The sequence below is a fragment of the Rhinoderma darwinii genome, chromosome 6, assembly GCF_050947455.1.
Source record: "Rhinoderma darwinii isolate aRhiDar2 chromosome 6, aRhiDar2.hap1, whole genome shotgun sequence".
Taxonomy (NCBI): Eukaryota; Metazoa; Chordata; class Amphibia; order Anura; family Rhinodermatidae; genus Rhinoderma; species Rhinoderma darwinii.
In genome coordinates this window covers 43,408,484-43,480,572 of record NC_134692.1, presented here as the reverse complement: position 1 = coordinate 43,480,572, position 72,089 = coordinate 43,408,484, and the positions used below count along the sequence as shown (strand labels likewise).

Here is a 72,089-nt window from a genome sequence, read left to right as displayed (position 1 = left end):
CTTACTCTTGGTCTAAATAGTTGAGGTTTACGTGTTTTATTGATGGCATATGGTTAGGATAAGCCATTAATATTTGATTGGATGGGTCACTTCTTTCTAGTGATTGCCAGGAGTTACAGCAGTCAGACTCCCACCAATCCAACATTGAAGGTACATCTTTGCCATATACCATAAGGGTATGTTCACACACAAACTCAAAGACGTCTGAAAATACGGAGCTGTTTTCAAGTAAAAACAGCACCTGATTTTCAGACGTTTTTTGAGCAACTCACGTTTTTCGCGTCTTTTTTCGCTGCATTTTCCCTGGCGTTTTTTTTGCCGTTTTTGGAGCTGTTTTCAATAGAGTCTATGAGAAAAAGACTCCAAAAACGTCCCAAGAAGTGTCCTGCACTTCTTTTGACGAGCCGTCATTTTACGCGTCGTAATTTGACAGCGACGCGTAAAATGACAGCTCGTCTGCACAGAACACCATAAGACCCATTGCAAGCAATGGGCAGATGTTTGCCAACGTATTGGAGCCGTCTTTTCAGGTGTAATTCGAGGCGTAAAACACCTCCGTTACGTCTGAAAATAGGTTGTGTGAACCCAGCCTAAATGTTTGTACTAAGACCGTAATACTGCAAAAAAATAATGGACATATCTGTATGTCATATGTTTGGACGAATCTGGACAGTGTCAAATGTAAGTTAAAAAGACACTCTTTTACTGTGACCACTGGGTCAATGATAGAGGCCTGTTGTGACTATTGGGTAATTTCCCTGGGGAAAGTAGGAGGCCTACTGCGACTATGGAGAGGAGACACTGCTGTGACTACTGGGGTAGATAGGGGGACACCATTGTTTTTACTACAAAAAGTGAGGGACCTTGCTGGAATTAGTAATTCAAAGTGAAATAATAATGGTTGGCAGTACTTACAATTAGCTGTCAAGAAATAGGGCAGTCAAATAATTTAATTTGAATATTCTATATATGTTCTATTAATCTAGGGGCAACTTTTACCAGTTATTAAATGGACATTAACTTTTCAAACAATTTATGCTAATCTAATAGTATAACTGATATATATCAACTTTGTAATTTACTTACTGTTAAAATTAAGTTGTTTTATTCATGCAAATTCTGGATAAAGTTACTGCCACTAGGTGTCTCCCTTCCTGTAATTGGCTGTCCACCCCCTGTTGTCAAGGAATATCTGTCCCTAGTTACAGATGGGCTGCAGAAGGTGGGTGTGTATCTCTTCATTGCCTGCCAATACAAGTTTATGGAGATGGGAGGGGAGAGCAGGATGAGGGAGCAGAGAGAAAGAGACACATACGCTGCCAATACAAGTCTATGAAGAGGAGAGTGGGAGATAGGTGACCAGGATTCTCCTCTTCTCTGTTTGCAGTGTTTAGAAGACATTAGGCTCTGCCCACCAGCTCAGAGAACACTGAGAATTAGAGATATAGCCTGATGAGGGGAAAACTGCAAAAAAATGCAGAACATATTGAGTAGATTATTGTTAATATTCGCCAAATTGCTGCTCTGTCCCAGATGATACCACTTACAATTTGTCTATAATTCTACTCTAATTTTGTATATATTATAGAAACAGGTTTTGCAAATTGTACACATATTTCTCTTCCCAGAATGACAAAAACTATTTAGCAAAAGTAAGTGCTACCGTCATCCCCATCACCGTTCCTATCCGCTGATTGTACCATTCGTTCCCAAAGCAGAACGCATTATCTGTCAGAACTTCACAGATAAAATGTAAAATCTTGGCCAATTTATACAATTCATCTATTACAATATATATGCTACAAATTTTGTAACAACGCTTTTGTATCAAGCAAATATGAGGGTACATTTTGCAACAATGGTCTAAGGTACTGATCCAAATAGCGGGACAAAGGCTTGGTAACCGTGCTGATGCCCACTATGATTGATCTACCTAGGAGGTTTTCCAATGTCTTGTGTATATTGGGTAAGAAGTACCAATTTGGTTTAGATGGTCTATCTAGAAATAGCTTTTCAGACAACTTTTTGGGATAAAATATTTAATTCTACCCCCTTTCTCAAAAAGGAATTGTAATATTTTGCTGCAATCTATTGGTGGGATCACCTGGTTACAAGGTTTATGTATTTTGATTCTGTAATTTGCGCGTAGCCTCACTTACATATTAATATCCCCACATAGTAATACCCTACTTTTTGGTATTAATGCATTGCATGTTCTATATGCTAAAAAAACAAATTTTTTGCAATTGGTTTTTATTAAAAATATTTAACCGTTTTGCTTTTGCAGCTGCTCGATGCCGTTCAGTGTTGATTCCGACAGTCATGCTCCCTGTCGGCTCAAATTGCAGCCTCTCCTAACTTCTTTTGAATGCGAATCTAAGATGAATTCGCATAAGGTTAGAAGCCATAACCTCTCCCAGACATATTTTAACCATTTGAAATGTTGGTAGCTGTTTAAATACCTTATGCAGGTCCAAATTACGCAATGCTTTATGTAAATCAATTTTAAAATGATTTTCATCAAATTCTCCAGATACACAAAAATGTAGACCCTTATAAAGTAATGATAATCAACCTGCTGAGTGGCCGATACCAGACACATTTGCAATTTTACACGTCAGTACACTTTACAACATTATAGGGGCTGGGTATCGTTACTTTCTTGATGAGACCTTTTCTTTTCAACCTATAGGGGAAGACTACCTTGTCTTTCTCTTTCCCCATCTTCTGCATGTACGCCGCCTAAGGGACTTGACAATGATATGTTCACATTGCCACTAAATGTTATTAATTGCTGTCAAGATGTAAAGTGAGAGGGGGAATACTCTTGCTACTACTGGGAGGGAGACAGCTGAACACTGAATGGCGTTCACATTAACTAATCCACATTTATTTCCCCCAGACTGTATACATGTGATGCATTCCCAGGTGAAGGCTAAACTCAGCGCCCCAGGACTTGTTGATTTCCATAAGTATTCTTTAATAGACAATGATTGTTTCCCTTGAATACTTCCAGATGGATGTTTAACACATTTATCATAATGCAGGCGGGATGTTTAGGGTAAACAATGATTTACACATTGTTGTATTTACATCAGAATTAAGCAATATACATGTATTGTTAATGTATTTATTTGCTTTCTTTTATTTCATTTTTGCATGTGAATCCTCCCTTCCCTAGTGCACAAGCTTTAGCTGAAGCAAGCCTAGGCATGTGCTGAGATAGTCAATACATATTGTACAAAGAATGGACCTACAGAACCAGTCATCACTTAAGTCATGCCAATCCTAGGAAGTAATGGCTAAGTTGGGACAGGTCACTTTGTGCCTTCTAAAGTGACATCATTGGCTCATTAAACCGATAGAACATCTCAGCACGTTAGCTGGATGCAGGTACAGGTAATTAGGGGTATTACGGATAAGCACTGTGTCTATGGTGTTAAATTGAATGGTGTTAACCAATCTACTACAATGAGGCTATAGATACAATGTATGGCTGATAAACAACCTATATCTGCATCAAAAAACTGTCAAAAGATTAAGAGTATCGGCAATGTGTTTGCTAGCAATAGTGTTGTTAGACCGGGTCATTAGATCCACTGTAGTCAGGCCGGGATTTGAGGCAGTAATACAGGTGCAGAAATGGCCTCATACCATGCTCGTGTGAAACTGGCTTAAGGGTATTATCATGCATAGCAGATATGTTGTAGACAATTCTGCGACTGTTCCATTGATCTGAGTCGGACTTGCCTAAATTCCTGCACATGCTGCCGAAACAACCCAATTCAGATGTATGCAATAGATTTTGCAGTTGCAGAAATTTCTGCAACTAAGCTGCCTTGTGTGAACATGCCATTTAATTATACAGATATTGTTACATGGTCATATTGACATCTCTTCATACTCTATTCTGTTTATTCCATTTTATGAAATATAGGACAGTTACCTTTAAAAATAGAACAGTTTGGTGTGTGAATCTTGTGAGACTAAAATTAATCCGCATTCTTGATTTATATGAATCACTTATGATCTGTCGCCTTCTTGTATATTCTAGGTGTATGCATGATTATTTATTTTCTATTGTCAGAATACAAAAGACATTGATTATTTGACAAGTGACAAAAACAGGTTTTGTATTAGGAGAGATGTAAATGATGTGAGAAAATTTGGGGTTGTACTCTGCAGCTCCGAAGAAATCCTTACAATCCGTACAACTGACAGCCAGATATATAGGGCACGTCTGAGAGGAAGCTAGGTTTTCCTGCAGGATACCTGAGACTGTGACTGAAGCTTACATTGGTTCTCTTTGATCCCCATTCAGAAGTTGGCTCTGTGATCCCTTAGATGATGGCTCAAAACCAGTAACATTTCATCAACTGCAAAAAAGCCCCGTTTACATCCGCTCAGCTGGTTCCAATGAGGCTACCGACGGCTCCTGTACAGAACCAGCTTCTACTTATTACAAATAAATGATGCGTTTTATTTTTCTAGAAACAGCTGGCAGGCAATAACATAGAGTACAAAAAAAATATGAAAAATACAGAGAGGACTTGGGACAATATAAAAAGCAATAAGCAGACAGGGCTCTGGAATCATATAATTCCCCAAATCTGAAACATTTCTAGATGCTGTTGTTTAACCCTTCTGATACATGCAGGGGCTGTATACATTTTAGTATCAATTGGCATCAGAGTGGTGATTAAGTAGTGGGCAAAGTGTTTTTTCCTTTTTTAGAGTGCATGAGATGTTATACCCAACAAAATATAAATCTTTTTTAGGTGTAGTTATCCATTTATCATTAATATATTGTTACAAGTCAGAGCTTTATGTATCATGATCCATTTAAAAAAGAGACTCTGTCACCACATTATAAGTGCCCTATCTCCTACATAAGGAGATGGGCGCTATAATGTAGTTGACAGTAATGCTTTTTATTTCGAGAAATGATCTATTTTAAACCACTTTATGAGCGATCTTTAGCTTTATGCTAATGAGCTTCTTAATGCCCAAGTGGGCGTGTTTTACTTTAGACCAAGTGGGCGTTGTACAGAGGAGTGTATGACGCTGACCAATCAGCGTCATGCACTTCTCTCCATTCATTTACAATGCACTAGCGATATATTTATATCGTTATGTGCAGCTACATACACAAACACTAACATTACTGTAGTGTCCTGATAATGAATATACATCATTACCAGCCTGGATGTGATGTTTATTCAGAATCCTGACCACTTCTGAATCTTTTCTGTGAGATTCCAGCAAGGCAAGCGTAATGTCGTTTGAAATGATAAGTTACATCGTAATCTCACGATGTAACTTGTCATTTCAAATGAGATTACGTTTGCCTTGCTGGAATCTCACAGAAAAGATTCAGAAGTGGTCAGGATTCTGAATAAACATCACATCCAGGCTGGTAATGATGTATATTCATTATCAGGACACTACAGTAATGTTAGTGTTTGTGTATGTGGCTGCACATAGCGATATAACTATATCGCTAGTGCAGTGTAAATGAATGGAGAGAAGTGCATGACGCTGATTGGAATGGAACATATCTGCTATGTATGATAATACCCTTAAGCCAGTTTCACACGAGCATGGTATTAGGCCATTTCTGCACCTGTATTACTGCCTCAAATCCCGGCCTGACCACAGTGGATCTAATGACCCGGTCTAACAACACTATTGCTAGCAAACACATTGCCTATACTCTTAATCTTTTGACAGTTCTTTGATGCAGATATAGGTTGTTTATCAGCCATACATTGTATCTATAGCCTCATTGTAGTAGATTGGTTAACACCATTCAATTTAACACCATAGACACAGTGCTTATCCGTAATACCCCTAATTACCTGTACCTACATCCAGCTAACATGTGCTGAGATGTTCTATCAGTTTAATGAGCCAGTGATGTCACTTTAGAAGGCACAAAGTGACCTGTCTCAACTTAGCCATTACTTCCTAGGATTGGCATGAGTTAAGTGATGACTGGTTCTGTAGGCCCATTCTTTGTACAATATGTATTGACTATCTCAGCACATGCCTAGGCTTGCTTTAGCTAAAGCTTGTGCACTAGGGAAGGGAGGATTCAAATGCAAAAATGAAATAGAAGAGATGAGAGCGCGCTCTCCTCTCCCCAGCTCTTCCACTGTCCGTAGCAGTGACACGCCCCCTTGTCAGTTCGGGTGAAAAGACTGATCTTCAAAGCTGAAGAGAGAGAGCGTGCACTTTCACTGCTCGCTCTTGCTGTGGCACTGTCCATATCTGATTGGACAGTGTCACAGCCATAGTAACACGCCCATTGCCAGTACACGCCCCGTTGACTGTTCAGGGGGTTATTTAAATGTCAGGCGCCAAATATAACGGCACCGATATCTAAATAATGGAGGGAGGTAGAAAAAAATGTAAAGTGCCCCAGGGTTTGTTCAGACCTCCCCATTACATGCTGCACTCAGCTGCACATGTATGGGGAGGTGAAAGGTTCTTTTTAAGTGACCTTGTTTTGTTCACTGGGGCACAGTCATGATGGAACAGAAAAGGGTCTTCCCTAAATTGTTCCCACAAAGTTGGAAGCATACAATTAAGATTTCCCTTCACTTGTACTAAGGGACGTAGGCCTACCCCTGAAAAACAACCCCATAGCAATAAATTTTACAGTTGGCACAATACAGTCAGACAGGTAACGTTCTCCTGGTATTCGCCAAATCAAGACTCATCCATCAGACTACCAGATAGAGAAGCGTGATTTGTCACTCCTCAGAACAGAGACCAGTAGCCTCATGCTTTACACTACTCCATCTGACACTTGGCATTGTGCTTGGTGATGTAAGAGGAGGTTTGGAACTCTGCAGTTATTGAGTCAGCAGAGTGTTGGCAATTTTTTATACTCTTTCTGCACTCAGCACCCCCCCCCCTGCCCCCCCCCCTGCCCACCCCCTGCCCACCCCCTGCCCCCCCCCCCGCTCTGTAACTTTACGTAGTCTGTCACTTCGTTGCTTTACAAATGCTTATAAAGGCAGGCTGCATGACTAGGTGCTGGATTTTATACACCTTTGGCAATGGGACTGAATGTAACACCTGAACTCAACGATTAAGCGGTCTGTCTCAACACTTTTGTCCATATAGTGTATATGTGTGTGTATATATATATATATATATATATATATATATATATACATGTTGACAAATGAAATTAGTTTTTATGGGACTTAACCTAGTGACATAAGGCAAAACAACACTAGTATAGACGGAAGACCTATTGTAGTTGATGGAGCACAACGCCATAAAAAACGCCTCTAGCTGAGGCAAAAAGATCTGTTCTTTTTGGTGCATTTGCTTAATAAATATGTCTAAAACTATATGCGACATTGTGTGCTAGAAAGGCGTCACATTTTGGCACATTTTACAAGATATTCTAGGCATATTAGTACATCTTCTCCATTGCGTGTACAGATACTCTTTATTTCCTATAGTCTCACAGCAAATATGTGGCTGCTGCATTTTTTTAAAAAGAGCCCACACTATTATTTATTTATTGTCGTTTCTGGGTGATCTGACAACAGATCCAATTAATCAGCTCATAGAACGTTTTGTTTGCCCCCTGACATATCAAATAAATGCCTGCATCCCTGGTGTTCTAGCGTAGTAAAGGAGTTAATGCCAACATGTCTAGTGGTACCAGGGTGGTGAAATAGCTAATTCATAAGTCCAGTGGGTTAGGCTAAATTCACAATGCGTTTGGGGTTTCACATTTTAGGATACAGCTGGGGCTGTGGGACACCCTTTGACATACGTTTGGACATTAAAGTCTATGGGGACTTGGTGTGAATGTAGCCTAACTCAGGCTCTTTCATTGCTGTTCAGAATGAGATCAGTGCAGGACACGAGCTGCAACATTTTAATATATCTGCCACATCTTTTATACTGTTAATGGGTGTGGTTACGTTTTTAATTATTTCAGTGTTTTTATGTGTGTAAAATTGTTTGATACTAACATAAGCCAAGAGGGAAATGGTAAGAACTACTCAACTATTCCAATAGCTCCCTAGTAAATAGCTATATTCTTAGGGAGGCTTGAGTCACATTCCCAATCTATTATGCCATTACTTACTTTCACTGCTTAATAAACAACTAACTTTACTTTTAAGAGACTTTATTGGGGAAGGATTACGGAAAAATAGCGGCATAACTTGAACTTTAGTCTTGAATTACTTGCCCCATATGTGTTAAGGAGAGGGTTGATTTCCGACGAGAGCTGTAAAGCTCATGTCAGAGTGCTGCACATTAAAGAAATGGGGATTTTCTCTATGGGACCGTTTTAGTGGAACAAAGAAGTAAATGGTACAGTAGGTGTGGCGTAGCAGATAGCAGCTCTACATATGCTTTGGATTATGACAGAAAATGAACTCAATTCTAGCTTCTTGCAGAGACGTCCATTTGTCTATGAGTTACTGAGTAACTGAGAGATGAATTAGCCTCCAGGCAAGTGTCAGGGCTTGGGGAAATGAGAGACAGAGGCCCCTATATAACTTGAAGGGAATAGTGTGCTGAAAGATCTGCTCAGTATAAGTATATAGCAATAAACATCTATTCTAGAATTGAAGAGGAAAATGAGCTAAGTATAATTACCTCCACACTTAACCACAACAACCACTCTTCTTCTGTTGTGTTCACTTTAAATTCTCAGGGTTGATTATTTCTTTCAGAGTAAGGTGCATGCAATTATTGAATCATTTAGATTCCAATATTTACAGTATAGTTGCATTGAAGGATATTCCAATTGAAAATAAAAACTAAAATGACCATTAAATATTATTCCCCCTTCACATCCCGTTAAAGGAACACTCCAGGGAAGTCTTTTTTTCATGGCTCCCTTTTAGAAAGTACACGCGGTAAATGGTAGGGCAGGTCATCCTCTTACCCGGCGCTTTGTTGCCGAACTATCTCTGCCCATTCCAGGTGCTGTTATGTCACGTAACCACAATGTGGGTGCCAGATTCCTGCAGCATCTGCTGTGTAGACCGGAAGTTACTTTCGCTATCCATTCCCATGAGATGCTCAATGTGAGTAGGACTCCCGAAGTATATCTCCAACGGAAGGCTAAACAGATAAAAACAAGGACATTTATGCAAAAACACCGAAAAAGGCCATACTTACAAATGGACACAGCCAGGTCTGAAACGCTGATGAAGGCGAGTGAGCAGGTGCTTTAAATAATAATAGCCACTCCCACTAGTCTTGAGGGGAGTGGTATGTGGTGCATGGGATGTGTAGTAAGAAATAATAAATGAATAGTGTATGTGCAAGTGTAATAATGTAAGTGAAATATAGGGGGCAGTAATGAGTAAAGTGCCTAAAAAATAAATGAATAATGGGATGCAAGTGTGTGAAACATGGAGGGATAGTGTGTAGGTCATGAGGCGCAACGTGACTAGCCAGGTAGAAGCCTATTTGTGACGCCTTGATAATTCATAGAGCGGGCTACCCTGCTTGCTAGGCCAAACAACAACACACCATACTCTCCCAGCATCAAAGACCTGGCTGTGTCCAAAAGAAGCGAATACAAGTAATAATGAAAAATACCTGGGGTATTAGTGATCATTTTGGCTTGCGTCCTTTTGGCCAAAATGATCACTAATACCCCAGGTATTTTTCATTATTACTTGTATTCGCTTCTTTTGGACACAGCCAGGTCTTTGATGCTGGGAGAGTATGGTGTGTTGTTGTTTGGCCTAGCAAGCAGGGTAGCCCGCTCTATGAATTATCAAGGCGTCACAAATAGGCTTCTACCTGGCTAGTCACGTTGCGCCTCATGACCTACACACTATCCCTCCATGTTTCACACACTTGCATCCCATTATTCATTTATTTTTTAGGCACTTTACTCATTACTGCCCCCTATATTTCACTTACATTATTACACTTGCACATACACTATTCATTTATTATTTCTGACTACACATCCCATGCACCACATACCACTCCCCTCAAGACTAGTGGGAGTGGCTATTATTATTTAAAGCACCTGCTCACTCGCCTTCATCAGCGTTTCAGACCTGGCTGTGTCCATTTGTAAGTATGGCCTTTTTCGGTGTTTTTCCAACGGAAGGCTGCAACATATCTCATTGTATATGCACAGAGCAGGATACGTCGCCCCCGAACAGCTCCAACTGCCTCTCGTGCCCTGGGAAGAGCACCCAGGAACAACGGCCCTAGGGTAACTCCAGAAGTCACTGTTCATACATAGGCAATGATGAAGTATACCTCCAAAGGAAGGCTGCAACGTATCCCATTGCACATGCATAGAGTGGGGTACGTTGCCCGAACAGCTGTGACCCCCTTGCACGCACCAGGAAGAGCACCCAGGAACAACGGGCCTGGGGTAGCTCCTGACGTCACTGTCCATATACAGACAATGATGTCAGGAGTTAACCCCTAGCTGGAGTCCCCTGGCATAGTGCTACCTAAAGCTTTCTCTGCCCGGAGACACCGGCCATGAAGAAGCTCCTGAATTCTCTGTCCATTTATGGACAGTGACGTCAGAAGCTTCCCAAGGGCCAGAGTCCCCAGGCAGAAACGGCGGTGCTTCCTGTGGCCCTGTGCAGGAAGCTCCAGTGACATAACTGTTCATATATGGACAGTCACCTCACTGGAGCTTCCCAACGTATCTGTTTAACATGACATGTAGTGGCATCCATCACCCATAGGCTGCCGTGTTAAAAACGTATACCGCGCAGTATACGTTTTTCTGTGGGATCTCTCAGGATGGCATAGTGTAGTCTACTATGCTATTCCTTCCTTAAAAAAAAGTATACTGACGTATACCAGCCTGAAGGACGCTAAAAGGACCTCCATCAGGCTAATGGAGCCCTATGGACACGTAAATGATAAACGTATGGCAGTAACGTAATCTGAAGGGTCCTAAGTCCTTGACTGTTGAGTTAAGTTGTCAAACTATTCTTAGGGAAAATGAACAAAACCATATTACTTTCATACAACTGTTGAGATGTATGGAGTCATAATACAGCATCTTTAGACTTACATGGTGACCCACTGTACCTCCATATACCTCAGATTTCTGAGGCATACAGTTTTTTTTCTGTCAGATTCTGTATAAATCAGACATAAAAAATATTGTGTCATTTATCATTAGACACCATATTACGGAGGAATTAATTCCTTTTAGGGGAGAGTATGTCCTTAATACAGTGCTGTATGGAGCCACTCTGTGTGACTCTACTATGTGCATGACAACCACTTATGGCCAGAATACAGTTCCTATAGGCAATGCAGCTTTCCCAGGTAGCAAAATATCAGGGATATGGGGCAAGGAATGTCTCATATCTTGTTGCAACCAACTCTTATTAACAGATATAAATTTAAAAAAAACGTTGAATATATTTTTAATTACATTGATAGTAAAGGAAACCTCAAGTATTTATTTTTACTGGTGATTTGGTTTATCTATTTTTTTAATTTTGTATTAAAAAGAAAAACTGTATTTATTGAAACCAATAAAAATGTATTCTATTATTTTCTATTGCTGCCTTGCAATTCTGGGATTATTGGTATAATATTGACCAGTGAACCATCTCTGTATTATGTGTATGTTATACCGGTATTTTTGTTGGCTTTAACCTTAAAATATATACATGGATAGGTTAATTGGTTTGTAATAAAAGTGGGCTTACAAGTTGTGTTAAGTTGATCATACCCTAGAGATTTCAGATGCTGTTTTCTGAATGACTTGTTCACTGTTGTGTATAAAGTTTATCATTCTGGACAACAACACGATAAATTAAAATGACAAATTGCTGATCGATCTCTGCCTTGATCTGTGACATAGGTTAGGCGTATATTGATTGGATGCCCATCTGTGGCTTCCAACTATTGTCAAAGACTGCATTTAATAACCACTGAATAAAACTAACAAAGCAGATCGACTTTTCCACAGATATCTGCCATTGGTCGCGTCTGTTACGCTAATTTTTGTAATGAATCGGTGTCAACATTGGGCAGAAAATGCTCTTGAATGGCCTTTTGGCTATCTTTTGAAATAGAAATGGGATTAGGGGTTCTCCGGGCATGGAAAAATTGTTCAGGAATTCTTCTATGGTTGGGAAACAAAATAGTAGACTGTAGAACGCACTGCTATTTACCTCTTAAGGGGGTAATGAGCCCCTTGCCCACAGGGCAGCTGCACAGGTTGCACGTATAGTTTCTCTTCCTTGGACCTAAATGTAGACTCTGATGTCTGTTCTACCTCCTGTTATTACGGCATCTTGTGTCTGTAGTGCACTAACAGAATGTTCTGCTGACAGCTCATGCAGGGAACCGCAGGGGGTATAGCACCTCCCACAGCCTTTGAAATTGCTGCAAAACCTGCAGGGTTATTATTGGATCACTCCCACTTGTAATCTGAGCATTTCCTATTATAGCATTATAATAGGGAGTTGCTTTCTATAAATACTGTCACTTCACTTTAATTTCAATTGAAGTCAGTAGATATACACTTTTCTTCAAACCTTGAAATAACTTAAATGTGACAAACTGGCTCCAAATTCTTTCTTACTTTGTCTACGATGAATCAGACATACGCTTTCATCGCATAACTTGTAGCAGTTGCATTAAACTTTATCACTGATTGGTTACTGTGGTTCAGGTTAAGCTTTGCACCTAAGTGCAATGTTAACAAATGAATCTTTATATCTCTGTTCTCAGACTCATCATGGTAAGTAAGACGTTTTCCTCATGCTCCAGTCGTAAATATAAAGCATTTCTCCTGGGTAATAGGTTTCAAATGTTATGTTCTGTTTAACAATGGTCTCTTTTTTCTCCTTGACTATACTATGGTGCAATGGGAAACACAGATATAACGCTCCCGGCTGCCTCCCACCCACTGCATTTGTTTTTATGTTGCATCTATAATAATTTGACTATTTGTTTCTTGACTATTTTCAAAGACGTTTCTACACAGTAATTAAGATGTCCTTAGAGTCCTTACCTTAATTTTTCTACTCTACCCAGAGAACATTTCTTCTAAAAAGACACGCACTTGGACCCAGCAGCAGGCAAAGGGGTTCCTGCAGAAAAATAACACATGACCTTTTACAAAGGAGCATTATGGAAAACGTGGTTAGTGTATTATTGTTAGTGATTGATAGTATATTATTGTTATTCCTTATTTATAAAGAACAAGGTATCATTGTGATCTACGCACTGGTACAACAAAACAAACAAAGACTTGTAATAACAGAAATGTAACCACATAAATGGCAAGTAGGTCATAGTGTAAAGAGTTGCAAAGTGCTTAAGTTACCTCGACATGTAAGAATTTGGTAAAAGAGCAGCATAATATGAGGACAGGTCAGCTCTACTATTAGCCCAAACAATTGCTGTGTTGCTAATAGCAGCTTACAAAGAATACAGTGGACTTATAGTTATCCTCGGTATTCATGAAGGTAGCACTTCACTTGCCTCTCCCCACCCCTACTCCCCAGTGATTGATGGCTGCCATGTATACATGTAGATACACGGTGGCCCATCAATCACTGGTGAGGGGGGCAAGAATATTGCATGCATGAGCCCACTATATTCTGTGATAGGCTTTATTGGCCAAATAGGCACAATATTTATTTCTTTACAGTTGGAAAAGAATAAGGTGGACCTGTCCCCATACTATGCTGCCTTTAAACAAGTATGATGATAGATCTACTTTAAGACTAGAAGAGTGGCTTAAAGCTTCCGAGTGTTGAATGCAAAATCTGTACCATGTGACCCTCCATCACATGCTAATTACAATACTGGTGCACCAAGGCACGAGTGAGACTGAATCCTCTGTAACCACCATAGCTATGTGTCTGGTTAAAGGGGTTGTTACGTTAACTTGGTGTCCACTGAATCTTATATAACTTTAAATATGTAGGCACAATTTGATTGTGGTATGCTGCTTTAAACCTTTACAGCAGGAGGAGGGAGCAGGAGTAAAGAAAGAGACACAGATGCTGCCCACAGTCTATGGAGAGGGGGGACAGTAGGAGAGAGCAGGAGACTAGGGAGAGACACAGATGCTACCCTTAAAAGTCTATGGAGAGGAGAAAGGGAGCAGGAGGAGAGAGCGGGGAAAGAGAGAGAGAGATATAGATAATGTCCATAGAAGTTTGTGTCAAGGGCAGGGGGAGCAGGGGAGCAGAAGAAGAAAGAAATAATGATACACTGCTCATAAACATCTATGGAGAGGGAAGGGGGAGCAAGGGGAGGGTGCAGTGAGAGACAAAGACAATGCCATAGAAGTTTATGGAGAGGGGAGGGGGAGCAGGAGCAGAGACACAGACAAACTGCACATAGAAATCTTTGGAGAGGGGTGGAAGCAAGGAGAGATAGATGACACAGGCTGCTGGTAAGATTTATAAGTCACACTGCTCATCACTACTGTCCATATCTCCTCCATGTTGCTGCAGCAGGTTCTATATATGTGATAGATAGAGATAGCGGCACAGGATTCTCCTCTTTTCTGTGTGCAGGGTATGGGAGACATGATAGCAGTTAGGTTCTGCCCACTAGCTCAGAGAACACGGAGAAATAGAGAAAGAGCCTGCAGAGGGGAAAACTGCTAAAAAATGCTCTATACAAGTTATATAATGGCCAGAAATAGTGTTATTCATCATATATGCACATATGATATCTTATTCTAAAAAGTTAGATACACTTTAAATGCAGAACCTTACATCATAGTCACTTTGGCCCTGAGAAAATAGCAGTCGAGATATTTTTTTCTAAAGTGTTTTGATTTTTTTATTTATGGCTGCCAAAAGTGTTGCTCAGCTACATCTCAGTTTGGCTGTTAGTGACAGAGGCCCCAGTGATCTCTTAATCTCTTTCTGTATTTATGTAGGATAAACACAGCCTAAATCCTAACCTTAATCCCCCAAAACAGACAACTTTTATGGGTTTAAAATGTGTTGTATGAAAGGCTAAATTTAAAAATATGATGCACTAAGTATAAAAGACACAATGGTATCACAATGAATCATTAAAAAAAATTAATAATAATGCTATATAATATAAAATTTCTATCATGTAAAAATTTAACCTGAAATACCCCTGTCATTGTAAGCCAAGCGGATGAGACAGTGCAGGGTTAGTTGTAAATGATGAATGACAGTTCTTTACATAGGCCGTTGTTATTCAAATACTGCTGCAATAGGGTGTATCACACTTCTCAGCAGATGAGAGGCACAGTCTTTTTAGCGTCACAGCAGAAAATGGCAAGATAGCAGCAATGGTGGCTCACTAGCTTCACTTACTTGTTGGCTTTAACTCGTCCCTGCTTCAGGGGTATGTCCTCAGTAAGCACAGGCACTTTCTCTATCTTGCGACTTTGTTTAAAGAGGCTCTGTCACCACATTATAAGTGCCCTATCTCCTACATAAGGAGATGGGCGCTATAATGTAGGTGACAGCAGTGCTTTTTATTTAAATAAACTATCTATTTTTACCACTTTATTAGCGTTTTTAGATTTATGCTAATGAGTTGCTTAATGCCCAAGTGGGCGTATTTTAACTATAGGCCAAGTGAGCGTTGTACAGGGGAGTGTATGACGCTGACCAATCAGCATCATGCACTCCTCTCCATTCATTTACACAGCGCATAGGGATCCTTTTAGATCCTTATGTGCTGTCTTATACTAACACATTAACAATACTGAAGTGTTTAGACAGTGAATAGACGTTCCACGGAATGTCTATTCACAATCTCTGCACTTCGTTACTGTTTCTATGGTAGTTACAGCAGAGGAAGCGTGATCTCGTTGTAACCTGTCATTTACCGCGTAATCTCGCGAGATTACGCGTCCTCTGCTGTAACTACCATAGACAGAGTAACGAAGTGCAGAGATTGTGAATAGACATTCCGTGGAATGTCTATTCACTGTCTAAACACTTCAGTATTGTTAATGTGTAAGTATAAGACAGCACATAGTGATCTAGCAGGATCCCTATGCGCTGAGGAAATGAATGGAGAGAAGTGTATGACACAGATTGGTCAGCGTCATACACTCCTCTGTACAACGCCTACTTGGTCTAAAGTAAAAATACGCCCAGTTGTCCATTAAGAAAGTAATTTGCATAAATCTAAAATCGCTAATAACGTGGTAAAAATAGATAGTTTTTCTAAATGAAAAGCACTGTTGTCACCTACATTAGAGCGCCGATTTCCTTATCTAGGAGATAGGGCACTTATAATGTGGTGACAGAGCCTCTTTAACTCCTATATAATCCCTGGAAGCCCATGGCAACTTCTACTCGCCTTAATGAACCCATTTAGCTTCAGGATCTCTCTTCATCAGGCACACCCCCGCTAACAGAGCTCGCTACTCGCTGGCGCTGCAGCCCTGCAGTCGACTACGCTATTGTTTCCGTCACAAAAACAGAAACCTTACGGAACGGAAACAAACGGAAACCATTTGCCACGGAAGCATTACCATTGAAATCAATGGTAATGCTAATGGAAGCTATGGTTTCCGTTTGCCTTTCCGTTGATCGGTTCCTCCGACGGAAAGGTCTAGCGGAACCCATCAACGGAAACTAAGGCTGATGTGAACACGCCCTTAGGCAGGAACAGCCGCCCTTTATCAATTTAGCACCTCCATCCAGCATGATATATGCAGGCAGCGTCCATACACTTTATGCGTCCTCCCCCTAGTATGCAAAATCTACTCAAAAATGGCATCCGGGTGGCTTCTCCTGGTGCCACATTTAAAGTCACAGAGAGCCACCACTATCTGCTAGATTATAATGCAATACAAAATGACAAATATATACATTATTACATTTTTACCAGTCCTCCTAGGATTTAGATTTATAGGGAAGAAAACAGGCAACCATACATAAATCTGTACATTAGCAACAGTAGCACATTTATGGGGAAGGACTGCTCCACCTCCTTCCATCGCTAAGGGAGAAAGGTTTTTACCATAAACTGAAAACAAACACTTGTGCAATTTTCAAGAGTGTGCTAGTCAAACAAAGTCTCCTGAACTGGAGTCTGATCTAAATCATTTACAGACAGTCTAATCCATATTTGATATGTGAGATAACAAGTCACTGACCTATCACCCCAACCCCTAACAATCCACCTTCAATCGAGGCAGCCAAAAGCCATTGATATTTCACATATCTATAGGCAGTGAAATGTTCTGTCTTGGTGCAGCAAGGGAAAAAATAAAATAAGCCCCAACTCTCCAACTAAGGCAAGGAGGACCTCCTGCTTGGTAACTATCTCTACTTTCCATCATGTGTGGGAGCGGATAGTTGTGCCACCCCCAGGCTGGTCCCTTCTTCCTTGTTCACTGCCTGTGTAAACAAGGACCTATCCTTAGGTATATGGATCCATGGTTCCCCTCATCAAAAGCCTAAAACAACCGTAGTCTATGGTCATGGGCAGATTAAGGGTACCATGGGCCCCGGGCACTTTTTCAGGTCTGCCCCCCCTCCCCAAGCTTAGAAGACGCTGTACCGTATATATTTGCAGATTTCTGTTGAGGGGGCCACAGATCTGGCACGGTTTTAATTTAGCTGTATAAGCAGAATGAGCCATATAGAAGAAAGAAAGCAGAATACTTTGAGACACTGAAGTGGTCAGGAGCTGTATAACTTTTTTTATTTTTACGTCAATGTAGTGGTGTGAAGGATTATTTTTTTGCGGGAGGAGTTATAGTTTTTATTGGCACCATGTAAAGTACCATATAATGGGTGAATTGGAAAAAACTGAGATTCCTCCATGGTTTTTTGGGTTTACATTTTACTGTATATATTTACCTTCTCTTAAGGTAAAAGTAGATTTAACATAAATACAGCTCCAGAACCAATCTCAGTACATAAATACACCACCAGAACCAAGCTCAGTACATATATACAGCACTAGAACCAAGCTCAGTACATATACACATCCCCAGAACCAAGCTCAGTACATATATACAACGTCAGAACCAAGCTCAGTACATATATATATAACTCCAGAACCAAGCTCAGTATATATATACAGCACCAGAACCAAGCTCAGTACATATATACATCCCCAGAACCAAGCTCAGTACATATATATATAACTATAAATAGTACTATACACTGTACTCCTGAATATAAAAATACTATACACTGTACTCCTGAATATAATAGTACTATACACTGCACTCCTGAATATAATAGTACTATATACTGTACTCCTGAATATAATAGTACTATACACTGTGTTCCTGAATATAATAGTACTATACACTGTGCTCCTGAATATAATAGTACTATACACTGTGCTCCTGAATATAACAGTGCTATACACTGTGGTCCTGAATATAATAGTACTATACACTGTGCTCCTGAATATAATAGTACTATACACTGTACTCTTGCATATAATAGTACCATACACTGTGCTCCTGAATATAATATTACTATACACTGTACTCCTGAATATAATAGTACCATACACTGTGCTCCTGAATATAATAGTACTATACAGTGTACTCCTGAATATACTAGTATTATACACTGTACTCCTGAATATAATAGTATTATACACTGTACTCCTGAATATAATAGTATTATACACTGTACTCCTGAATATAATACTTTTATACACTGTGCCCCTGAATATAATAGTACTATACACTGTACTCCTGAATATAAAAATACTATACACTGTACTCCTGAATATAATAGTACTATACACTGCACTCCTGAATATAATAGTACTATATACTGTACTCCTGAATATAATAGTACTATACACTGTGTTCCTGAATATAATAGTACTATACACTGTCCTCCTGAATATAATAGTACTATACACTGTGCTCCTGAATATAACAGTACTATACACTGTGGTCCTGAATATAATAGTACTATACACTGTGCTCCTGAATATAATAGTACCATACACTGTGCTCCTGCATATAATAGTACTATATACTGTACTCCTGAATATAATAGTACTATACACTGTGTTCCTGAATATAATAGTACTATACACTGCGCTCCTGCATATAATAGTACCATACACTGTGCTCCTGAATATAATAGCACTATACACAGTAGTCCTGAATATAATAGTACTATACACTGTACTCTTGCATATAATAGTACCATACACTGTGCTCCTGCATATAATAGTACTATACACTGTGCTCCAGAATATAATAGTACTATACACTGCGCTCCTGAATATAATAGTACTATACACTGCGCCCCTGAATATAATAGTACTATGCACTGTACTCCTGAATATAATAGTACTATACACTGTACTCCTGAATATAATAGTACTATACACTGTGCTCCTGAATATAATAGTACTATACACTGTGCACCTGAATACCTGAATATAATAGTGCTATACACTGAGCAACTGAATATATGTGTGTGTGTGTGTGTGTGTGTGTGTGTGCGTGCGTATGTCTGTGTATATGTGTGTATAGGAGACAGCATATTTATAGCACTACGACCCTATAAACTATGAATAGGATTAGATACAGTGACTCAGCACAGTGTCATACATGATAGGATTAGATACAGTAGCTCAACAGACAGTATCACACATTATAGGATTAGATACACAGCTCAGCAGACAGTATCACACATGATAGGATTAGATACAGTGGTTCAGCAGACAGTATCACACATGATAGGATTAGATATAGGGACCAGCTCGCTGACATTGCGGTTCCAGCGCTGGACCCAGAAAAGGTAAGTATAAGAATTGTTTTGCTTTTTTATGTGTTACTAATTATTTTTGTGTGTGTGTTATTTTACAGGTTCGGTTGTTGGACTACGTCGGATTCGAGGACTACTTCAATGACAGCGTTTTTTTTATTCTCAATAAAATGGTTAATGAGGGTTGTGTTTGTTTTTTATTTCAATAAAATATTTCCTATGTCCTTGTATTTTTTAAAACTTTATTATTACCGCCTTATTAATAGCTGCTGGCTGATTGACAACATCCATTACTAAGGCGAGGCTTAATGTTAGCAGGTGCAGAGGCTAACACTAACCCCCATTACACACCGCCACCATTGGTACTGGGAAGAGCCGGGTACGAATCAGTACCCGGCCATCTGTAGTGATGGTCGGGTACTGGGTCAGCCACAGGCTGGTAATATCAGCCTGGGAAAGGCCAAAAACAGTGACCCTTCCCCCCTGGTAATGCTAGGCTGCTGCTGTTGTATCTGGCAGTGGCCCCCCATTTTTCATAACCAGCCAGATACAAGAAAGCAGCAGCAGGTTAACATTACCAGGGGGGAAGGGCCACAGTTCCTCAGGATAGGCCATCAATAGCTGATGGGTCGGGGTCCGTCTCCCGGGACCCGCCAATCACCTGTTTTGAAGGGGCCGCACCGCTGGTACGACAGCTGCTTCCCCTTCATTTCCGTTACTGGCTTACACTGTGAATCGCCGACACGGATTCACAATGTGAGCAAGTGACCGGAAAGAAGGGGAAGCACCAGCTCTCGTACGAGCGCTGCGGCCCCTTCAAAACAGGTGATTGGCGGGGGTCCTGGGAGTCGGACCCCGCCAATCAGCTTCAAGCAGACAGGGATATTAAACTTACCCTCCTCTTCAGCCCAAGCAGATGTCCTGACTCTATCCAGGATGAGGATGCTGTGCGCGCCGAACAGCGCTGTGACGTCATGCGCTGCACACCGGAAACAGGAAGGTAAGTACTGTAGTTACTATAGTAACGGGCCCGCGGCTACAGTTACTATAGTAACTTTTTATTGATGTAGTGCGGCCCCTATAGCTACGCCACTGGTTGGGTGAGAGGTCCCGCTTCACTCCGGTTCTCTGAACTGTAATTTTAACAGCCTGTAAGGGAGAACCGGGGCGAACTGGGCCCCCTTCCAGCCTTGGGCCCTGGGCACTTGCCCAGATTGCCCTCATTATAATCCGCCCCTATCTATGGTACTCATGCTCTTATAATGACGTGTGAAGAAAGAATAAAGGGCTATGCATGCAAAAAAAACAAAAATGTCTTTATGATTTATTTTCCTAAATGTGGATGATTGTCTTTTTATGCAACCTTAGTATTGTTATTTAAATTCAGCAATCCAGTCTTAAAGGGGTTTTCCCATAAGGGACATTTATGACATATCCACAGGATATGTCATAAATGTCAGATAGATGCGGGTCCCACCTCTGGGACCCACGGGCCCCCTAAACCCGGTTCTAGCTTTTTATGATCGCACTGACTCCCGGCCACTTCCTGAATACATGGTCGGGACATGGTTGGGAGCTACAGAAACGGCGTAACTCGCTGAGCTACGCTGTTTTCGTAACTCCCATATTAGTGAATGGCAGTTATGGAAGCAACGTAGCTCACTGTTTCCGTAACTACTATTCAGTTCTATGTGAGTTACGAAAACAGCGTAGCTCAGCGAGTTAAGCTGTTTCCGTAACTCCTGACCATGTAATCAGTAAGTGGCCGAGAGGCAGCGTGAGCACAAAAAGCTAGAACGGGCTTTAGGGGGCCCCGTTCTAGAGATAGGCGCGGGTCCCAGAGATGGGACCTGCATCTATCTGACATATCCTGTGGATATGTCATAAATGTCTCTGATGGGAATACCCCTTTAAAGTCCTAGTGTAGGTACAACGTCCGCCTACTACCCACCTGTCCTTAATTCTTAATTCTCTGTGTAGCATCACTTAGGGACCAGATTAGGCCTCACCTATTAGTCATAAACTGTTTTTCATGTCACAGTTCATTCTTCACAACAGTCTTCATGATCCAAGGCCATGTGAACACCCTTCTACAGTAATGACTGACTTCCTGCAGCCATGGGTAGCACACTACCCTCATTACCAGGCCAGGAAATTAATATTCCAAGTCCTGCTTCATGAGGGTCCATTAGACATTGCCAAGTGGGTGATGATTGAAGTTGTGCAGCGAAAAGCTTTTTCTTTTTTTTCACTTACCCCATTATGTTCTGGAACAGTAAGTAATAGACAGTGCATAGAAAGCGGACAGCCGCACAGTTAGTGGCCATGTACAAGAGAAGGATTTATCATAGCACAGTATTTTGGAGCTATTTTACTCGCAGCTGTTCATTTTCCATTTTTTTTCTAATTCTTTTTAAAGGGCTTTAGATTTGAGGTTAACGCAAAGACGTAAAACATGCCTTAGAGCCCAGACTAAGATTTCTCTACTCACCAATTTGCTGTTCAGTTAATATAGGAGTGCCTGGGTGAAGGTGCAATTTACATACCTCATATAAGTAATTATCCTGCGAGCGATGATCTTGGTAGTTTTACATGCACATTACTACATATCTTTGACTAACAGGTGGTCAACACTTTTGCTCTCAGCGTAGCACTCTTTGAAGAACTATTTCAGGATACCCCCCATAGGTTGCAGTTACAGATGAGCATTGTTCACTGATCATAACCTTAGATTTTATGTACAAATAAATTCGACACTATAAATTCTGTATGTACTTGTCCTCTCGCAATTCCACATACCCTTTAAAAAACCCTTTCTCAGGGTCAGTATTTTTCAACCTGATCCTCTGGATACATGAATAAAATGCTAGAAGTACAGTAAAGTCTCACATACAGGCAGGGCATTAGGAGAGAGTGAGCTGGGGGATGGGGGGGTCGGTGGTTCTAACTATGAATAACAATTCAGATTTAAAAGCAAGGTCTATGGAAAGCTGGATGAAAACCTATATGGACTTCAGCAGCTCATGTTGAAGACTAAGGTAGCTCAGAAAAGACTGAATGTGATATTAAAAGACTTCACACAAGACGAGAGCTTATTCCAAATTTTTTTTGTAAGGGCTAAATTAATGAATTGTGGGTTTGGGTTGAAAATTTAAGAAACCAATGTCATAGGAATTTGTAGACCGATCTTCCTAATTTATATAATGACATATCAAGAGACTTATTCTAAGCATGGCCATTAACGGGCGGCTGTTTTAACCAGACCTTGGCCCCCTGTGCACTGCTTGGTAATACACTTAGTCCAATGTCATTGCTATGAAGAATGCAACGGTAGGCTTTATTGCACAGGGATAAACCGTATACGCACGCTACTTTATTACAGCTCTGTGGAGTTGTAAGGAACCCTAATATGGCATCCATGAGAGTTTCCTATGTCTCTGATTATGTCACTCATGTTCCATTGGTTGCTGTATTATAGAAGTATTCTCCCCTAATAGCATTTCTTCTAGGTGAGAATACCTCCATAGTATGATGCCGTACACAGGAACCATATGGTGGTGGCACATGGAACCATAAGCACTCAGTGTCCGTAGTACAGGCTGTGTGCACATGACTGGCCTTAAAGTTGACACAAATGTATAAAGAAAGCTCAGGGGACGTAAAGACAAAACAAGGGTCTGATAAAAGGCCCCCGATAATGATGTTATATAACCTAATAAATTATAGACTTAATAGATTCTCACGAGAATTTTTTTTTCAAATTGTTAAAAAAACAACATTGTCCTATTTATTCAATGTACTCACTTACCATGATACTAATTTAATGGGGACGTGTTATATTTGTTCCTGTTGATTCTATGGCATGTAAGTATAGCATAAATTATTAGTATTATTTTGCAGTTTTTCATCAAAAATAAATCTAATTATCATCTCAGAAAAATATGTTTAATAACTTCTCAAGCTATGTCATCGAGTTTTGCTCTGACTGTCAAAATAGTTATGCTAAGTAAAAATCCTTTTTGAATTGATCACTGCGAGCTGCTTTGTTTTTCTTACAATCCAAGCCCCATTTATCATCATTAACCAACTACAAACACAACAAAGAAAAATACCAGGGATTTATGATTTGTTAATTCTTATAAACCACATGTACTTATTTATATCAGACATGCTTTCAAAGTATAGAGCATTAAAGCAGAAGCAGCATCGGGATGATTGATGTTACGCTCATACCAACCATTCATCGCTTTAAATTTGATGATATTGTTATGTAATCTTATGTGGCTATTTTTAAAGGGTATGTCCACCTTTCAGCAGCACTTTGCGGTTTATATATAGATAAAATCTACATAAAAAGTTCAGTAACTTTGTAAATACATTGTATTACTTATCTTGTTCTGGTCCTTAGTTACAACCTTACTGTCCAAAGCTGCATTCACAATTACACAGGCTTTAGAGCTGAAATCTCCCAGTATTCCCTGCTGAAATGATGTTAACTCTGGCTATTTGTATTCTGGGAAATATAGTCTTTAAGTCAGGTCTACTACAGTAATAAGACACAGGAGATGAGCTACGCTGTCTAACAAGAAGCTTACGATTTCTAATAACAATCCTCAGAATTGCAAATGCAGCTCAGGGATATAGTAGGCGATAAGTCAGATTCAGTACAACAGTACTGCAATGTGTTTACAGAGTAATTCAACTTTTTATGCAGATTAACTCTATAAAGAAAATTGTGTTCAAAGGTGAATATACTATTTAAAGGAGTTGTCTGACTTTGGTTTCTACGCAGAACCCTCATCTATTAGCCGAAGTGGACAGCGACTACAAAGAGCGTCTCTTTCTTGAAGACCCATCATGTCCATGTATTTAACCAACGGCCTATTGATGTAATGCTTCAATTCATCCATGCTGCTGAATTAGGGTGCGTTCACATATATCAGTTGTATCAGCATCAGTTTTTTTGTCTCTCAAGTGATTATCAGGCTTTTTCACGATTTTTACTACGAAACCATCAGTTGTCGTTAGTTGTCATCGGTTTTTACCATCCGTTTTTAACATCAGTTTTTACCACAATGGTCCACCAAAAAGGTAGTCTAGGGTCTGAAAATATGAAAATTGTATCAGAGTAGTGCATAGCTTTTGATAGATTGGATACATGATAGATTAGATACTTGTGTACCATGTCAGGGCTCTCCTTCTCTGCTACGGCCTCAGCGCTACACTGAAGACTGACACACACATTGTAATGACACGTGTGTCATATTCAGTGCAGTGCCAAGGCCGGCGCCAAGAGAGAGAGCCCAGAAGGCAGCTGCTGTCCACTCAGATCAGATCTTCGACACAGCCTTGTGAGCCCGCAAAGACGCCAAACACTAGCCCTAACTTCAGGGAGTAGCTAGTTTTTGGTGCCTTTACAGCTACCCAATACCACCTTGCATCTCCTACCCATACCACATGGATTGCTGTTGTTTCTATTCACAAAACAGAACGATTTAAAATGAATTTTAATAAAGAATTGTTAAAATGGGCTCACATAGCCAAATTACAACAGGCTCAGCAGGGTTGTCAGCAGCAGAGACAGGTCTATTGCAGTGATAGGTAAAGTTCACCCCTAGACCAGCCTCTCCTATTATTTTATAATTGCTGAACCCAGCCTGCTGAATGATTCGCGCTACTCTGCGCTAATCCGCGCTAATCCAACGCGTTTCTGCACCCACTGGTATTTGTGGGGCATCATCAGGGATTAATTATGTTGTTTCTGCCGGCTCGCACAGTTCTGTGCTTAGTACACCTCCCGGCCCGTGCACGATTAAGATAGTAACATCGCACACGAGCCGGAGAGGTGCCGGTCTTTTAACATGCTCCAGCCCTCCCCTCTGCTGACGTGCCCGCGGCTCACCGCCAATCCCGATACAACACGTCACTCATGACGTGTCAGGACTGCGGCGCGCCCCCCTCCTTCGGCAGCCAATCAGAAGAGGTTAGGACGCACTGCGTCCCTGGTAACCTTAGAGATCCGAAAAGCGGATATATCAACAACTTAGGGATATAATATTATGTATTGGACACAGATCAAAGTAAAAGCATCACTGTCACTGAGCAAGAGTCGATCAATCAGTTATGACCGGAGTTATCAAGTATTCACATCTCAAATAGTAAGGACGCGCATAAGTCCAGTCGTCATGGAAACATTGTAAACTTCCTTCAACATACATTAACCCAATGTATGGCTGCCATAGAGCAGTCTATATCGCTAGGGGGTCCTTTATTATTATTTATACCAGATAGACTGCAGTTGATAAATTAATCTGACAGACATTTCTAATGTGAAGAGTAGGGTCACCCTTCAAGTGGCCCTAATGACATCATAAAATAAAGGATTTGAATCACACTTGAAGGGTGACCCTACTCTTCACATTAGAAATGCCTGTCAGATTAATTTATCAACTGCAGTCTATCTGGTATAAATAATAATAAAGGACCCCCTAGCGATATAGACTGCTCTATGGCAGCCATACATTGGGTTAATGTATGTTGAAGGAAGTTTACAATGTTTCCATGACGACTGGACTTATGCGCGTCCTTACTATTTGAGATGTGAATACTTGATAACTCCGGTCATAACTGATTGATCGACTCTTGCTCAGTGACAGTGATGCTTTTACTTTGATCTGTGTCCAATACATAATATTATATCCCTAAGTTGTTGATATATCCGCTTTTCGGATCTCTAAGGTTACCAGGGACGCAGTGCGTCCTAACCTCTTCTGATTGGCTGCCGAAGGAGGGGGGCGCGCCGCAGTCCTGACACGTCATGAGTGACGTGTTGTATCGGGATTGGCGGTGAGCCGCGGGCACGTCAGCAGAGGGGGAGGGCTGGAGCATGTTAAAAGACCGGCACCTCTCCGGCTCGTGTGCGATGTTACTATCTTAATCGTGCACGGGCCGGGAGGTGTACTAAGCACAGAACTGTGCGAGCCGGCAGAAACAACATAATTAATCCCTGATGATGCCCCACAAATACCAGTGGGTGCAGAAACGCGTTGGATTAGCGCGGATTAGCGCGGATTAGCGCAGAGTAGCGCGAATCATTCAGCAGGCTGGGTTCAGCAATTATAAAATAATAGGAGAGGCTGGTCTAGGGGTGAACTTTACCTATCACTGCAATAGACCTGTCTCTGCTGCTGACCACCCTGCTGAGCCTGTTGTAATTTGGCTATGTGAGCCCATTTTAACAATTCTTTATTAAAATTCATTTTAAATCGTTCTATCCAGGCAGTAAATTTACAATTTAACGGAACGAAAACAATTATATCTAGTTACAGTAATATATTATATTCACAAAACAGGGTTCAGGTGTCGGCCATTAAAAACGGCCGTCTAGGTCAGTTTTTGACAGCCGTTTTTCATCTGTTTTGTCCGTGTTTTCAGATTTTGACACATTTTTAAAAACAGATGAATTTCATGTGTAGATAATGAAATAGTGCCCTATGTATATAATGACACAGTACCCTCTGTAGATTTGTCACACTTCCCCCTGTAGATAGCGCCACACAGAACCCACTGTAGATGGCGCCACACAGTGTCCCCCTGTATATAGCGCCACTCTCACTGTTTATAGCACCCCCCTTCCCCTGTGCTGTAGATAGCGCCACCGAAGCTCCCTCTAGCAGAGGAATCCCTGGCCACAGCATTGACGATGCTGTGGCCGGGGATTCCCTCCAGGAGTCCCTGACTTCAATGTTCATATATGGAGCGGAGTGTTCATTCTAGGAGTGGAATCCCCGGCCAGATCATCGGCAATGGGGATTCCGCTCAATCAGTAGCCACTGACGTCACTGTTCATATATGGACAGTGATGTCAAGGGCTTCCCTGAGCACAGACCTTAAAGTAGTGCTGTGCCCGGGGAATCCTCGGTGAGCGGAGGAGCTCCTTCTGCTCCTCCACTGTGAACTAATTCTGATGCAGGGACCTGATGGTTCCCTGCTTCAGTATTAGTTCAACTGTTGACATCGGGACATACCGGGACCGTTGGGAGGTAGTCATGGGCTCCCCGGCAATGCTATGACCGGGGATTCTGCTCCCAGCTCACATCCAACTTCCCGCGGGTGCTGCCAGAAGGTGCATGCGGCAGCACCCGGCTTTCATAAGGCTACAATGTACTAAGATAGGATACGGCGCCGGACCTTCCTAGGAGCCGGACCCAGAAATGCTGCAGGTAACGGTTTTGGATCCGGCTCCCAGGTAGGTCCGGCGCCGTATGCCACCACACCACAACTAATGTCCCCTGTGCCAGAACAGATCCCATAGAAAGATATGGGATCCGTTCTAGCATCAGTTTTCCTCCAGCTTTTCTTCAACACACCGGAGCTAAACTGCAGCGGACGCCGGACACATGTGAACGGCCCCTTAGAGCTGATCGCTTGGGGTCCCAGCAGCAGAACACCCTGTGACCATCTTATTTTTGGAAAACCCCTCTGAGTCCATCCACACTGCGTTTTCCCCCTACGTTTAGTGTGTGCATTGATAAAGCTCCTGAAGTACACACTAGACAGGTCCATTGGTAAGGCGGAGGGCAAAAGAGTGTGCTATTTTTCTTTGTCTGTCCAGTATACTTTAGAATACCTCAAAAAATGTAGTATGGAACAGCATAGTAGAGTACGGTATTCCATCTTGTGGTATTCTGTAAAAAAAAAAATGCTTTTCATTACGTATCCGTAAACTGATCCCGATTATAGTCAATTGGCGCCTATTAGTAAGCATCCGTCACCTATAGGCTAAAATGGCATCTGTTTTTACCTGGAAGCAATGCTCCATAATACGACATGCGATGGTTCATGACACTTTTTTTTCAACAAGTATTTCAATGCTTTGAAATAAGTTTGTATGACACACAGGTACAGTACGGCCCAGTAGCAGTATATGTGCTCTGTATTATGGATCCCTAGAACACAGATGACCATATGCATGGGCCCTTATTTACCCTCTTCCTGACATTTGATGTACATGTATGTCATAGTCGAGAGGGAGGAGTGTGGAGCGAGTTCAGGAGCTGAGCACGCACCATACACAGCGGGTGTCAGCTGTATATAACGGCTGACACCCTGCTCTCAGATGCCGTGGACACACTCTCTGTCACCCAATCGCCACGGGGACACGGGTTGTCTATGGGTAGTCATGGCAGCCAGGAGCCTAATAAAGGCTCCCAGGTCTGCCAGGTTTGGCAGGGTTTAACAGCAGGTCTCAAAATTTACAATATACTGCAATACATAAGTGTTTCAGTGTATTATACAAGCAATTTAGCACTCAAATCTTCAAGTCCCCTAGTGGGACAAAAGAAAATGTAATAGGAAGTATAACCCTTTCCCATCGCAGCCATTTTTCCTTTCTGTTTTTTCCTCGATGAATTCCAAGAGCCATAGTTTTTATTTTTATTTTGAAATAATCGTATGAGGTTTTTTTTTGGTTGCGATTTTTAATGGCACCTTTTAATGTACCATATAATGTGCTGAGAAACTTAAAAAAATATTTTGTGGGATGGAAAAAAAAACAACAATTCCTCCATTGTTTTCTTAGCTTAGTTTTTACAGCGTTCATTCAGCGGTAAAAATGTCATATTCTGAGATCCATAAAATAATAAGATCCACTCCATAAGATAATTTTTAAACGTTTCTCAGCACATTATATAGTACATTAAATTGTCCTGCAAAAAAACCCTCATACAGTTATGTTCATGAAAAAAAAGTCATGGCTCTTGGGACACGGGGAGGAAAAAAGAACAATATTTCTTCAAATACAGGTCTGCAGACAATTTAAAATTTAAAGGGTGCAGATTCAGGTTGTTTTATAACAATCTGAGTCTATTGACAGCCATATACAGTACATTAGCCTGTAGAAAGCAATATGAAATTCTGCTGCCATGTCTAAAGTGACTGATCTTCATAAAAAAAATGACAGTAGGAAAGTGCTATTTAACCCCCAGGCGCACCAGGACGCAACAGTACGTCCATGTTGCCAGTGTCTTATGGCACAGGGACGTACAGTTACTGCGTGGTTCCCGATGCACACTGTCGGAGACAGTGTGCACCGGGAACCGGGAGGCCAGCTGTCCCTGACAGCTGACACTCCACTGTATGTCGATCAGCGGCTTATTTCCGCTGATTTCGGCAATTAACCCCTTGATTGCGGTGATCGATTGCAATCACCGCATTCAGGGGTTTCTAGCTCATCGGCAGACCTCACAATGAAATCGTGAGGTTTGCAGATGGCTAGCATGGCGATCGGAGGCCAAGTAATAGCCTCCGTGTCTGCCATGTACGGAAGCCTATCAGGATCAGCCTCCTGGACGTCACTGCCGTTCGCGATGCACATAGTCGATGACAGTGTCTGTGACAGTGTCGGCGACAGTCTGCATCGGGAACCAGGAGTTCAGCTGTCCCTGACAGCTGACACTCCACTGTTGCCGATCAGCGGCTTACTGCCGCTGATTTTGGCAATTAACCCGTTACATGCGGGGCTCGATTGCGATCTCCGCATGTAGGGGGTTTGTAGCACATCAGCAGCCCCCATGCAATTGTGGGGGCTGCTGATGCTTGTGATGGCACCCGGGGGCCAGACAACGGCCCCCGGGTCTGCCATGTATGTCAGCCTATGAGGATCAGCCTCTGCTGGTCCTCGTAGACTAACTGTCAGAGTGACTGTGACGTCACACTGACAGTTGGAATACGTTACACTACCTAGGTAGTGTAATCTATTCTAGCAGCGATCAGAGCTGCAGGTAAAAAAAGAAAGTTTCAAAAGTAAAGAAAAAAGTTAAAAAAAAGTTAATAAAAATGTTTTACAAAAGTGTAAAAATAAAAGATTATTTTTTCGTATAATAAGTCTCTTATTATAGGGAAAAAATGAAACCGTTAAAAAACAGTACACATATTTGGTATCACGGCGTTCGTAACGACCCAATCTATAGAACTAGAATGTTATTTTTACCGCACAGTGAACGCCGCAAAAAAAAACAAAGTAAAAACAATGCCAGAATCACTATTTTTTGGTCACCACCCCTCCCAAAATATAGAATAAAAAGTGATCAAAAAGTCGCATGTACCCGAAAATAGTACCAATAAAAACTACAACCCGTCCCGCAAAAAACAAGCCCTTACACCGCTTTTTTGACTGAAAAATAAAAAAGTTACGGCTCTCAGAATATGGTGACACAGAAAATAAATTATTTTATAAAAAAGTGATTTTATTGTGCAAACGCTACAAAACATAAAAAAACTATATACATATGGTATCGCCGTAATCGCATGGACCCGCAGAATAACGTAAAATTGTCATTTATAGCGCATTTATAGCGCATTATAAACTGTGTGGTATAAATGCTCACTATACCCCTAGAAAAATTCCTTGAGGGGTGTAGTTTCCCAAATGGGGTCACTTTTGGGGGGTTTCCACTGTTTTGTTCCCTCCAAGGCATTGCAATCGCAACATGGCACTAAAAACCAATCCAGCAAAATCTGCGCTCCAAAATCCAAATGGCGCTCCCTCCCTTCTGAGCGCTGCCGTGGGTCCAAACAGCAGTTTATTACCACATATGGGGTATTTCCGTAATCGGGAGAAGATGCTTTACAAATGTTGGGGTGCTTTTTCTTCTTTATTCCTTGTAAATATTAAAAATTTCTATGTTATTTCAGAAAAAAAGTAGATTTTCATTTTCACAGACTAACTCCAATAAATATAGCAAAATACCTGTGGGGTCAAAGTGCTAACTATACCCCTAGATAAATTCCTTGAGGGGTCTAGTTTCCAAAATGGGGTCACTTTTGGAGAGTTTCCACTGTTTTGGCACCACAAGATCCCTTCAAACTCGACATGGTGCCTAAAATATAATCTAAAAATAAGCAGACCCCAAAATCGACTAGGTGCTCCTTTGCTTCTGAGGCCGGTGTTTCGGTCCATTAGGGCACTAGGGCCACATGTGGGATATTCCTAAAAACTGCAGCACCTGGACAATAAATATTGAGTTGCATTTCTCTGGTAAAACCTTCTGTGTTACACAATTTTTTTTATTACGAAATGAATTTCGGCAAAAAAAAGAGAAATTTGTAAATTTCCCCTCTACTTTGCTTTATTTCCTGTGAAACGCCTAAAGGGTTAAAATACTTTCTGAATGCTATTTTGAATACTTTGAGGGGTGCAGTTTTTAAAATGGGGTGATTTATTGGGCGATTCTAATATATAAGGCCCTCAAAACCACTTCAGAACTGAACTGGCCCCTGTAAAAATAGCCTTTTGAAATTTACTTGAAAATGTGAGAAATTGCTGCTAAAGTTCTAAGCCTTGTAACGTCCTAGAAAAATAAAAGGATGTTCAAAAAACAATACAAATATAAAGTACACATATGGGAAATGGTAACTAGTGACTATTTTGTGTGGTATAACTATCTGTTTTACAAGCAGATACATTTAAATTTAGAAAAATCCAAATTTTTGCAAATTTTCTCAAAATTTTGGTGTTTTTCACAAATAAATATTGAATTTATCGACCAAATTTTTACACTATCATAAAGTACAATATGTCACGAGAAAACAATCTCAGAATCGCTTGGATAGGTAAAAGCATTCCGGAGTTATTACCACATAAAGTGACACATCAGATTTGAAAAAATCGGCTGTGCCACAAGGTCAAAACAGGCTGCGTCCTGAAGGGGTTAAAGAGGCCCTGTCACCAGTTTATTAATTTCCTAACTAATCTAATAGGTGGTTTGTTGCTGATAACTACAGTGTCATTTGTTTAAAAAAAACGTTTATTATTTTAAAAGTTATGAGCATTTTCCTAAATATGCCAATTTGGCTCGAATAGCCAAATAGGAGGTGACTTTCTTTTCACTCTGGGCAGTGTAATGTTTTCTGTATGACGCTGTCCAATCAGCATACAGCTTCTCCTCTTCCCTGCCCAGCCCAGCAACACAGTGTGATCTTATAGTATACAGCTTCTATTCCCGACTGTGTATTCAACTGGCGATATCTCCGCTTGTGTCTCCAACTGAGATCATTGTGACCTATGAAAGATTAGAATCTCCTCTCTCATATGCCACCAGAACCGCTGTTCTAAGGGGTCCTCAGCTTGAGATATGGCTGTTTGAAGTGATCCCCCTTCCCTCCAGTCTCAGTCTCTCATACTGCGTGAAGCAGCTTCATGCTGATAGGACAGAGTCAGAGGCTGTGAGGTAGCTCCACCTCCGGAGAATCTCTGCTGTTGACGCCCACTTGTCTAATAAAGTGACAGAGCCTCTTTAAGCAGTCCTCCCTAAATTATTCATATAGGTTTACCCTAAACTGTAATTAAGCCCAATAAATGGTTCTCTTCATTGTATGGAGATGACTGCTATTCCATTAATGGTGTGCAAAATCTCAGAATAAAAGAGTTTATGATTTACCTAATGTGTTTTTACAAACTCTCCTGAGGCTCTTATTATATCATTTAATCACAGTTGTCTCATATTATCTTAGTACTTGTTTGCATCACAATGAAGCTTTGTGCTTTTCTTTAGAGCTTTTGGGGCTTTAGTTTCCATGATTTGGTAGAACTATGTGCAGTCTCAGTACATGACTTTGTCACTTGCCCAATCAACATGCCTGTCAAGATGTCTATGGATGTCACCCTGCAGGACCCACTGCTCATCGCCTTGGGGGAGAGGTGTTTGATCCCCCACCCCTTCTTTCTCCCTGTGTTCGTCTGGAATTCATTAGAGGTTGGGGGTAGTTATGTAGGTTTGAGTAAGGGGCCTTGTTCCAACAAGTCCAGTAATGAGCAAGGTGCTCTGAGGTCACAAGGAATCCAGACATTACAGGCAAGGTCTGTTTTCTCAGTGCTTAGTGTGAACTTGTGTATATGTATTATGTGTACACGTAGTCACTGCTGTCAGAGACGCTCTCCTACATTCTTGTCTCCTCTCACTCTAACCAGGAGGACTTTTTTCTCATCAATAATGTTATAGATGATTAAATATATAATCCCAGCAGGGGTAATACAAGGTCATATAAGAAATAAAACATATAGAGAATAAAGAGAATTCAGTAAGGAACAATTGTTCTATCTAAAACGGTCAATGAATGAAGAGTAGGGAATACAATAAATAAAAGTTTATTGGTATTCATTGGTGGCCCGTTCTAATAATTGGTGGAGGACCTAGTAGTCCGACCCCCCACCAATCTAACATTTATCACCTATCCACTGCATAGGTGATACATCTAAGCTGCTGGAATATCCCTTTAAATTCATTTGTCCATCTATGTGACATGAATGCTACTATGCAGTGGTACGTAATGCTATCTAGTAGTCGGGACAACCTGCTTGTTGCCTGACCTGTCCTAGCGTTGCTGCATTTTGATGCTATAGACAAACTACTATTGCTGAACATTACATTTACAATAAAACGGCAGGCTCTTCTATTGGCAGTGATGTTGCTATGTGATTGCTACCAGAAAATGATGAAATCACAGCAGAAGGCTTAAAGAGGATCTGTTACCTCTCCTGACATACAAGTATTTACTAAAACAGATATTACCTAAAATATAAAAATTCTGGGGAATCTTTTCTTAGAACTCTAAGTTGTGCCGTTCCTCTGGTATTCCTCCTAGAAATGTATGAATAAATTGACAACTAGGTGTTACCAGTTGGGTGTGTGTCCCTAAACAGTCTGACACTGTCCAAGGGTAGGGACATGCCCCTATGATAAGGGAAATGGTAGCGCCTAGTTGTGAATTTATTCATTTTTCCAGGATGAATACCAAAGGAACGGCACAACACAGAGTTCTAAGAAAAGTTGCTCCAGAATTTTTATTTTATGGACAATACAAGTATTTACTAAAACAGACATGTCAGGAAAGCGGACAGTTCCTCTTTAAAGCCTCTGTCTGGAAAAACGTCATGACACGTATAGTTAATTCTGTGTCAAAAGATTTGAAAAACAAGCGAGCCAGGGTCTGTGTTATTCACTAAAGGTAATTTCTTTGAATTTGATAAATGCCTTGTCCTGAGCACAATAAGGAGGCCATGTCTTGTATTCTTTCATTAAGCCTTGGATTTATTTGAGGTTTTCAATCTCTCTACCTCTCATCAGTACACTCCTTTTATCTCCTCTCTGGGCATCTTCTTACTTACTATTCTCTATAAGGGATCTCATTTGTCACTTACACTACAAGCTCCATTTGAACCATTGCCCATTGGCTAGCAGAACAAGTTGTCTCACAGAAGCAAGTTCTATTTAATACTTTCACAAGACACTTTCACACCAAACGTCACACAGATACAATGACTACTGTTTGTACAAAGCTTTAATGGTCAAAAGAGCTTTTATGTAGTAGCAAAGACACCAAAGTGAGATATAAAAACAGTAACATTTGCAATTGTCAATTATCATAACACTTCAAAAATATAGATAATACATATATGGATATTTATATAAAAGGTCTATTTGAATTTCAAATACAATGACCTGCCAGTTAAAATGGCTTTTAAATACAATAAGCTATAGAAAAATATATATATGTGCTTTACAAAAGACGTTTTATATTACATATATACAAAGGCATTGGCTGATATAATATTAATAGGCTGGGTTTGCCCTGTGGGTATCAATTACCTCATTTGCTTGGGAGTTGCCAATTAGGAAATATTTGGCTGAAAGTCTTATTTCTACAGAAGTGCTGCGCCTTGTAGTCACAGGAGGGGGTAGGAGGTTATACCATTTTATGGTCATTAAGTGATAAACATGCAGTGCCCTTTCTAATAGAAAATTAGGTGAGTTAGGACCAAATGTCCGTGCTCTATAGTGCCATTTATAACCCTATTCCGAGTACAGATCAGCGGCAGATGTTTGGAGACAAGCAGGGAAATCCCTAGTCACAGCTATTATTGCTGCACAATCTTAGTTTGCTTGCGCTCTCTTGGTGATGGAAGTGTAGCTTGGTGAGCTGCCAGCTTTATTAATTAAGCCGTATTTGTGGCCTGAAGACTCTTCTCTCATCTGCCAGCAACGGCAGGAATGTGAATGAGTTTGGTCCCAGATCCCTCAGTCTATACTGGTGAGCGATTGAGGCAGCCAGCTCAGTCTCTTATATGCCTAATTTTGGAGTTTGCTCCACAGCTGAGTATTCTGCTTCTGAAACCTTAGAGGAGTCAATGAGCTTGGTAAGGCCAGTTTTTGATGAGTAACGGAATATGAAGGCTTTCATGATCTCATAGCGGTAGTTCCGGTGAATTAGGCTGTACAAGACTGGGTTGATGCAGCAGTGAAGGAGTGAGTAGCACTGGGTGATATGAAGGCCAGCATAGAGGAAATTGTCTAGTAAGCAGCTGAAGGGCAACAAGTGTAGGAAATAAAACACATCCAAAAGTACCATTATATGGTAGGGTAACCAACACACCATAAATACTACTACATAAGAGACAATCAGCCTTCCACTGATTCTTCTCTCTTGGTCCACAGATGATGATGAAGATGATGATAATGAAGAAGGCGAAGAGGATGACAAAGTCCATGCCAGAAGGCAATAAAAGACTGCAATGATGGCAAATGGGATGATGAATCCCAGTAAAATGTTTAAGATTTCCATCCCCAGTAGCCACTCTTTGAATGTATCTTCTGGGTACATGGAGCGGCAGAAAGTCTCATTGGTAACTGGAGAAGACACTGTTTTTAAATAGTATGTGTCTGGGAGTGAGACAGCAAAGGCAACTAGCCAGACAAGTACACAGATCAGCCGGCGTATAATCTGTCTCCTGTGTTTACTAATGGTTCCACGTAGAGACACGGACAAATAGCGATCAATGCTCATGCATGTGAGAAAGAAAATGCTGCTGTAGAGATTGATGGAGAATATCAGGTGGGTCACTTTGCAGGTCATCTCACCCATTGGCCACTGGTTATGCTGTACTAATGAAACAATCCATACGGGCAGGGTCAGAAGTACACAGAGGTCAGCCACAGCCAAATTGAAGATGTACAGGTGAGTTTCATAGCCAGTAGACTTAGATTGGAGATTGAGCCAAATGACTACGGAATTAGCCAAAAGTCCTATGACAAAGATAAAGATGTGGACAATGGCTAGAGTGTATTGCAGTGCACTCTTGTTCAAGGTATTGGGGCATGACACAGACTCCAGCGTGATGCAGTCTACAGAAGTGCAGCTGATGTTGAGATCACTGGAGTTGATGCTCTCCATGTAATCCATAGCGGCGACAAAGTCTGCAGCACTCATTGGTGCAGAAGGTCAGTGGGGAAAACAACCTGTTGGGATAAAACGACATGGTTAGATTGACACTTCTCATGGTAATACACTATGGTAAACAAGAAATGGTTTCAAATAAATGTGAAATATTTGCAAAAAACGAAGACAAACTAATTTAGTAATGGGAAATGTACGGAGGTAGATTACCCATGTCACTTGCCAGTGGTGTCACTACAGGTACCAGCATGCTTAGAATTCAAGTAACTTAGAATTTCAGCTGGAGGGAAAGTTTACATAAGTCTGATTTAACAACCCATTTTACTAGAGTTCCTATAATCCTTAAAAGACAAGTCTCTAACAACTGACATGACAGGTTTCTGACAAAAGCATTAAGTCCTAGACACTCAGGACCTACAATAGCTTAACAAAACAGAAACATAAAAATAACAGGAAATCAGTGCAACAATAACAGAATGTCAACGAGATACAAAATAGTTTTTTGCATCACTTCACCGAATAACCACCTAATAATCGTGTTTAGACTACAATAATGGAGGCAAAACACACTCATAAGTACTAAGCGGAACAGTCATGGTGCTGGAACAAAAATCATCTACGGTTATATCTACTATGTTTTAGTGTAGACTTTGTGTCTGATCAATTCTGTCTAAATTATCCGAAATTTTATGTATTAACAGTTTTCTATAGGCATACCAGGAAGCAGGGCCTCCAGATCCCCCTATAAGTTAATGCACACATTGAGAAATATAGTTGTCCTCAGATATTTCACATTTCATAGCTATGGAGATCAAAGAGGAAGACCATGTGAAAAACAGATACGCTCCACCTCATTTCTTTGCCAGGAATTTACAGTAGCCCCTGCTGACTAAAACCTGTTGGACAGCAGTTAACAGATGTTTAAAATAAATATCCACACAAAATGGCTGTAGACCTTGTTCACATTGGGCTTTCTTGCAGCAGTTTTCGCTGTATGGTATTTTACAATGGCTTAATGTATAGTCATAAACTATGAATCGACTTGTTGACTGCTGCGGCTTTGAGGAGGCTTTAGCTGATGCTGCTATTATTACATGTGGTACCATTAAGAATTGCAGCACTATGGCCTCAAACAATCGCCAATACTGTCGCTCAAATGATTTGGAGTATTATTTAAAATGTTCATTTTAGTTGTTGGTCCGTCTTTAGCACTCCTGAAAATCTCATACAATACTGCACCAAAGAGGATTTGGTGCGGACTTTCAGCCGGAAATCCCTGAAGAATCTGGGTTGAATATGCTGCAGACTTTTCCACAGCAAATCTGACCCGTGTGAACATACCCTTACAGAATACAGCACATACTATAATTCCCTATCATGTGTGACCAGACTTACGCCTCATGCACACGACCGAGTGTGCCGTCAGTGATCCGAGGAAAGATAGGACATGTTCTATCTTTCCTCGGATTGGAGACTCGAACCATTTTTCACGGACCCGATTCACCCGCTAAAGTGAATGGGTCCGTGAAGACTGTCGGGTGCCACTCGGATGCCATCAATAACGGCACAACGGTCGTGTGCATGAGGCATTAGGGTCCTTTTACACCGGCTAATATTGCCCGTAAAAACGAACACCGATCAACGAGACAGCTCGTTGATCGGCACTCGTTTGCTTCATTCACAAGGAGCAATAATTTCTTATGATTGGGGCTGTATGATCGTTCGTCCCCATTCATTTTCAGCATGTCGGCAGCACATCTCCCTGTTTACGCAGGTAGATGTGCTGCCGACAACAATAAGGCTGGATTCACACGAGGTCATTACGCCCGTAATAGACGGACGTATTTCGGCCGCAAGTCCCGGACCAAACACAGTACAGGGAGCCGGGCTCCTAGCATCATAGTTATGTACGATGCTAGGAGTCCCTGCCTCGCTGCCGGACAACTGTCCCGTACTGTAATCATGTTTTCAGTACGGGACAGTTGTCCGGCAGCGAGGCAGGGACTCCTAGCATCGTACAAATTTATGATGCTAGGAGCCCAGCTCCCTGCACTGTGTTCGGTCCGGGACTTGCGGCCGAAATACGTCTGTCAATTACGGAAGTAATGACCTCGTGTGAATCCAGCCTAATATTTATTGCTCCATAAACTACACGTTCAGCCGATGATGAACGTTTGCTTGTCCATTTGCTGTTCGTTGGCACATGGCAATGATCCCGAAAATTGGTCTGTGTAAAAGGGCCCTTAGACAGGTCTATCCTATCATTCATGCGTGGTGTAGAGAAATGGTGTATGTATTATATGGGGCTTTTCAACAACAATAACAATAATGGAAAAGGTGTCCGTAAAAAAAAAATAATGTCCTTTTTTAACTGATTGATAGTAAACTCTCACTTATGTAATCTACAAAGTGTTTTCATTAGTTTGTGTTTCTGACTTTTATGCTAATGTTATATTATATAAAGTGCTGAAACAGATAATAGTATGATGACTAACCTTAATAAAAAAAACTATTCGTGTAAAAATAATGGAAGCACTTACAGACATTTTCGACTGCCCACCCATACCCTTATCTGTAACCTAGGCTTCAAATATCAAACACTTAAATAAAGTACTACAATATTACATAAAAGACTCCTTCTCTATGGCCATTTAAAACAGATACATGGTAGAGCCCTGCATTATCTATGCTACAGTCCCACATTATAAAAAAAATCTTTCCTAATTCTGAAGATTGCAATACTAAAGGAAAACACACTCATCTTAAATAAGCAACAGGAAATCAGTCTAAAATGACCCCAGATCTGCTTTTCTTTCTACACGTGCCCTTTGATGACTAAATGACCCCTAACCACATGTGCATAAGCTCATGCCCTCTGCCCCTCCCCTTAATAAAAACATGTGGGACAAGCACAGCAAGTGTGAGGAAAGGGAATACAGATTCCATACAGCTATTAATGGGTTAACATCTATAATCTCTTTAGGTGTTAAAAGATGTGCAATTAATGAGTTGTCAGTGACAGTGACCTGATATACCTTCCCTGCCTCTGACACTGACCTGGTTTTCTTAGCCAATCACAAGCTCTGGATCATTATTATGTCACTTCTCTGGTACAGCCTATAACATAATATACTAATATGACTATATTGTAATGTTAGCAGATTCTTGAATAGGCATGTCTTCTAAATAAGTGTTGTTTAAGACTTTCTTAGGCTATGCTCATAACACGTTTTTGTTTTGCAGTTGTTTGATGTATACGTCAGAAAGAGCTAACAGTGGTATCCATCACCCATAGGCTATAATGGTATCTGTTTAACTCTCATGACCCTGTTCATGACTATCTGTTAAACGGATACAATTATAGCCTATGGGTGACGGATGGCACTGTTAGGCATCCGTCACTGCCCTCTATTTAACGGAACTGTCGGGAAGCTCCAGTGACGTAACTGTCTATATATGTACAATTGTACTGGAGGTTCTCAACGCAGCAGAGGCCACCCTTCCTGCAGACTCTGACCACACTATCGCCCAATGATTGGTATTCTCTGGGATCTACACAGAGAACCCTCCACCCGCACGGCGGACCTATAACAATTTTTGAGCAGCCTGCCTTCGGCTGCTTTCAAAGCAGCAGGAGTCCACAGCTGCTATGTCGGCCTCGGAAAGCTATGTCACTGGAGCTTCCCTGGGGTAGCTCCAGTGACGTAACTTCCCCAGGCCAACAAGCAGCCAGAATACCCGATACTTTAAAAGCAGCCGGGCACTCCCGCACTGTGGCCCATGACCATATTACCTTCTCCTCAATGGCAGCACCTCTTGTTATCAGCCAAATGGACACGTTTAGTTTGTATGTCTATAGCTTTACCGATGTACACGCTGGACGTAAGGAAAAAAACGAGAAGTGAACAGGGTCTTACACGGCCACTAGGACCCATGAACATGTGTTAAACTTATAAGACTCTTTGAGTGAAAAAGTATTTTATAAATAAAAAAGAGGTGATGTTTGCTTTAGGAACCCTAGTGTATAAAAAAAAATATTTAGATGTAATAAAAGGCTTGAAAATAATTTCCACACAGTAGTGCATATTGTAATTGGCTACTTCTCTATTAAACTCCATGGTTACTCCCAAAATGATGGCTATAGGGGTTGTCACTGCCATGAAAATGTATTGGATGGAGGTGCTCCTAGTCAGGCAGAGGTCCCATCCAGTGGCTTAAATTTGCTTTTGCTGAATTTAAATGGATTGTCAGGCTAGCCCCATTTCAAATAAGCTATTAGGGAATTGTGTATTAGTAGAAAGAGCAGAGAGCGGCTACAAAGAGCATCCCTCTCTACGGAGGACCCAACACATCCTTGCATTAGGCTCAATGTAATGCTTTATGTCTGTTGGGGTGGCGTTGCAGGGGAATTAAACGCTTGTTGCAAAGTTCCTCCTGAGATTACAGGTAATTGCTTGGGATACCAGCAGCGCGACACCCTGTCATCAGCTTATTTTTTTGGCATTCCTCTAACAAAAAGTGACTGTAAAAAGAGGACAATCCCTTTAAATATATAAATAGTACTTAAAGGGGTATTCCGATTACAACAAGTTACCCCCTATCCGCAGGGTAAGGGGTAACTTGCTGATCAATGTGTGTCCGACAGCTCGAACCCCCACCGTTTACGAGAACGGGGACCCCGAAGTTGCCTGAACAGTTTGTTTGAACTGAGCGGCAGGTAACTCATGCGCACTACCACTCCATTCATTCTCTATGGGACCACCGGAGATAGCCGAGTGCAGTGTTCGGCTTTTTCCGGCGCTGCCATAGAGAATGAATGGAGTAGCAGTGCGCATGAGTGACCTGCCGCTCGGTTCAAACGAGAGTTTCGGGCAACTGCGGGGTCCCCGCCCTCGTAAACAGTGGGGGTCCAAACGGTTGTACACCCACCGATCAGCAAGTTACCCCTTACCCTACGGATAGGGGGTAACTTGTTGTACCTGGAATACCCCTTTAACAGTTACTATTATAGAAATTCCACAATACAAGTGGGTAAGCCTCAATTTGAATATCTTTACTGGTATCTGTCGATCTAATTTGTGTCATTGATACCCCTGACACCATGCCCTGTGTGCCCAATGGATTAGGACATAAAAGGGATATGGAATCCTAAAAGTGGCGGATTAAGAGAGACAAGGATTACATCCACATTACCACATACAATGGAAATAGTCCCTCCCCAACCTAACATGCACACAATTGTCTATAGGCTCAAGACCATGAAAGGAGATTCCTCGTATGAAACAGCTTTGTAGCAAAGATAGGAGAAAAATAAAGGAAAACACTTTAAGGACCCTTTTACACAGGCCAATTATCGGGCAACCGAGCGTTCACAGAACACTCGTTCCCGATCAGTGCCCTGTAAAACTATACAATCAGCTAGTTCATTGGCTGATTGTATAGTTTTAAATGCCGAAAATAATATCTTTGTCGGCAGTACATCTCCCTGGGAGACATTCTGCCAAAATGATAGAAATGTATGAGGACGAGCAATTGTAGTAACGAGCACTCGTCCTCATACTGGCTCTTTGTGAAAGGTGCAAACGAGCGCCGATCAACGATCTGTCTCGTTGATTGGCGCTCATTTACATGGCCTACGTCGAGTCGTTTATGACCACCTTAAGAGTGCAGTCACACATGGCAGATTTTGTTGCAGTGGTTGTTTCTGCAGCAGGTGCATGGATTTCTGCCAGTTCCATTCAGATGAATGGAACTGATTTTCAGTCACAGAAAATGTCTGCAACAAAACTTGCCGCGTGTGACTGCACCCTTACAAGAGCTGCATGCTTTCCACCATCTGTTGTATATGAAGAGATTGTTTACATATATGTATGGATGCTACCAGTATTGAAAACACTATGAAGGTACAATTTGTGGACTTTACCTATTACCTGACAAGAACATGCATGGTGCAGTACTGGAAAATACCTGGAAATAACAGGGATTCTACACAGGACGATTATCGGGCAGACGACTGTTAATATAATGCTCGTTGCCGATAATTGCCCTATGTAAACAAGGCAGCGATCAGCAGATGAACGAGCAAATGCTCGATCATCTGCTGGTCGTATCGTTTTAAAAAAGTAACAGATTATCGTTGTCGTTAGCACATCTCACTGTGTAAACAGGGAGACGCGCTGCCGACATGATAATAATGTATGGGGACAAGCGATCGAAGTAACGACGGCTCGTCTCCATCCACAGCTCCATGTGACAGGAGCAAGCGAGCGCCGATCAACGATGTGTAAAAGGGCCTTAAAGAACAAAATCACAGTCCATCTGATGATCACATCAGCACAGCCCCTATAACCAAACATCTTTCCCCCCTAAAATGCTGCTTGTTCACATATGTCTCCATCGTGAGACAGTGGGAATTTAAAGGTTTTCATTACCTATAAATATACTGTATGCTTCCTCAGATATAGTGAAGTGGAAAATCCTTAACATTCCTCTAGTAAGAAGGGATTTCCATCCTAAAACATATTAGTCACCTTGACTGAACTCAAAAATAGAAATGTTTTTTCATTGCAACCCCACAGAAAAGCTTAGGTTAGAAATCCATGTGCTTCCAAGTACTTATTTTTGCAAAGATGGAGGTAAACCTGAATGGCGGAAGCATTACAAGGCCTTCTGTCTAGATTTGAGGGAATGCTAGGTGACAACCAATATGTCTGTCATTACGGCTTGCTCAAGGGAGACTCACCTTTGCTAGACCTTTGAATGGCAAATCAGCCTGAAGCCTGTACAACACGACCATAATACGGCTGCATTTTAGCACTTGTATTTTATGGTTGCGTGTGGTTTAACTGAACTAAACTTAGATCACCATAGAATCTTATGATAATCTAAGCTTGGTTCAGCAGGGAGTCTGAATATTGCACCTGTACTATGGACGCTATAGGCAGTGATATTTCACATGTTCACTGCAGTATCAGGCCTCAAACACACGACAGCAATCTGCAAAAAGCTGTGAGGCGGTACACAGAGACCAATGCGGCTCCGTACTACGTAGCCACTGGGACTCCATGTGACGCTTATGCTGCTCCTTGGGGTGTTGTATGTTAAAAATATTTGTTATAGCTTCGGAATACGATATCCAATGGCACATGCCAAAAGATTTTAGAAAACAGAATTTTTAAGAACTGGACTTTTAATCGGGAAAATGCTTTTGTGATAAGTAATTAACAATGGTAAGTATCGCTGGCAGATATACAGTCCTATGTTTTCCCAGCTAATTGTATATACATTTACTTCTCTTCAGGCAAAAAACAACATATGGGAATAGGAGGGGTGAAATGCATAGTTCAGAAAGGTTAAAGCAAAGGACAGATTTTCACACCACTCTTCAAAGTCACTTACCTACCACGCTGCCTGCTGATAAATCTTTACAAAAGGTGACCGTGGCAAACCTAGCAGCTTCTCACGTGCCCTCACTGTCAGGGGGCCTTCCTATCTTTGCATCCTGAGGCCAAGAAGCTGCTGTCAGCTTGGTGTGATTATTCAATGCTTTGTTTTCTCAGTCGCATCTTCTATGTATACAATGATGTTTCCAGTTACGCTTAAAAGCCTGTCTTCATAACTGCTCTCAGATATGACAAAATACTCTTATATGTCAGGATGTCAGTTGAAAGAATGTAGAAATGGAAGTTCCTGAAAATAGTCTGTAATAAACCTTGGGAAATTATACAACAATTCTCTCTACTTTAGGCCTCCATGCACACGACTGTAAAAATCATCCGTAATTGGGGACCGTAATTACGGACCCATTCACTACTATTGTCCATGGACACCTTCCCGTTTCTTTACAGGAAGGTGTCCGGGCCGTAGAGGTGTTTTACGGGCTGCGCTCTCATACTTTGTATGGGAGCACGGGCCGAGAATGCGGGCTGCTGTCTGCGGCCGGCCGTGCCCGCCGTTGCGGCCCATGATTAGGGGCACAGCCGTGTGCATGGAGCCTTAAATCTCACTACATGCAGGTCAATTTAAATCCTTCTAAGTCATGTTTAGTAAAAACCCTATGCAAACCATGGAACCAACACTCCTCGGGGATAACGGCTCAGGAACCAGCCAGCATTCCATACTTTACAATGGAGAATTAATATAAATAAACTTTTCTGCCAGATTTCTCCAGCAGGGTGGATCCTGGAATAGATTATAGTTTATAATCTGGTATCAAGGTTGAAAGGAGAAAACTGATATAAATTAGTTGACCAACCTCAGGGGTAAGGAACAAAAATTTAGGAATCAGAGGGTCATGTATTGTTTTAAATAGCAAACTAGTATATTTAAGGTAATTCTTTGGGAAAAGTTTAAAACGGAGAAGGGTCAAGATGATGAAATGAGCTACAGTACACCATGTACAGTGTAGTCAGAAGTGAAAAATGGCTGCTCAGAGCTCTGATATAGAACTCCAGTGCAGACAATTACCCTTACACCCAACTCAGAGAAGACAAATTCTAAATTGACACTGTAGAGAAGTGCATAAATCGCCTATGTGTCCTGTGCTGAACTCGTAAGCAGAGCTAGCAAATCGGAAAGCAGGGGAGAGTGTCTCGTACTACTGTGTGAAACGGGTAGTGTCAAAAGCGCTGCAGCCATCTTGAAAGACAGAAGGGGAGGCTGGGAAATGGCGGCACAACAAGCGAAACGGAGGGCACACATTCCCCAGCAAAGAATACATTTTTAGGTAAAACCGGTGGGTCGATTTATGGGCAAAATGCGCCCACAAGTGACGAAAACTTTTATACAATTCGGTTAATGGAGATTTTATAAAGGAAGCAATATTCTATTACTATGGAGTATAGTACATGACATGTGCCATATTTATTGTGTCTGGATACACTTTTAATGCCTTACATACAGTGTTTAGCCGCAGAGTATATAATGTATAAAAGGAAGAGCACAGCGTCTAATATGCCTAGTGCGCTGCAGCAAACATATTATATATAACATGTTTGCAATTTGGATTTTGCAAGTTGGGCCATTTTTGCCATAAATTATTGCATGTTTTAGCACGATTAATAAATCGACCTAATTATCTTTTTTTCTTTGGAAGAATACTATTACTAGCAGTCAAAATAACATTGAATCTATATGATAAATTATCCTAGGACAATTTGACTCCAATAATTTTTTCCTTTCAATGGCTGTAATACCGCTGTCGAAAACATCAGCAGAAGTGGGTCCAATGTTGCATTTTAAGAATAATTCTTCCAATTTTTTTTACAACTATTGCATTATAAAAGAAAGGCTATGGGAGAACTGTTTATCGACAGCATTAGTTTTATGTGCTAGCCTCGTACACCTTGTAATTCTTAGGAAGAAAACATCTGCATACAAACAAAGCGTACACACTGTTACCCTAAGTAATAATTACCTTGTCACATGCACCAGCACTGACAATAAGGATCTGAAGTAGGGCAACCAGGTTCTCTTGTAACTCGACTCTCTGTATTTCAGGACAATGAGGCCAGGATTATGATTGGTTTGGGGACAATAGAAATTTGATCTGGGTGAAACAGGTAGGTATGATCAAATTGTGTAATTTACCTTCAAACGAGGTCCAGATAAACAGGTTTATTCAAATTAGATTAAGTAAAGTTTAGTGTATTGTCAGATTAAAGCCTTCCTGACAATCACAAAGAATTGTGGGACTTTATCACAGTAGGGGACACTGACTAATTTGGTCTTATATTTCTTTGTGCACAATCAGTGAGAATATAATTCCTTTTGTAATGTCAAGGCCATAGCCTTCAATGGCTAAAAGAGACACCTAACTGAGAACAATAGACATTAGGGCACTATGATTCCTAGTTAGAATGAAAAAAATATGTAACATGGTTTAATGTACCCAAAGAGTTAAAGAGAATATATCAAAAATGTCATGCAATTATCAGCACCCCTATAATAATGCCACCCTCACCTGCCAGGGACATTCTCTGTACGCTACAGTCTATTAACTCCATTATGCAACCATTTTCATTGATGTCCTGGGGCTTACATTTTAAACTAGCATTATGAAGATGATGTTCTGCGGTAAATACGCCTATTTAATTCTGAGCACCAAATTATGGACAGCTTAAAATATCTTGATAAAAACAACATTAAAAATGAGTCATCTTCAGATAGGTTTACATGCATACTTTGCAGCTGAGCCACTGCCTAGTTTGGAGCATTCAAAATCAAGTCTACTTTTTGAATAATCTTTTGTAACTATTAAAGAGATTATCATCATTCTAAATGCCAAAAATGTGATTATTATGACAGTGAGAGATAAAGAAAGGTGAGGTTTATGTCATGCCAAACCTCTTTGCCTGTTCCCTAGCTTTAGTCCAGTTTCAATTCTGCCTTGAGCTCAGATTAGTTGTTAGGGACATGCTGCTTAACACTACCGCTGAAAAGACTGTGGTAGTTAGGCAGGTATTCCTAGCAACCAACTGTCAGACAAGCTCAAAGTTGGATGTTTACTGTAATGACAGCAAAAAAGGAGAAGAATAGGTGGCCAGCAGTCCAGCCATACAGTTTCCAACCTTAGGGTGATATTACACATCCCGACTTGGGCTGTGTAAATAAGCGTCGATCAACGAGACTGCTCGTTGATCGGCGCTCGTTTGCTCCTTTCACAAGGAGCAATGCATGGGGACGAGCGCTCGTTACTCCGATCGCTCGTCCCCATACATTCAACAGCGCATCTCCATTTACACAGGGAGATGTGCTGCCGAAAACTATAATAGTTTAGGCATTTAAAAAAATACAATCAGCCGATGAACGAGCGTTTGCTCGTTCATCGGCTGATCGATGCCGTGTTTACACAGGGCAATTATCAGGAACGAGCTGTTTGCTCGTTTGCCCAATAATTGGCCGGTGTAAAAGGGTCTTTAGTCCGCAGTATTAATCAGACTTTTCTAAAAATATCTTATAGTTGGAGAACCTCTTTTGGACTGTAAAGTCCAAAGAATAGTAAATGGTGAGAACTGTATGAAACGTTTATGGTTGTATAGCAGTTTTTTATTTTTTTTATGCGACACAAATTCCCATGGACAAACCTTTCAAACCTGGGAATGACTATGTGATGGGATACAGAACAAAGGGCACAGTCAAATGTAGGCGCCACCTGAACACACTGACAATATCAATATACTGATGTAAACAGAATTTACAACAATTTCTGTTTGTTTAGCCAAAAAGACACAAATACAAGGCAAAAAATAGTAACTAAAGTCTAAACTACCAGGATAATATTACTGTATTTCCTTGACACAGTTCCATTCCAACTCTTAATCTCACTTCCACTGAGCTGGCTCCTCTGAAATGTCAGGAAATGCCCTTTAGAAATGATCCTCCCCGAAACTGGGGTAATAAGGCACCCTGGTGAGCTCTTTATTCCATCCACCTCATAGAAACCCAGCAGCTATTCTGTGTTGTATCCCCTGCTGTCTCTCTCTCTCACTCCCTCTCATTTCTTTCCTTTTTTCATCAGCTTAGATTCCTGCCTCTCCCCTTCACATTCCTTTTTCTTGTTATTTTACTTCTGGATTTTAAAGGCAAACTCCATCTCCTTTCTCATTTTTCATAATTCTCTGTGCTCTCTGAAGTTACAAATTGGCCCTGTCAGGTTGACCTGAAAATTCTCATTGACTCCTTATTCACCGCAGGCTTAAACAGTCCATGAATTTTAAGCTTGCTAGTAGAACGTCAGGGGTCATATTTTTTGAATAATAGGTGTTTTTCCTTTAAATGAATGAACATTGATACAGTCGCTACTCATAAATCTCACAGTCTATGGTGTTTGAACAAGGTGACAAATTTTGTGTACCAATGTGTTCAAAGTGAACCTGTCAGCAGTTTTGAAGGTTCAGAACTGCTGACACGGTGATAAACTGTAGGGGAGGGGGGGGGGAGGATATTTTAAACCTACCTTTGTTTCTCTGGTCACGCAAGTTGCATGACCAAGAAAATGATGTTAGATTCCCCTGTTGCACCGATCGTAAGTGCCACTGAGGCGGGACTTGAAGTGCAAGTGCTCCTGCACTGAATGCTACAAGCCCTGCCCCTCTGCACTGAGGGACGGCTCTAACAGTCTCCTGATTGGCTGCTAGAACAGTCGCTCAAAACAGACAGTGGCCCTTGCGACTGCCGTGTCGGTGGAGTCCAAGGTTGGCTTCTTGGTGATGCAACTTGCATGACCGAGAAAAAAAGGTTAGTTTAAAATGCCCTTCCCCTCTCCTATATCACCCTGTCAGCAATTTAGAGGCAGGTGCCCTTTAAGCATTAATGACAAGCTCTGAGTTACAATATGTCCGATATCACAGATTTATGAAAACATGTTCTCAGAACACTATACATGATACAGTAGTCATCACTCATCCCTCTGTAACAGGTGAGAAGTGGAATAGTAGGTACCCAAAGCGCTCAGATGTACTACTCCCATACCCTACCACCAATGTTAAATATGCTGCTCAAAGTTTTTTCCCAAACACTTTAGGCTACATCCAGACGAGCGTAGCTAACCTCAGACGTGAAAAACTGCAGTTTTTCACGTCCGAGGTTCACCCATGCAGGACGCGTTGTCACGGATCCCCCATAGACTAGAGTCACGCAGGAAAATAGGACATGTCCTATTTTTTCAAGGACCCTTCATACTCTCTGCTGAAAAAAAAGTTGTGTTTTTACACGCTCATCTGAATGAGCCCTTAGTTTGCAGATGTCCAAGGCCTAGTTACACCCCAATGAATACTGTTGTAAAGGCATTGCACTAATTTCCCTCTGATTTTCTGCCCAATGCTTTGTAAACTATGTTAAATGGCTCATGAAATCTACAGACCATAGTTTACCGCCTTTGACTTAACCCAAGATAATCATCTGATGGTGGCTGCGGTGTCAAGGATGAGAAACCATTGGCTCCTTATGATGGTTTGGGTTAGAGGACATCAGGGGATATACTGGGCTGTTCCTGCCCTTCACGTCATTCACACTGCAGCATTCATTCATTATACAATATAAAACTCACCTAATTGGCTTTCTCTGGAAAATTCAGATCAGCACAATATCTGTATCCCATGTATATATGCAAAACAATATGTAATATACATGAGCTTGGATGTGTGTTAGTATTCCGAAAGCAATGTACCTCTTCCGACTTGCAGGTCGTCTTGTCAGCACCTTCGCTAAACAACCCTTTGTTACATTCCAAGTCAAACACATTGTTGGCCGACTTTTTAGGCAGGAATTAAATGACCGGAGATACGTGCTCTGTAGTATGACAGAAGCATAGAACCCCCTCCCTCCCTCCATTACCTGTGCAAACGTTTAACATCACTCATACAATGGATATAGCCTTCTCGTTTTAAGGGTATGTTCACACGGCGGGGGTCCGTAACGGCTGAATTTACGGGGATGTTTCAGCCTGAAAACATCCCCGTAATTTCAGCCGTACCGGCATGTGCAGGCGCTTGAACGCCGCGTCAATTACGGCCGTAATTAGCGCTGCTATTCATTGGAGTCAATGAATAGCGGCTCTAATTACGGCCAAAGAAGTGACAGGTCACTTCTTCTACGCGGGCGTCTATTTACGCGCCGTCATTTGACAGCGGCGCGTAAATATACGCCTCGTGTGAACAGACAAACGTCTGCCCATTGCTTTCAATGGGCAGATGTTTGTCAGCGCTATTGAGGCGCTATTTTCGGGCGTAATTCGGGGCAAAAACGCCCGATTTACGTCCGTAAATAGGCCGTGTGAACATACCCTAAGGGTATGTTCACACGTAGTCAACCAAAACGTCTGAAAATCCAGAGCTGTTTTCAAGGGAAAACAGACCCTGCTTTTCAGACGTTTTTTACCAACTCGCATTTTTTCCAACTCATTTTTTTACCAACTCGTTTTTGGAGCTGTTTTCATTGGAGTCTATGAGAAAACAGCTCCAAAAACGTCTGAAAGAAGTGTCCTGCACTTCTTTTGACGAGGCTGTATTTTTACGAGTCGTCGTTTGACAGCTGTCAAACGACGACGCGTAAATAACAGGTCGTCTGCACAGTACGTCGGCAAACCCATTCAAATGAATGGGCAGATGTTTGCCGACGTATTGTAGCCATATTTTCAGACGTAAAACGAGGCATAATACGCCTCGTATACGTCTGAAATTTGGCCGTGTGAACATACCCTTACTCTTACATTGCCAATTGAGCCAATATAAATGTGATTCAGAGGGTTAAAATCCAAACAAGTCATAAACTAGACCTCCTGTATTTGCTCTAAACTGTCACACAACAGTGTATATTGCGACCCAGACCCTTATCAGTCCCGTATACAGCAATTGGTCCAGGTATATAAGCTCAATGGGGTTTGTGTCTAAACATTTTAATGCACTTTCAATAAAAACTCAAGACTTGTCAGTATTTCTGCATAGGTGTAAGTGGTTTACCGTGCACCAGATTCCTCATACTTGGCCAGACATTTGTATGCTTAAGGGTATGTTCACACGTAGTCAACCAAAACGTCTGAAAATCCAGAGCTGTTTTCAAGGGAAAACAGACCCTGCTTTTCAGACGTTTTTTACCAACTCACATTTTTACCAACTCATTTTTTTACCAACTCGTTTTTGGAGCTGTTTTCATTGGAGTCTATGAGAAAACAGCTCCAAAAACGTCTGAAAGAAGTGTCCTGCACTTCTTTTGACGAGGCTGTATTTTTACGAGTCGTCGTTTGACAGCTGTCAAACGACGACGCGTAAATAACAGGTCGTCTGCACAGTACGTCGGCAAACCCATTCAAATGAATGGCCAGATGTTTGCCGACGTATTGCAGCCCTATTTTCAGACGTAAAACGAGGCATAATACGCCTCGTATACGTCTGAAATTTGGCCGTGTGAACATACCCTAAGGGTGGACTCGCACACAGCGTTTTTAGTGGTGTTTTTCTGCTGTTTATAGCAGGGAAAAACACTGCGGCGAGATGTTAGCATCAAGTCAATTGGGAAATATAAAACGCCCTACTTACTTTTTTTTTAGGTGGCTTTTTAATTTTAACTTGCGTTTTTGGGGTTTAGGGGCGGTTTTTGGCATTATTTAGTGGCAGTTTTATCCCATAGACCTCCATAGGTCTTTTTCCTCTTTAAAAAAAAAAAAAGCAAATGTCAATGTGTGTTGCGTTTTATCAGAAAAAATCATGTGTTGCAGAGGAATTTTCGCATCCCATGATCTTTGAATTCCATGATTTCAACTGTAAAAAACACCACTAACAAAAATGTAGGTAGTAAAACACACTATTAGGGAAAAAACACCACGATAATGGCTATAAAAAGTGTATATACCACTTTACGTAAAACTTTTAGATGCTTTTTTTGGCCAAAAAAAAAATCGCCACACAAAAGGTGCAAGTGAAGGAGGCCTAAGAGACATTTCTCAGACAAAAATTACTTTTCTTTTTTTGCTCGTATGACCCCTTATGTCTACACATTTAAATAAACTTAGCAGGATAGGAGAAAGTTTTGAGCAGTATCCCAAACTTCTACGCAGCCAGTAAGCACGTGCACCATTAGACACACATAACATGGTCCTAAGTCCACTAAGTGACCATAAAAGTGACAGCGTCTGAAGAAACATGAATAAAAGGATTATGTGGTGATAGCCGTGATCAGTATCTATACATGTAAATGTTGTGTATTTTCACACATCATAGAATTTAAAAAAAACAAAAAAAAAACATTGTATTCAATAAAAATGACAGTAAATGGAAAACCAATTTGCACCACAATAAAGTGTGAAACAATTAAAGGTATAAAAAGGAGTCACAGTTTGAAAAAAGAGGAGACACAAAGCAACGAGCAGGGAATTGTGTCAGTGCACTTTTCTTTTTTTCTATCCTATAAAGGGTGTAAACTGCCCAAAAAAAGTTTATAGGGCAGTCTAGGAGCTCTGATTGGTGTCCACTATTTTTATCCTATTATATTTATCCTATTTACTAGGAGTCGCAAAGTTCAAGCTGGGAGGACCAATGTAAAAGTGCCTCAGAGACGAATGTGAGTCGCACAATGGCCAACAAATGGCCACAGGGTGATAGAAGTTAACCATGGGTCATGCACATATACAGTAGACTAGACCACTGTGACAGCAAAGACTAGATCATCATACGTATAGGCGAATTACTCATAATGTATACTCCTCAACAAAATGTCAAATCCTACAACTGGAACAGGTAAAGGTGATGGGTATTTTATGCACAAAGAACATTATAATCACGTAATAGTAAAAACTGCAGCATGTATATATGGAAACTGGTTATGATTGTACTACACAGTATGATATAGATATTTATATCTACTTGTAGGTGAACCAGTGACTGTCAGGATGTGACAAGTGTGCAAATATAACAACTCACAGCACGTGTTGCAGGCAGAAAACCATCACACACCAGTCCCATTACTAAACAAACATACTAAAATTATAATGCATAATAATAATAATAATGGTCATGACAACTTTAATGAAACATCTTGCAAAATACTGTCAAGTCTGAGTGATCAACCTGGTGACATTGAATCCTATTGTGACAAAAGTTTAAATTAACCCCTTCCATACCGCAATGACACATAAGTTCTGACAAGTGATTGGGAGGAGTCACTATTCCATCGCAATGCTGTTAGTTAGGTGTACCCCGCTGCTTACCCTGCTCCTGGACGTGAGGATGCACAGAGACACAAGCAGCGCTCTCACTTCTCTCTGTGTGTTTGAGTTCGCAGCCTGTGCCGGCTCTATATATAAGATAGAGGCGCTGCGCCGCTAGGGGGAGCTCTCCTGTGTGCATGTGGCGGGAGGTCAGGTCCGTGGCTGACACACTGCACGTCACTGGAGATGAGGGACGGTCCGCGGGAGGGATGTGGGGAAGTCACGGAGGGCAGTGATTATAAGAAGACGTTATATCAGCAGAGCTGCTGAACTAGGGAGCGGGGGAGATATATAGCGGAGAGGGAGGGAGAGGGCACCTGGGACACAATTCTCTATTGTACATTTACTTCCCGGAAGTTTTAGGTATTTTTGTTGACATGTTTGTATTTGGTTTCTAAATAGTGAGATTATTCAGTTACATAGGATGTCAAATAATGAACACCCCCCAACATTCACAAATGGAAAATAACTGCAAACCTTTCTCATTACATAGTTACATACATGTGCCAGCCTCAGATGTCCCCACAAGTGTTTCAGATGCCCCATAAATGCTTCAGCCTCAGATGCAGCCTCCATAAGTGCATCAGCCTCAGAAGTCCCCACAAGTCCCTCAGATGCCCTAATAAGTGCCACAGCCTCAAATGCCTCCATAAGTGCATCAGCCTCAGATGTCCCCACAAGTGGCTCATCCCCAGATACCCCCACAAGTCCCTCAGATGCCCTAATAAGTGCCACAGCCTCAAATGGCTCCATAAGTGCATCAGCCTCAGCTGTCCCCACAAGTCCCTCAGATGCCCTAATAAGTGCCACAGCCTCAAATGGCTCCATAAGTGCATCAGCCTCAGATGTCCCAACAAGTGGCTCATCCCCAGATACCCCCACAAGTCCCTCAGATGCCCTAATAAGTGCCACAGCCTCAAATGGCTCCATAAGTGCATCAGCCTCAGCTGTCCCCACAAGTCCCTCAGATGCCCTAATAAGTGCCACAGCCTCAAATGCCTCCATAAGTGCATCAGCCTCAGATGTCCCAACAAGTGGCTCATCCCCAGATACCCCCACAAGTCCCTCAGATGCCCTAATAAGTGCCACAGCCTCAAATGGCTCCATAAGTGCATCAGCCTCAGCTGTCCCCACAAGTCCCTCAGATGCCCTAATAAGTGCCACAGCCTCAAATGCCTCCATAAGTGCATCAGCCTCAGATGTCCCCACAAGTCCCTCAGATGCCCTAATAAGTGCCACAGCCTCAAATGCCTCCATAAGTGCATCAGCCTCAGATGTCCCCCACAAGTGGCTCATCCCCAGATACCCCCACAAGTCCCTCAGATGCCCTAATAAGTGCCACAGCCTCAAATGCCTCCATAAGTGCATCAGCCTCAGATGTCCCCTCAAGTGCCTTCTCAGATACCCCCCAAAAGTGCCTCAGATGCCCCAATAAGTGCTGCAGCCTCAGATGTCACCATGTGCCTCACATGCCCCAATAAGTGCCTCAGATGAACCCGACCAGTAAGTCACGGCTTCTCTGTATTTTCTTCAGCCTATACCAGGATTTACAGTTGTAACCCACAGATACATCATAACATTGAGGCTGCCACACCTGCCTCGCTAAGAACCTGCCACATATGTCCTCATAAGGCTACATTCAAATGAGCGTGAAAGATTTCAGCCATAAATGCCCCCATAAGTGCCTACACCAAATTCCCCCTTTAGTGCTTGCCACAAATGCCCCCATAATAGCCACGGCCTTACAGTAGACAATGGATATTCTTTGTATTATGCAGTTATAACATTTTCTAATATACTTCCTGTATCAAATCATAAGATTGTCAAGATCTCTGCTTACATTTATTGAATAGGAACCTTCATTGTTTACTTCCAGTGGTTAAAAATCTGTCCTGGTCATGTGATGATCGCACAGGTGCGCGGATCGTTATACACTACTCTGATAACTGTTCTGTCATTCTAACGAGCTGCGCACCTGTGAAAGTTGCAGTTGCCACCCTCTGTTGCCTGGCACAATACCACACTTCTAAAGTAGCACTTCTATAGTCATTAACCCCTTAGTGACCAGCCCATTATAGGCCCTAATGACCAAGCTATTTTATTCGTTTTTCTATAGTCGCATTCAAAGAGCTATAACCTTTTTATTTTTTCGTCTACATAGCTGTATGAGGACTTGTTTTTTGCGGGATTAGTTGTGCTTTTTAATAGCACCATTTTTGGGTACATATAATTTTTATATTAACTTTTATTAACCTTTTTGGGGGGGATTATAAAAAAAAACTGAAATTCCGCCATTGTTCTATGCGTTTTTAAATTGACGCCGTTCACTATGCGACGTAAATAACATGTTACCTTTATTCTATGGGTCGGTACGATTACGGCGATACCACATATGTAGAGTTTTTTTTATGTTTTACGACTTTTGCACAATAAAAACACTTTTGAACTAAAATTATTTGTTTTTGCATCGTCGCTTTCCAAGAGCCGTAATTTTTTTATTTTTCCATCAATGTAGTGATTTTTTGGGCTTGTTTTCTGCGGGACAAGACGTAGTTTTGAATGGTACTGTTTTGGGGTGCATGGGACTTATTGATTCATTTTTATTATGACTTTTTTGGGGGGCAATGGAAAAAAATTGCAATTTCGCCATGTTTTTTTGCGTTTTTTTCTTACGGTGTTCACTTTGCGGTTTAAATTACATATTAACTTTATTAATGCAGTCATTACGGTCGCGGCGATACCACATATGTGTACTTATTTATTTTTTTTACACTTTTACTAAATAAAACCACTTTTTATGGAAAAAAATGGTTTTATTTATTTTTTTACTGTACTTTTTATTAATAATCTTTATTTCACTTTGATGACTTATTTTATTAGTCCCACTAGGGGACTTTACTGTGCGATATTCCGATCGCTGCTATAATGCTTTGGTATACTTCGTATACCAGAGCATTATTGCCTGTCAGTGTAAATCTGACAGGCAATCTGTTAGGACGTGCCTCCGGCGCATCCTAACAGGCATATGTCCAGGGCAGACCTGGAGGCTTTTATCAAGCCCCCGGCTGCCATGACACCCCATCGGAGACCCGCGATTGCATTCGCGGGCCGCCGATGGGTAACAGAGGGAGCTCACTCCCTTTGTAAACAAAGTTAAATGCCGCGGTCGCTATTGACGGCGGCATTTAACGGGTTAAACGGCCGCCATCGAAGTAAACTTCGATCGCGGACGTTGGAGCAGGAGCTCAGCTGTCATCAGACAGCAGAGCCCCGGCTCCTGCCTGCACGGGAAACCCATGCAGGACTTAGACTAGGCTGTCAGCCTAGCCTAAAGCCCATTAGTGACCGACGTAAAAAGGCGTATTAGTGGTCACTAAGGGGTTAAGAGGGTTGTGCCACACAAGACATTTATCACCTATCCACAGAATAGGTAATAAATATCCGATGGCTTGGAGCCTCACCATTGGAACACTCACCGATCACTAGAATGGGGGTCCCGACGAGCCCCCCGTTCCTCATCATTTTACTGAGTACATCGCATCGGCTGTTTCCGTCGGCCCCAAAGACATTGAATGGAGTATCAGGGCGTATGCAAACGCACAAGTATAGGACATGCAGTGAGTTTCACAGAGCGGACACATGCTGCGTGAAAAATTGAATTGCATAGGTCCGTGTAACGTCCGTTGTTTTAACGCGTGTAAGACGGACGTGAAATACGCTCGTGTGAATAAGGTCTTAGGGCAGCTAAAATATTTCCCAAGTTAAAGGCTATGTACATATTTGATGGAACTTTTGTTTTTTATATAATAGATTAGACCGCGTATTTAGTGTAACTTTGTCATTATTCTTTATTAAAAAATATTTTTACTTTTGGAGATACAGCTGTTCTGTATGCGCTATACAGAACAGCTGTATCTCTCGTTTTACACTGAATCCGTCAGTCCCACCTTTAAAGGGGTCTCACACCATGACAGATTCCCTTTAAAGGGTGTCTGCCAGTAGGACAGCTTGTGGGTCCATTTGTGCTTTGAATATGCAAGTGCCTGCTACCCTATAGATCCAAAATACTTCTTGCATTGAACAAGTCTATGGAGCAGAAATAATCCTAAATGTAGGTCCTCATGGCGCCTGTCATTGGTCAAAAGGCTCACTGCGAAGAATCATATGCTCCATGCAAATGCTGGATTTCATCACTGCATAGGCTGAATAGTGGGTGCAATTGAATTCAGGATCTTTTATAGATGCCCTGATTTAAACGTCCGGTCCTTGTGACAGATGCCTTTTAAGTCAATAGGAAATACTTGTTGCTATCAGACATGTTTTGTTATGAAATGTCCCTCCTATAGGAATAAACCGAGGGTTTTATTATTCAAATATTTTACCCCAACCAGCATGATTTTTTTTTTCTTCCAGAGTTCAGGCCGGGACGGTAATCTATTATGTAGTCATTCCTGTCACTTCTGAAAGAAATCTCAGGTGTATAATGTAAGCTCACATGTTTGCAGAGCAGTCTCATGTTTCTGTTGTACATAACCATGACTAAATATTTGTGGTCCCAAAGAAATTTCGTTTTTTGGTTAATGGAAAACAAAACAAAACTTGCATGACTCTTTCAACTGATTTTGTGAATGGATGTATTTAGTGTGCTAATGTAAAGCAGGACATCTGTGAGCCACTAAAGAAATGCGTGCCACTTTTGGGCAGACTTCAGGAGTCAAGAGCCAATTAGTGTTTTTTAAAGGCATTGTAATGAGTGTCCCTGCAGTCACAGTAGTTAACTATTATGGGGCAACTTCCAGTCCGCACAGATAGGGGCTAAAATAACTGAACTGTATTAAGCACAGACATTTCATAGGCGGGTGGGAGCTCCAGTTCTACTTTCTTTTAAAATCATCAAATTCTTTGAAATTTTGTACTGCACAAATTATTTTTTTTTTATAGCACACACATTATTCGTTTGTTTTTTTTAAAATATCTATAAATCACCATATATTGCAAAGGAAAAGCAATCCAATGAATTCTCCATATACATATATAGATTGATTTGGAACAAATTGTCTTCATATTTTAAGCAGCTTTTCAATATTTCGTACTGGAGAAGGTAATAATAAGGCCCTATTCACACTGCAGAGCCTGGACAGAACCTGGACAGCAGTGCACAGAGAGTGTATGGAGATGTACGGAGCAATGCTTCTAGGGGACAAAAGCTCTCTGTACATGCAGCATCCAATAGAGCATGTTACAACTTTTTTCTGTCTGATTTGTATGGAATCCGACAGTAAAAGACCCTGTTTGCCTTAGCATGAAATAGGAGGCATATGGAGGTACCATAGAGGCCCCATACACTTTGATAGGAGCCCTATTAGGGCTTTGTACAAAACGGAGCCGTAATACGGCCATATGCATGAGGCCTTATGGTAAGGGGTAACCCCAATATTATATTTTTACCACATAAGGGTTTTATGTGATGCACATCATGATTCACTAACAGATGTGTCTTCCGCTAGTAATATCCTGTCCTTTATGGAAATTTACTATACTAAGGCTTCCCTAGGACTATATAAGCATATATTTTCCGCAGCACTAAAAGTCTTCAAACTTTATAATATAATATGTTATGAGTCTTAATTTGGTCCCTGAACCATGGACCGCTGTTCCAGACACGGATGCTTGTTTACATACTGTGTTGACTCCACAGACAAGCAAAACATCTATGAATGCACAGTATACAAACAAACAGTACACCCTGTATAGTGGAAAGCACCTCTAAAATAAATAAATAAATACTTACATAGTCCTGAAGGACCTGTTATGACTTGTTTGAGCAAACAAAGTCAGGTAGAGCACCGCTGATGTCCTCCTGCCTCAACCAAGTCTGCCTGCACTTCCATGCACTAGATTTAGTACACATGTACATGCATTTGAGTTATTAGATGTCATAATAGATGTTGAGACCATAAAAAAGCATTGAAGGTCTAACTTTGCCCTCCGGGACAGCACGTCAAAGTCTCTCATATACATAAAACAAGGTCTAGGCATATGATCTGTGCTAATAAATGAGATATAGTGAAAACTGAAATTTGACTTCTTGTTTCTTTCCACCCTTCTCTCTCAGAGCACAGTTGCCATCGATCTACTCCACTTTTGTGTCAGGGTTAAAAAGAAAAGGCTAAAAAGCAGCCTAGTTGCGAATAGATGAATCCTGCAACTCTTGATTTGTTTGCAGCAGTGTTAACAGTTAATATACTAGAAAATTTTAGTATGTCTAGTGCTCAGTTATTTAATCAATACTCCTATATCTCCAAAGAACCCTTTTAATATAGAATATGTCCATTTTCCGTCATGGTCAAGAACTTATGTCCGGAAAAATAATGAGAGGTAAGACGTTGATAAAGCTGGCCATAAACTGTGGATTTTAGGTGGCCGCTTTGCGATGAGTTGCTGTTCATGGCAGGTCTGTGAAGGTTGTCAGTCTGGACAATAACACCATAAGTTGAAACTATAAAGCATATCAAATGGAAGATCGATCTCTGCCTTGCTCTATGACCTAAGATCCGCTGCTATTGATGACATCATCACGCACTTGAATTGAGTATTCCCTGTGGTACACGCTATCATGGATGACTTTCCAAGTCTGCCAACCACTGCACACAAAAATAACCGAAAAATGTAAACAAGGCAGGCAATGATTCTTTTCATTTCAGTTTCATTGGGATTTAACACTGTAATATAAAGCCATGTATTCTAAAATGCCCATGTTTGTACAGGGTTAAAACAAATATTGTTTATGTATATGTTCTAATATTTAGCAGGTTTTTTAAAGTGTTTAACAAAAAAGTTATGGTCCATTTAGTAACATATGTATCCCTCATTTGCAGAGTCAAATGTTGGTCTTATTGATTCTAATAGTTTTCATATGTCTTTCTACCATTCCAGCACCACCTGTAAATTCATATTGGAGATTAATGAATCCCGTCCATCTCCCCTGGCTGCATGATCTGTGCTAAGAAATTCTTGCTAAAGAATTGCTAGCATAATTTTTGAAGGTATGAAAAGACTTTATAAATTTTTTTTGACTGTATGTCAGTGCTAAGCTAAGCCCCTTTTGCTGAACCTCTTTGGTCCAAATACCAGATGGTTGAACTTTCATAAAGTAAATGTGTGAAGTCAATGCAGTCATGTTAGTATAGAAGAGGTGCCATTGACTCTCCTGGATACAATTAATCTTTAGTACAGAGGAAAAACATCTATAGGTTTGTCCTCTGTTCTTAATCATCCATATAGTATCCCACTGATGTTTTGTCTAGTTGACTTCTCCTTACAAAAATGTTGGCCATTTGTGAAATTCCTTTTTTTATGACTTGCACTTGGAGTTCCCTATCTCTTAGCCAGTGCATGTAATGTCATCTTGCAAAGATCCCTTCAAGTTCACCATTCAAGTAACTTTTGAATTAACTGGTCTTGGGCTTGGGAGAAGACAGAAGATGTGGAGACCACTGTTTTTATTACTAGTCTGGGTATAGATCTGGTAGAAATCAGACATACGGCAGACACGATAAATAGGAGTAGAAATGGCAGACACGCCAAGTTGTCGTTTTCCTTTTGCTTCTTGAAAGGAAATATTCTATGTGTACTGTGGCTTTGCGTAAACAGTATATATTGTAGACGCAAGAATAGAGTCTATTATCCTTCGTTTGGTTGAATGGAAATTGCTGTAGGAACACTATGCATTGCTAACATATTACAGACTTCATCATGAGCAATACCCATGGGAAATTGTGTCGCTTGCCAACATATGCACAATGGCACTTTTCTTTGATAGCTGTCTTGGGGCATAATTAATCCTGCGTAGTAAATCCCATAGGACTGCTACTGCTGATCTTGTTTGAGGTATTAGAGAACTATAAAGTACTGTAGGCCTCATGAACACCATGTCCAGTAATGGTCCAAAACAAAATGTGTCCTGCTCCAACTGAGAATCCAATTAGCAAAAAACAATGCAACGTCTGGCTCTCCCACTTTGTGCTCTTTCCCCAATTTCTTAATAAGATTTTATTTCTTGTCATAATGGCTAAATGTACTAGAAAAATTGGGTGAGTCAACAAACACTAACAATAACTTTACCTTTTTATGAGTAAAAACTTCAAAAAAAAAATGTGAACACAAAGGCTATCAATGCACACAGTCATTTTTCTCAAAGGGGTGTTCCTACTATAGATAGGATATGCCATAAATGTCAAATATGTGCGGGTCCCAAAAAGTAGATAATGAATGGAAAGTTGGTCACGCATGTGCGCACATGTTACAGAAACAGTCAAGCAAGCACCTGTGCAGCTCTCCTCATTCAAGCGTATGGAAGTAACGGCAACAGCCAAGCGAGCTTGGCCACCACTTTATCTATTGCCTGCCTGGATACGGCAACCACATCATCCTCAACTATCAGACATTTATTCCATATCCTGTCTATATTGACAATATCCCAATGAGGTGCATTTACACAATACAATGTTTTAAAACACCAATAATAAATAAAATAATACATAATCATAATTGTAAAATATACTTCACTTGATACTGACCATAGCAGCAACTTTGCAAGCTGCATAAATCAATCACAAAATAATGCTTTTGTCATTACTTCTCTTTTTTATTATAACAATGCAGAAAAATAGACTCTAAGGGGCGTAGCTATAAGGTGTGCAATCGTAACAGTTGCACCTAGGCCCTGGTGCATGAGGGGCCAAAAGACTCCTCTGCCACATAAGAAGGCACCAGTTTCTGGGACTGTATGTTTCTCCTTTTGTGGAAACCTATGGTTATTATAAAAAAAGAGATGATTGCATTTACTGTGTCAATAAACTGTTGGCCAGCCTACACTATATCAGGCTACAATAAAGATTTGTTTTTTTAAAAAGCAGTGCTTGTGCTGAACCCATCTAGAACAACATGCAACATTTTTGTGTATTTAATGCGCCGTTAAAGCGGTTTTCCCATCTTGAAAATTTATGGCATATCCACAAAATATGCCATAAATGTCCAATTGATGTGGGTCCCACCACATGGGACCCGCACCTATCTCTAGAACGGGGCCCCATAAACCCCGTTCTACCTTTCTCGGCTACTGCTGCCTCCCGGCCACTTCCTGATTTGCTCCCGAGTTCCAGTAACAGCAGAGCTCACCGTTCTACGCAGTTTTTGTAACTTCTATTCACTTTTGTGGGAGTTACAGAAACAGTGTAGCTCAGTGAGATCAGCTGTTTCCATAACTCCTGACCACCTAATCAGAATGTGGTCCAGTACTAGAGATAGGTACAGGTCCCAGATGTGGGACCTGCATCTTTTGGACATTTATGGCATATCCTGTGGATATGCTTTAATTGTCCAAGATGGCAAAACCCCTTTAAGCGGCTGCCTACTCCGACCCCTCATCTCGACCCTGCTGTACACTTTTTTAGGATGTGGCAGGCTGGACTGCTTGCAGCCCATCACAGCCCGACAGAGGATTGTGCTGCTTTCCCTTTAAAGGAATTAAGGTGGACTCTCCCAACTCATCCGTTAACGGGCACATTCAGATTGGCCTAGCATTAATGTTTATGTCAATGAAGAGAGGGACAGGAACAACCGATCTTATTTTATATCTGCTGTCATACGGATTAGCGTGTCAACCAATCCCTTAAAAATTGCTGGCTTTCATTTAATGTGTATGGGCTGCTTAAAGAGAAACTACACTTTCATCAAACTTTTGATATGTCATAGAGACATATCAAAAGTTTGGATTGGTGGGGTTCCAGGTGCTGATACCCCACCATTGCTGAAATGAAGGTGCAAGTGCTTTATTATGTCAAAACATATCAAGAACAAAAAAGTACACATAATTGGTATCGCCGCTTACGTAGCAACCCATTCTATAATATATAATGTTATTTAACCTGTGGTTGAACGCCGTGGATTTTCGTTTTAATTTTTTCCTTCCCATCTTCCAAAAGCCATAACTTTTTTTTTGTTTTTTAATCGATAAAGCCATATGAGAGCTTGTTTTTTTGTGGGACGAGTTGTAGTTTTTCACTGTACAATTTATTGTACCATATAATGTATTGGAAAACTGGAAAAAAATTCTTTGTATGGCGGAATAAGAGAAAAACAGCGATTCCTCAATCTTTTGAGAGGTTTTGTTTTCATGTCTTGCACCGTACGGTAAAAATGACATGTTAACTTTATTCTACCGGTCAATACGAATACGGCGATAACAAATTTACATAGTTCATGTTATGTTTTACTACTTTTACAAGGAAGAAACAAAATAGTTAAAAATAAAATTTGTGTTTTGTCGCCACATTTTGAGAGCCATAACCTGAGACTTTTTGATCACTTTTTATAGATTTTTTTTTGTGGGAAATGAAGTACCAAAAAACGATTTTGCCATTTTTATTTCTTTTGTTTTTACGGTGTTCGCTGTGCGACTTAAATAATGGTATATTGTAATAGTTCAGACTTTTACGGATGCAGCAATACCAATTTTGTTTATTTTTTCCATTACTTTAACCCCTTCCCTCTTTAGCCACTTTTGACATTCCTGACAGAGCCTCATTTTTCAAATCTGACATGTTTCACTTTATTTGGTAATAACTTCGGAATGCTTTTACCTATCCAAGCGATTTTGAGATTGTTTTCTCGTGACACATTGGACTTTATGTTACTGGCAAAATTTGCTCGATACATTCAGTATTTAAATGTGAAAAACCAAATTTAGCGAAAAATTGCAAAAATTAGCATTTTTCGAAATTTTCATGTATCTGCTTAGAAGACAGGCAGTTATACCACACAAAATAGTTGCTAATTAACATCCCCCATATGTCTACATTAGATTGACATCGTTTTTTGAACAACCTTTTATTTTTCTAGGACTTTACAAGGCTTAGAACTTTAGCAGCAATTTCTCACATTTTCAATAAAATTTCAAAAGGCTATTTTTACAGGGGCCAGTTTAGTTGTGAAGTGGCTTTTAGGGCCTTATATATTAGAAACCTCCAAAAGTCACCTCACATTTTAAAATCTTCACCCCTCAAAGTATTCAAAACAGCATTTAGAAAGTTTCTTAACCCTTTAGACGTTTCACAGGAATTAAACCAAAGTAGAAGGGAAATTTACAAATTTAATTTTTTGTTGTTGCAGAAATTCATTTTTAATCAATTTTTTTTGTAACACAAAGTTTTACCAGAGAAACCAACTCAATATTTATTGCCCAGGTTCTGCAGTTTTAGGAAATATCCCACATGTGGCCCTAGTGTACTAATGGACTGAAGCACCGGCCTCCGAAGCAAAGGAGTACCTAGAGGATTTTGGGCCTCCTTTTTATTAGAATATATTTTAGGCACCATGTCGGGTTTGAAGGGCTCTTGCGGTGCCAAAACAGTGGAAATCCCACAAAAGTGACCCCATTTGGGAAACTACACCCTTTAAGGAAATTATCTAGGGGTATAGTGAGCATTTGGGCCCTACAGGTTTATTGCAGAAATTATTGGAATTAGGCCGTGAAAATGAAAATCGACATTCTTTCAAAGAAAATGTAGGTTTAGCTAATTTTGTATAATTTCCACAAGGACTAAAGGAGAAAAAGCACTGCAAAATTTGTAAAGCAATTTCTCCAGAATAAAACAATACCCTATATGTGGTAATAAACGACTGTTTGGACCCACAGCAGGGCTTAGAAGGGAAAGAGCGCCATTTGGCTTTTGGAGCTCAAATTTAGCAGGAATGGTTTTCGGAGGCCATGTCGCATTTGCAAAGCCCCTGAGGGACCAAAACAGTGGAAACCCCCACAAGTGGCCCCATTTTGGAATCTACACCCCTTGAGGAAATTATCTAGGGGTATAGTTAGCATTTTGACGCCGCAGTTTTTTTGCAGAAATTATTGGATGTAGGCCGTGAAAATTAAAATCTACATTCTTTCAAAGAAAATGTAGGTTTAGCTATTTCTCCCAAGTAAAACAGTACCCCGTATGTGATCATAAACGGCTGTTTGGACACGGCAGGGCTTAGAAGGGAAAGAGCGCCATTTGGCTTTTGGAGCTCAAATTTAGCAGGAATGGTTTGCGAAGGCCATGTCAGATTTGCAGAGCCCCTGAGGGGACAAAACAATGAAAACGCCCAAAAAGTGACTCCATTTAGGAATTACACCCCTTGAGGAGTTCATCTAGGGGTGTAGTGATCATTTTGACCCCACAGCTGTTTCATAGAATTTATTAGAATTGGGCAGTGAAAATAAAAACAATCCTTTTTCTTCGATAAGACGCAGTTTTAGCAAAAAAAATTTCATTTTCTTAACAAATAAAGGAGAAAAAGAACCCCAACATTTGTAAAGCAACTTCTCTGGAGTACGGAAATACCCGATATGTGGTCATAAACCTCTGTTTGGGCACATGGCAAGGAACAGAAGAGAAGGAGTGGCATTTGGCTTTTGGAGCACAGATTTTGCTGGATTGATTTCTTGCCACCATGTTGCTTTTGCAAAGCCCCTAAGGTACCAGTACAGTGGAAACTACCCAAAAGGGACTCCATTTGTGATACTACACCCCTTGAGGAATTAATCTAGGGGTGTAGTGAGCATTTTGAACCCACAGCTGTTTCATAGATTTTATTTGAATTGGGCAGTGAAAATAATGTATTGCAGTATATTGTCATTTTTACGGGCTCCTTTTTAGCCCTACCAGAGGCAGAGTTAAACAGGAGATGAAGAAAGGCAGTACTGGGGGCCTTTGTTAAACCGCTGGGCTGACATGACAACCATCGATACCCCCGATCGCGTTGTGGGTGTGCCGATGAGCTGTCGGAGGGGGCAACCCCTCTTTCTAACGCCTCAGATGCTATGATCGTGATTGATCGCAGCATTTAGGGGGTTAAACGGCTAGGAATGGCGCAATCACTGTTCCTGGTCGTAAGTCCCGGGTGTCAGCTGTAATACACAGCTGACATACGCTCCACACGGAGGAGGCTCAGCAGGTGTGCCCACTCCAAACATCATTACGTCGTGGTGCGGGAACACAATTGTAGATTTATCCTATCAGCCTCACAAAAAAACGGAATAAAAAGTGATCCAAAAGTCATATGTACGAATGAAAACTTCAACTCATTCCGCGAAAAAACAAGTCCTCATACGGCTAAGTTGACAGAAAGAAAAAAATATATATCTCTCAGAGTGCGGCGATACAAAAACATGAATTTTCAAGAAAAAATAAAAGTGTTTTTATTGTGCAAAAGTAGTAAAACATAAAAAAAATACATAAATTTGGAATTTCTGTAATCATACCGAACCACGCAATAAAGTTTATATGTTATTAATACTACATGGTTAACGACGTATAAACAAAACCCAGAAAACAATGGCAGAGGTTTTTTTTAAATTTATAAAATACATTATATGTATGCCAAAATGGTGTCAATAAAAAATAGAGCTCATCCTGCAAAAACAAGCTCTCATTTGGCTATGTTGACAAAAAAATTAAACATTTATGGTTTTTGGAATTCGTAGATGAAAAAACTGGTATTAATGGAGGATTTGCCCTAGTTTTTAAGCAATTTGTTTGAGCCTCTTGAGGGAATAACTTGTATTTTATTGTTTGCTGATGGCAATGTTTTATTTGTTTCCTCAATTTATTTATGTCTTTAGGCAATTGCTGATGTGTCTGGAAAACATAGAGACCATGTTTTCTTCTTACACTCGTTTTTCTGTGGAATTTGCCAGCTTAGCAAAATAACGTTGATAGGTTTACCTTAGCTTGTACTGTGAAGTGCTGTGCAATATAAAAAACAATAATGTTAGTGATTTCCTATTCTCTATATTGTAATCGTAGTATGCAAACCACTGTCATGAAAAAAAATATTTTTACACAGGTATCTATGTACCTGGTGAGGCTGATTTGTGGATTGCTTCTTGTATTTTCAGAGCTGCGTTCTCTGAAATGCCTGCTTGTGGACCTTCTGGTTCAGAGCTTCATTGCACATTCCCTGTTAAGTATGCTATCTAGTTTTATGAATGCTGTAGCCTGTATGTCTGTCTCCTCTCCCCCTTATCACGCTGACACGGACTGTGTAAGCAGTGATTTCTGTGAGAAAATTCAGCTCAGAAGTCTTTTCATGACTATATAGCATGCTGTGTGTTATTACCATTAACCTGCTCTGACGACAGATTCCTCTAAAGTGCTCCGAAATAGGTGACAGGAAGCAGTAGAGTAATGTATGACTGCAGGATAGTGTAGCCTGTAATCATGGAGCAGCAGCTGCATATAGATCAGGCATTCTATTAGGCTCTGTGTTAGGGATCTGCCAGGTACTTCATCTAGCTATACTCCTGGGATTAATCAATCCACACCTGAGGCCAGACCTGCTCGACTGACACCATCTCCCACCAACCAGGGTGGCAGGCTCAGGAGTGGGAGAGCCTATCGCGGCCTGGTCTCTCGGAGTTAGCTCCGCCCCCTGCCCTTTATTACCTGCCCTGTGCTCTCCCTCAGTGCTTGTAATTCTTTTGGATTCCTGGCCCCACTGCTGCTTGCTCCAGCCTGCTTCTGCCGTGCTTCTGCCTTGCTGCAGTTCTGCTTGACCTGCTTGCTTGCCCTGGCTTGCTTCTGTCTCCGTGCCTGCTCGGGTGTACTCACTTCGTCCTGGTCCTGACTGTTCGTTCGCCGCCCCGTTTCCTCGTGGCGTTCCGTGGCTACTGCCCCTTCCCTTGCGTGTTCCCTGTTTGTCTTCCTGTGCACTTAGCCAGCGTAGGGACCGCCGCCCAGTTGTACCTCGTCGCCTAGGGCGGGTCGTTGCAAGTAGGCAGGGACAGGGCGGTGGGTAGATTAGGGCTCACTTTCCCTTCACCTCCTTCCTGCCATTACATAATTACAAGCCTTACCTAGTCTACCATTTCTCCTACGCTGACGCTATCATGGACCCCCTTGAGACCCTGACCCAGCAGATGCAGGGCCTCTCCCTACAGGTCCAGGCCCTGGCCCAAAGGGTCAATCAGGGTGACGCTGCTTTAGTAGTACCCCTCACCTCACCTCTAGAACCCGACCTCAAGTTACCTGACCGGTTTTCAGGGGACCGTAAGACGTTTCTCTCCTTCCGGGAGAGTTGCAGACTGTATTTCCGCCTAAAGCCCCACTCCTCAGGTTCCGAGAACCAGCGGGTGGGTATCATCATATCCCGACTCCAGGAAGGGCCCCAAGAGTGGGCCTTCTCCTTGGCTCCTGACGCCCCTGAACTTTCCTCTGTTGATCGTTTTTTCTCTGCCCTCGGACTCATTTACGACGAGACTGACAGGACTGCTTTAGCCGAGAGTCAGCTGGTGACCTTACGTCAGGGTAGGAGACCGGTTGAGGAATACTGTTCTGATTTTAGGAAGTGGTGCGTAGCTTCTCAGTGGAACGATCCGGCCCTAAGGTGCCAGTTTAGGTTAGGATTATCTGACGCCCTGAAGGATCTGCTGGTTAGCTACCCCTCGCCTGACTCCCTTGACCAGGTTATGGCCCTAGCAGTACGACTTGACCGACGTCTCAGGGAACGTCAGCTAGAACGCTTCAGTGTGCTCCCCTCTGACTTTTCTGCGATTCCCCCCGAGGTCCCGTCTCCTCGCCCCTCCACGGAGGACTCGGAGGTACCTATGCAACTCGGGGCCTCCATGTCCCCTCGACAACGTAGAGAGTTTCGCAGAATGAATGGTCTCTGCTTCTACTGTGGGGACGACAAGCATCTACTGAACACCTGCCCCAGGCGCAAGAATAAGAAGCCGGAAAACTTCCGCGCCTAAGTGATCATCGGGGAGGTCACTTGGGCGCACAGGTATTTCCCGTTAATGTGAAACGCAATAAAATTTTGCTTCCCTTTCAGGTCTCGTTTGCTGGCCGGTCTGCCACGGGCAGTGCTTTCGTGGATTCTGGCTCATCTGCTAATATCATGTCTGTGGATTTTGCTATGTCTCTAAGGATGCCTTGTATTGATTTACCTTATCCCATCCCTGTAGTAGGAATCGACTCAACCCCCCTTGCTAATGGTTATTTTACTCAGCATACTCCTGTTTTTGAACTCCTGGTTGGCTCCATGCATTTGGAGCAGTGCTCTGTACTGGTGATGCAGGGATTATCGTCTGATCTGGTATTAGGTCTTCCCTGGTTGCAGTTGCATAATCCCACATTTGATTGGAATACTGGGGATCTCACCAAATGGGGTAATGAATGTCTTATGTCATGTCTTTCTGTTAACTCTATTTCTCCCCGGGAGGAGGTAAACACGCTTCCTGAGTTTGTTCAGGACTTCGCCGATGTGTTTTCTAAGGAGGCCTCCGAGGTGTTGCCCCCCCATAGAGATTACGATTGCGCTATCGATTTGGTGCCTGGTGCCAAGCTTCCTAAGGGTAGGATATTTAATCTTTCATGTCCTGAACGTGAAGCGATGAGGGTGTATATCCAAGAATGCCTGGCCAAGGGTTTCATTCGCCCCTCGACTTCTCCTGTAGGTGCTGGCTTCTTCTTCGTGGGGAAGAAGGATGGTGGTCTTAGGCCGTGCATTGATTATCGTAACCTGAATAAGGTCACCATAAGGAACCAGTACCCACTTCCTTTGATTCCGGATCTTTTTAATCAGGTTCAGGGAGCCCAATGGTTTTCTAAGTTCGATCTACGGGGGGCATATAACCTTATCCGCATCAAAGAGGGGGATGAGTGGAAAACTGCATTCAACACACCCGAGGGTCATTTCGAATACCTGGTCATGCCCTTTGGGTTGTGTAATGCCCCTGCTGTCTTCCAGAATTTTATTAATGAAATCCTGAGAGAGTACCTGGGTAATTTTCTTGTTGTGTACCTTGATGACATACTGGTGTTTTCCAAGGACTGGTCCTCCCACGTGGAGCATGTCAGGAAGGTGCTCCAGGTCCTTCGGGAAAATAATCTGTTTGCTAAGACTGAAAAATGTGTCTTTGGGGTACAGGAGATACCATTTTTAGGGCAAATCCTCACTCCTCATGAATTCCGCATGGACCCTGCCAAGGTTCAAGCTGTGGCGGAATGGGTCCAACCTGCCTCCCTTAAGGCGTTACAGTGTTTTTTAGGGTTCGCCAACTATTACAGGAGATTTATTGCCAACTTCTCGGTCGTCGCTAAGCCTCTTACGGACCTTACCCGCAAGGGTGCCGATGTCCTCCATTGGCCCCCTGAGGCCGTCCAGGCCTTTGAGACTCTCAAGAAGTGCTTTATCTCGGCCCCCGTGCTGATTCAGCCCAACCAAGAGGAGCCATTTATTGTGGAGGTTGACGCTTCCGAGGTGGGAGTAGGGGCCGTCTTGTCCCAGGGTACCAGCTCCCTCACCCATCTCCGCCCCTGTGCTTACTTCTCTAGGAAGTTTTCGCCCACGGAGAGTAACTATGATATTGGTAACCGCGAACTTCTAGCCATTAAATGGGCTTTTGAGGAGTGGCGGCACTTCCTGGAGGGGGCCAGACACCAGGTAACGGTCCTTACGGATCACAAGAATCTGGTTTTCCTAGAATCGGCCCGGAGGCTTAATCCTAGACAAGCTCGGTGGGCACTATTCTTTACCAGATTTAATTTCTTGGTTACCTATAGGGCTGGGTCCAAGAATATTAAGGCTGACGCTCTGTCACGTAGTTTCATGGCCAATCCTCCTTCCGAGAAGGATCCCGCTTGTATTTTACCCCCTGGTATAATCGTCTCTGCCACGGATTCTGATTTAGCTTCTGATATCGCGGCTGATCAGGGTGCAGCTCCCGGGAACGTCCCTGGGGACAAACTGTTTGTTCCCCTGCAATACCGGCTGAGGGTACTCAGGGAAAACCATGACTCCGCTCTATCTGGTCATCCTGGCATCTTGGGCACCAAACACCTCATTACCAGAAACTATTGGTGGCCTGGGTTGCCTAAAGATGTTAGGGCTTACGTCGCCGCTTGTGAGGTTTGCGCTAGGTCCAAAACCCCTAGGTCCCGACCTGCGGGCCTACTACATTCCTTGCCCATTCCCCAGAGACCTTGGACCCATATCTCCATGGATTTTATCACCGATTTGCCTCCATCTCAGGGCAAGTCGGTGGTGTGGGTGGTAGTCGACCGCTTCAGCAAGATGTGCCACTTTGTGCCCCTTAAGAAGCTACCTAACGCCAAGACGTTAGCTTCTTTGTTTGTGAAACACATCCTGCGTCTCCATGGGGCCCCAGTCAATATCGTTTCTGACAGAGGGGTACAATTTGTTTCCTTATTTTGGAGAGCTTTTTGTAAAAAGTTGGAGATTGATCTGTCCTTCTCCTCCGCCTTCCATCCCGAAACTAATGGCCAAACGGAAAGGACCAACCAATCCCTGGAACAATATTTAAGGTGTTTCATCTCTGACTGTCAATTCGATTGGGTCTCATTCCTTCCCCTTGCTGAATTTTCCCTGAATAACCG

General features: G+C 41.5%; 1 protein-coding gene across 1 annotated transcript; it reads right to left on the bottom strand.

Moving 5' to 3' along the window:
- Nucleotides 1-35,107: 35,107 nt before the first annotated feature.
- Nucleotides 35,108-53,701, bottom strand: ACKR3 (atypical chemokine receptor 3). Its single transcript, XM_075831178.1, has 2 exons — nt 53,647-53,701; nt 35,108-37,006 (listed from the first exon to the last, which is right to left on the bottom strand). The coding sequence occupies exon 2, from the start codon at nt 36,975-36,977 to the stop codon at nt 35,832-35,834; it is 1,146 nt and encodes a 381-aa protein (XP_075687293.1). The 5' UTR covers nt 36,978-37,006; nt 53,647-53,701; the 3' UTR covers nt 35,108-35,831.
- Between the last annotated feature and the right edge of the window lie 18,388 nt (nt 53,702-72,089).

Excerpts from the sequence above, each read along its gene's own strand:
- ACKR3 (XM_075831178.1), bottom strand. The coding sequence starts at position 36,977 with ATGAGTGCTGCAGACTTTGTCGCCGCTATGGATTACATGGAGAGCATC.